General features: G+C 46.9%; 1 long non-coding RNA gene across 1 annotated transcript; it reads right to left on the minus strand.

Moving 5' to 3' along the window:
- Positions 1 to 5736: 5736 nt before the first annotated feature.
- Positions 5737 to 44577, minus strand: LOC139266079 (uncharacterized). The gene is made up of 3 exons (XR_011593685.1): positions 44520 to 44577; positions 11851 to 11945; positions 5737 to 5752 (listed from the first exon to the last, which is right to left on the minus strand). It is a non-coding gene; the product is annotated as an uncharacterized lncRNA (long non-coding RNA).
- Between the last annotated feature and the right edge of the window lie 27512 nt (positions 44578 to 72089).

Raw genomic sequence — 72089 nt, forward strand, 5'->3', positions numbered from 1 at the left:
GTTGGCATAAAATTCTGACGGGATTGGACAGGTTAGATGCAGGAAAAATGTTCCCGATGTTGGGGAAGTCCAGAACCAGATGTCACAGTCTAAAGATAAGGGGTAAGCCATTTCGGACCGAGATGAGGAGAAACTTCTTGACTCAGAATATTGTGAACCTGTGGAATTCTCTACCACAGAAAGGTTTTGAGGCTAGTTAGTTAGAAATATTCAAAAGGGAGTTAGATGTGGCCCTAATGGCTAAAGGGATCAAAGGGTATGGAGAGAAAGCAGGAATGGGGTACTGAAGTTGCATGATCAGCCATGAACTCATTGAATGGTGGTGCAGGCTCGAAGTGCCGAATGGCCTACTCCTGCATCTATTTTCGATGTTTCTATGCCTTGCTATGCTGCACAACCTATATTTTCCGTCCTGGCTACTTTGCTGTGCTCCCACCATGTGTGCCCCCGAATTCGGTTTAGAAAATATGGTCACCCTGGAATAATTGAATTTTAAATCAACACAAAGATATTCTATGTTCCAGTGCATACTGTCTTTCCATATTGGTTTTAGGAGGCAGTCCTATCATTTGAGGCTCCTAACCATGCATAATGTATTAGCAAAGCCATTAAAAAATACTTAACACAACTATGTGTATCCGGTTGCCAAAATAATCCCAAATCATTGACCCTGAAAAATGAAACAATCTAATATTTTACTCTTTTACAGGGCTATTAAATGAATACATTTGACAGGTCCTGTTCTCTGCGTTTTGTGCCATTTAACTAAAATTCGGGATTATGGAGAATTAGGACATTGCTGAGAAATGGCAAAGCAATGTATATTAATCTTTCTGAGATCACCTGTTGCATCTGAGAGATCGTGGATGGAATTAGTCAATGGAACATTGAATAACCCAAATAAATGTGAGACAGTGATTCAGAAAGGGAATGGGTGAAAGGGAAATGTACTCCAATTGCATTTGAGAAGAGTATTTTTAAGAAGGTAACAAAGACTTAAAAATATATATAAACAATACAAAAAGCACCCAAATACAGCTTTTGGTAGTTGAAGTGGTACAAAATGAAAGAAGGCTGTCAGGGAGATCAGCAGGCACCAGAGACAGACTACCAAACAAGCCATTCTGTCACTAACCACATCTGCAGGCACACCTATCTGGCAATGAGCAAGGGGAACTGACTAAACATGCTCTGGAGGTTGAAATTCTGTGTGATTATCTGTTGGACCTGTGCAGCCAACCTGCCAATCAATGTATTCCTCAGTCTTTTGCCTCCACCTCCATCGAGACGAGTGCAGAGATCATCCTCAGTGTCAGCCAGTGCTGCCCACACATGCACCAACAAGTGATCACTAGAATCATAGAATGATGCAGCACAGAAGGGCTCCATGTGGCTAATTGTGCCTGTGCTGGTTCTTTAAGAGAGCTATACTATCCCCCATAGCACCGCAAATGATTTTACTTCAAGTATTTATCCAATTCCCCCTCAAAAGTTTCTCATGCTGCCTCTCGTACTTTTGCCGATCACTTTAAATCTGTGTCCTCTGGTTACTGATCCTTCTACCACTGAAAACAGATTCTCCTTATTTACTCGATCAAAACTCTTCATATCATTAATATATATCAACAAGAGCAGTGGTCCCAACACAGACCCCTGGGAGACACCACTGCACACTTCCCTCCAGTCTATCAAATCACCCCAATACTTTGCTCTAAGAAGAACAATGCCAGTTTCTCTCGTCTCTCCACATCATTGAACTCCTTTCATCCTTGGTACCATTCTAGTAAGTCTCTGCACCCTCTGTAAGGCCTTGACATCGTTCCTAACGTGTGGTGCCCAGAGTTGAACACAGTACTGCAGCTGGGGCTGAAACAGTGTTTTGTAAAGGTTGAGCATAACTTCCTTGTTTTTGTATTCTTTTCCTCGATCAATAAAGCCAAGGATCCCGCATGTCTTTTTAACAGCTTTCTCAACTTGTCCTTCCCCCTTCAAAGATTTGTGTATGTACACACCCAGGTCTCTCTGTTCCTGCACCCCCTTAAAATTGTACCATTTATTTTATATTTTCTCTCCTCATTCTTCCCACCAAAATGTATCGCTTCACACTTCTCTGTGTTAAATATAATCTGTCATGTGTCTGTCCATATCACCAGTGTGTCTATGTCCTCCTGAAATCGGCTACTATCCTCCTCACTGTTCACGACTACTTTTCTAAATTGTGTGTATCCTCAGGAGAGCTGTCTTCCTCAGAGGTGTCTTCATGTACAGGAGCCTGCTGAGACGGAACAAGGTGAAAGAGACAAGAATTAGGATGGCAGATAGAAGCAGGTGAGAGATGAAGAGCAGTACTTATCCTTGCTGCTCTTGTGAGGATAGTGAACCTCTTTCTGCACTCGACCGAGGTCCTGGGGGTGATGTTGGTGGCACTTACCCGTTCAGACACCTCTGTCCAGGCCTGCTTCTTGGCGGTCTTGGGTATGTGCTAACTCCCTTCTTGTCCTTACTTCCTCCGTGAGGACCTGTCACCGAAAATGTGTTCCACAGTTGCACAGTGAAAAATCCAAGTAGGGAATACAACCTTGAAAAGGTGCATCCCCGTTTTAAGTATTTAAGTTGGAATCGGGAATCACACCGAAATTGAGTGCACAATGTGGGCATTTGGCCAGTCCATCATTCTTATTAAAATGAGTCACAGGAGTTGAAATTCCCTGGACCTCATGACCAAAACTGTCATGGGAGCTTGCTGTCACACCCCCCCACCACCCGCATGCACGATTCCCGCCCCGGGTTAAAATTGGACTTTATGTGTTAATATCAGCTCACTGCTTACTTAAAGAGAGCAGTGGGTTTGCATGACGACAGTGCGGCTTGGCACCATGCTGTTTGTGTGTTGGTGCCAGGCCTCGAGATCTGGTGATGGCAGCCCACTTGACCTAAGGGATGATCGATTAAAATTCTACGTTTCATTTACTTCTCCCTGCTTCCTTCTATCTCCTGGAGTTCAAGGTCTGACAGACACCAAGCCTGTAAGGCTTTGGTGGTACAGGTTGATTTTGACTTTTGGAGCACTGGCCAATCGCTCATACCTGTGTTGAAGATGCCACCACAATTTTGAGGCACCAGCATCATTAACATGGGGCCAATGGGCTGTGGGGCACCAAATGGACCTCCCAAAGCAGCTCACCAGATTGAGGCCTCCCAATATATAGCCGCCCCTGCCACCAGAAAGGTAAGTGCAACTGGGGAGATTGGGGATCCCGGGATAGCAGCAGCCCAGATTATTTTTGTGGACTCTGGAAGTGTAATAATAATTCCAAATAATTCCAAACTTACCTTGTCTTGGCCTCTTCGGCTCCATCACCTGAAGTCAAAAATGGGGAGTGATGTAAAACGGGCAGCTGATTCACTATCTCCCATTTTACACTCGCACAAAGTCAAAATCTATGGCATGATGTCCCCAGGTATTGTGTGACAGAGAAGTTACACCTTTAACGTTGAAAGTCCTATCGCAGCGCCACCTACATGCATAACAGGTATTGCAGATAAATGTAGAAACAGTTCAAATAGGATTTTCTATTCGAGGAGGTTTACATAGGAGTTTCCAGTAGGTGGCATGCCTCATATCCTGTATTTAATATATAATAGATCTAAAAAATCTTACCTTTGCATCTACCTCCTGTCAATTTTCTGCATTATAAATTCCTATAACTACACTAATAATGGAATGTGCCAAAGTAAGATTTCCGTACTGTAAATATACTCTTCACCTGAGTGGAGATGCTGCAGGCCAGTGTGAGTGGTTGGAGGATTCACGGTGAAGTGAGTGACAGCAGAACAAGGTGAAGGGGAGGATACAGCAACTGAGTTGTCGTTCAAAGGGGAAGAGGTCGGGGCAGTGATGGGATGGTGGAAGGGTAAGGACTGTGATGGGATTGAGTGGGTCGGGTGGAAAGCATGAGTGACTGGGGGAGGGGATGAGAAGGAAGTTGACGGGAGCTAACATTTCCATCCGACTCCCACCCCCAAAACAGCGTGAAGCTATTTCTGGCTTTTGACGTGCTCCACCACCTCATGTCACCCAGCATCACCCACTCAAAAAAGAAATAAAAAGTGAGTAAATGACAGACACTGAAGCAAAAGTGGACAGAGAGAGAAGCAGAAATCCGAGTGAGGAAGAAAGAATCAGAAAATAGTAAAACAACGAAAGAAGCAGAAAAGGAGAAATAGATAATCAGAAGCTCAAAGAAACTGCAACTTATCAGAGCAAATAGTTGTGCTCTGAAAAAATGCAGCAAAATTGTATCATTTTCTTTAAAAACAATGGCTCTTCACAATTCTTTTAATTAAATATTTTAATTGGTTTTGCAATACAATTATACACAGTTAGATATCATTCACCTTGTTTTTTTGTTTTTAGTAAACAGAATCTTTCCAAGTTAACTTTATTGTACAACCGACACATGTAATTGTATTTTTTATATGCCGTTCTATTGCAGAAATGCCCTGTCCCCCACTCCCGCCCACCTCCTGATCACTTCCCATTGTGGCTTTAGAATGTCATTCTACTCATGAGCATCAACCAAGTGAGAGTTGCTCATGTTTTGTTAACCACACAAACAATGCTTTGAGAATCATTAGCCGCATCTAATTTAGCCAGTGAATCTCAAAGATTTGGTTCGATTTGGTTCACTCTCCCCTAGATCTCACTGAACACAGGAGAACGCAATGTCATGTGAACAACATCCATTGCATTGTCTTGTATGTCCAACCATTGTCCATTTATTTTCATAACCCGGAATAATTATTTATACATATCTAATCTGGGATCATTTTCTGATAGTGCTCACAGCAGGAAGCCTTGCATGCCAGGTTTATGTATTGAAAATTAGGGCATGTGTCACACAATCGAATCTCCAATATGCTCTGGGAGCGTGAATTCAAAAAATGATCCCAGTAATGTCAATAAATCGACTGCAATCATTGATATTACAGCCTTTATGAATGGGTGTACCAATGTTACAGAAAACACTTTTTAAAATACAATTTGCATAGATGATCAGAAACATTTACTTCGGCCTTGAATATAAACTGTGCAAATATTAGCAAGCGAATATTTAATACCTTTGTGCAATATTCTAGCAGAGGCCATAGCACCTCCACCAAGATAGTAGAGAAAATAAATGTTGTAAGAATTCATTAAGCATTTCTTACTGCCATTGCCCAAATTAATACCACTTTAAATGTCTATTGTGTAATCTCAGGGGGTAGATTTTAATTTGCTGCCCGTGTGTAAGCCTGCATTGCAGATTGGGTGGTTTCAATGGAAATGGAAATGAGGTGGTTTCTCATGAAATGAGTGGCCAATCTGCAGTGACGGTTTGCACCTGGGCAGGAAGTTAAAAATCTACCGCCAGGTCTTTCTGAGTAACGACTAAAGTTGTTCGGAGTTGCCTTTCAAAAATTCTAGCACTAGTTTGGTTAACTTAAAAATGTACCCGTTTTAAGCAGTTTCATACACCGAACTAGTGGAAACATCAATCTATCTAGAAATTAAAATATCCATTCACATTGACAAATCAGCAACATAAAGTTAATATTAAGTTAACTTGCATAACAATGAATCATTCTTGTTCCACTTTTAAGAATCACACATTGATTTAGGTTGAGACGTAAAATGCATTATTGTATACATTAGAGATTTCCCTTAGCTGAAAATCTCTTCTTGTCCAATGTTCCTTCTGTTTACAATTAACTGTTGAAAAGATACAATATCACAGCGTTAGTACAATATAGACTGAGTTTAGTTTACAAAAAGCAGTGTTTATACTTGAGAACGGATGAACTTTCTATTGAAAATATTAACTGAAACCTACACCTTTATAGTATTCATTTAGTATCTAGTGGCCGTGCTTCTATAGTTTATACAAAAATGTATAGCAAACAGTATTATTTTAATAATTTTCAGAGAGGCAGTGTCTGGTAAATGAAATAAACAATGATTCAAACAGACTGTGTCTCGTGAAGTATGATCTGAAGTGTATTGTTGGGACAAAGGAGGCACCAGCTTCGAGTACAGTATTGGCCTAATAATCACCAGCTCAGGCACAATAGGTTTAATGGAATTTTTCTGTTCTATTTCTATTTTTCTATGATATTTCTGTCAAATTATGAGTAAAGTCAAAAAGGCACTTTCTTCATCTTAATAATTAGGCTTTACTCAATGAATATGGTTCCTTTATAATAAAAGTATTCTGCTGAAAGGTTGTGGTTGTTGGGAGTTCGGGAGGAGCACCAAACAACGTGAGACCTGACCAGAGCGGGAGAGCCGGAGATCGGGAGAAGTTATCTGGAGCAGCACCAAACAGACCTGGGCAGGTAAGAAGTCAAAAGATTCAAAGTCTGATGTCACAGCCAAGCAGCTACGTGACTGGCTGGTTGGTTGGTGAGTATTTCTCAATTTCTCTTTTTTTTTAACCTTGGGCATTGGTGTAAGTTAAGAGCCGCGATTAAAAAAAGTAAACTTAGACAAGTGATATTTCTAAACTAAAAACCTCATTCATCAAATAAAACATTTAATTAAAAAAAAGTTTTTAAGTTCCTTTCTGCTTCGTATTTCATAGACTATAAAATAGAGGGTAAGAGCTGATTGCTGAGCAGCTGCTGAGTGTGTTTTGCTAAGTTTTAAAGTTTATTTCTGCTCGATAGTTCCGAGTCTATTAACTAGAGACATTGTAGGGAGCCCAGTTCCATGGAGTGCACATCCTGTGCCATGTGGGAAGTCCTGGACAATTCTCGTAGCTTGGACAACCACGTGTTCACGAGGTGTCTTCAGCTGCAGCAAAGTTAATTTGTTTTAATTGCCGGTGCTTTTAGTGTCCCCTTCCCTTTTATAGGGGGCACTGGGGAAAAATTGTGAATTTAGTGCCCAAAAAAAAAAAGGAGGGGAAAAAAAGGGCCTTGTAAATGTCTGGAGTGTCACCCAGGTCGGGTGGCACCGTTTAATGTTTTATGTTTTGCAGGTGAACTCCAAAAAGAGTTTCGGAGCTTGAGCGCTGGCTGGAGTCAATGCGTTGCATCCGTGAGACTGAGACATTTGTGGATAGCACGTTTCTAGAGGTGGTCACCCCACAGCTTAAGAGTGTGCAGGCAGAGAGGAAGTGGGTGACTACCAGACAGAGGAGGAGTACTAGGCAGGTAGGACAGGAGTCCCCCGAGTCCATCTCGATTTACAACCAGTATTCTGTTGTGAGTACTGGTGAGGGCGATGGTGCCTCTGGGGAGTGCAGCCAGAGCCAAGTCCACGACACCCGGGTGGCTCAGCTACACAGAGGGGAGGAAGAAGAATGGAAGAGCTATAGTGGAAGGGGATTCAATAGTCAGGGGAGCAGACAGGCATTTCTGCGGCCACAAACGTGACTCCGGGATGGTATGTTGCCTCCCTGGTGCCAGGGTTAAGGATGTCACCGAGCGGCTGCAGGGCATTCTGGGGGGAGAGGGTGAACAGCCAGAGGTCGTGGTCCATATCGGGATCAATGACAGGTAGAAAGAGGGATGAGGTCCTGCAGGCAGAGTTTAGAGAGCTAGGAGAGAGATTAAAAAGCAGGCCTTCAAAGGTAGTAATCTCCGGATTACTGCCGGAGCCACGAGCTAGTGAGTACAGAAATAGGAGGATAGAGCAGATGAATGCGTAGCTGGAGAGATGGTTCGGGAGGGAGAGCTTTAGATTCCTGAGGCATTGGGATCGATTCTGGGGGAGGTGGGACCTGTACAAGCCAGACGGGTTACACCTCAACAGAGCTGGGACCAGTATCCTTGTGGGAGGTTTTGCTAGTGCTGTTGGGGAGGGTTTAACGAGCTTGGCAGGGGGTTGGGAACCTGAGAATAGATTCAGTGGGGAGAGAAGTAAAGCTGGAATTGGGCAGCAGAGAAGTAGAAAGTGAATTTGGAAGACAGAAGAAACAAGGGCTGTAAAATAGACACCAGGGGAGTTTGCCAATACTAAATGGTATATACTGCAATGCAGGGAGTATAGGAAATAAGGCAGTTGAGCTGAGAGCACAGATTGACACTTGGGAGTACGATATTATAGCTATTACTGAGACATGGCTGAGGTATGGCAGCTCAACATTCCTGGTTACAGGGTTTTCAGACGGGATAGAGAGGGGGTAAAAAAGGAGGGGGGGAGTCACAGTATTGATTAAAGAAACAATTACAGCTGTGAGAAGAGATGACATGTTGGAGGGGTCATCAAATGAGGCCATATGGGATGAATTGAAGGAAAAAAAGGGGCGATCACACTACTGGGAGTATACTATAGACCCCCAAACAGTCAGAGGAAGGTAGAAGAACAAATATTTGGGCAAATTGCTGTGAAGTGCAAAAACTATAGAGCTGTAATAGTGGGGGATTTCAACTCCCCGAATATTAACTGGGAGTGGAATTCTTAAAATGCATTCAGGAGAACTTCTTTAGCCAGTATGTAACAAGCCCAACAATGGAGGGGACGTTTCTGGACTTGGTTTTGGGGAATGAAGAGGGGCAGGTGGAGAGCATTTTGGTGCTAGTGATCATAATTCAGTCAGATTTAGGGTAGTTATGGAAAAGGACAAAGGGGGATCAGGAATAAAAGTTCTCAGTTGGGGTAAAGCCAATTTTGCTGAGCTGAGATGGGATTTGGCCAAGTGGACAGGAAACAGTTACTTGATGGTAAATCAGTGTCAGAGCAGTGGGAAGCATTCAAGGAGGAGATCCTGAGGGTACAGAGCAAGTACGTTCCCTTAAAAAAGGTGGGGCTGACAAATCTAGATCCCCCTGGATATCAATGGACATACATGGTAAAAAAAACAGTCGCTTATGACAGATACCGAGAACTCAATACTGCAGAAACTCTACAGGAGTATAAGAAGCGCAGGGGTGCAATTAAAAAAGATATCAGGAAAGCAAAGAGAGAGCATGGAAGAATGTTGGCAAGTAAAATCAGGAAAAACCCAAAGGTGTTTTGTAAATACATTAAGAGTAAGAGGATAACTAGAGAAAGAGTGGGGCCTATTTGAGACCATAAAATAAATCTGAGTGTGGAGGCAGAAGATGCGGGTATGATTCTTAATGAATACTTTGCATCTGCTTTCACAAAAGAGAGGAGCATTGCACACTTTGCAATGAGGGAGGAGGAGTGTGAAATATTAGACGAGATAAATATAGTGAGAGAGGAAGTATTAAGGGGCTTAGCAGCTTTCAAAGTGGATAAATCCCCATGCCCCAGTCTGTTAAGAGAAGCAAAAGAGTAAATAACGGAGGCTCAGACCATCATTTTCCAATCCTCTCTGGCTACAGGTGTGGTGTCAGAGGACTGGAGGATTGCTAATATTGTACCTTTGTTTAAAAAGGGCGAAAGGGATAGACCAAGTAATTACAGGCCGGTCAGCGTGACCTCAGTGGTGGGAAAAGTATTGGAAAAAATCCTGAGGGACAGGATAAATCTTCATTTGGAAGACATGGTTTAATCAAGGACAGTCAGCATGCATTTGTTAAGGGAAGGCCGTGTCTGACTAACTTGATTGAATTTTTGGAGGAGGTAACCAGGAGGGTCGATGAGGGCAGTGTGTACGATGTAATGTATATGGATTTTAGCAAAGCTTTTGATAAGGTTCCACATGGCAGACTGGTCACGAAAGTAAAAGCCCAGAGGATCCAGGGCAAAGTGGCAAGTTGGATCCAAAATTGTCTCGGAGGCAGGAAGCAAAGGGTAATGGTTGATGGGTGTTTTTGTGACTGGACGGCTATATCTAGTGGGGTTCTGCAGGGCTCAGTGCTGGGTCCCTTGCTTTTTGTGGTATATATCAATGACTTGGACATAAAAGCTGCGGTTCTGATTAAGAAGTTTGCAGATGACACTAAAATCGGCTATGTGGTTGATAAGAAGAAAGCAGCGGACTGCAGGAAGATATCAATGTACTAGCCTGATGGGCAGAACAGTGGCAAATGGAATTCAATCCAGATAAGTGTGAGGTAATGCATCTGGAGAGGTCTAACAAGGCAAGGGAATACATAACAACAGAAGAACTTAAGAACAAAAGAATTAGGAACAGAAGTAGGCCATCGAGCTCCTCGAGCCTGCTCCGCTATTCAACAAGATCATGGCTGATCTGGCCGTGGACTCAGCTCCACTTACCCGCCCACTCCCCATAACCCTTAATTCCTTTATTGGTTAAAAATCTATCTATCTGTGACTTGAATGCATTCAATGAGCTAGCCTGAACTGCTTCCTTGGGCAGAAAATTCCACAGATTCACAACCCTCTGGGAGAAGAAATTCCTTCTCAACTCGGTTTTAAATTGGCTCACCCGTATTTTGAGGCTGTGCCCCCTAGTTCTAGTCTCCCCGACCAGTGGAAACAACCTCTCTGCCTCTATCTTGTCTATCCCTTTCATTATTTTAAATGTTTCTATAAGATCACCCCTCATCCTTCTGAACTCCAATGAGTAAGACCCAGTCTACTCAATCTATCATCATAAGGTAGCCCCCTCATCTCCGGGATCAGCCCAGTGAATTGTCTCTGTACCCCCTCCAAAGCTAGTATATTCTTCCTTAAGTAAGGTGACCAAAACTGCCGCAGTACTCCAGGTGCGGCCTCACCAATACCCTATACAGTTGCAGAAGGACCTCCCTGCTTTTGTACTCCATCCCTCTCGCAATGAAGGCCAACATTCCATTCGCCTTCCTGATTACCTGTTGTACCTGCAAACTAACTTTTTGGGATTCATGCACAAGGACCCCCAGGTCCCTCTGCACCGCAGCATGTTGTAATTTCTCCCCATTCAAATAATATTCCCTTTTACTGTTTTTTTTTTCCAAGGTGGATGACCTCACACTTTCCGACATTGTATTCCATCTGCCAAACCTTAGCCCATTCGCTTAACCTATCTAAATCTCTTTGCAGCCTCTCTGTGTCCTCTACACAACCCGCTTTCCCACTAATCTTTGTGTCATCTGCAAATTTTGTTACACTACACTCTGTCCCCTCTTCCAGGTCATCGATGTATATTGTATGTTCTTATGTTCTTATGTACTTATGTAAAGAGGTTATGCTTGAACTGTATAAAACACTGGTTCGGCCACAGCTTGAGTACTGTGTGCAGTTCTGGTCACCACATTACAGGAAAGATGTGTTTGCACTGGAAAGGGTGCAGAGGAGATTTACAAGAATGTTGCCTGGACTGGAGAATTTTGGCTATGAGGAAAGATTGGAGATACTGGGTCTGTTTTCTTTGGAACAGAGGAGGCTGAGGGGAGACCTGATTGTGATGTATAAAATAATGAAGGGCCTGGATTGAATGGGTAGGAAGGACCTGTTTTCCTTGGCAGAGTGGTCAACAATCAGGGGACATAGGTTTAAGGTAATTGCGGGGAGCATTAGATGAGATATGAATGTAAATTTCTTCATCCAGAGGGTGGTGGGGGTCTGGAACTCACTGCCTGAAAGGGTGGTAGAGGCAGAAACCCTCATCACATTTAAAAAATACTTGGATGTGCATTTAAAGTGCCGTAACCTACAGGCTACGGACGAAGAGCTGGAAAGTGGGATTCGGCTGGGATAGCTCTTGGTCGGCTGGTGCGGACACGATGGGCTGAAATGGCCTCTTTCCGTGCTGTAAATTTTTATGATTCTATGATCTCAGTTGTTCCCAGTATTTAGCATTGAGTTTAGGCAGAAAGCCATTCACAAAATAAGGTAAGGTAAAATATTTTTTCACAAGCGACTCAGCCATTCAGTTGTGGAAGGGTCAGTTAATAACAGAATGTACACATTTGTTGGTTATTTTCCACAACATACCATCAAACTTGACTTACTTGAAGAGTTTGCAAAACTTTCTCTCTTATTCGTTGATCAGCCAAATTCAGATGCTCACTTGTTAAAGTGCACCTTATGATAACTTTGCGTTGAGCTGCACATAATGTAAAGAAGTGATTATTGATTGAAGCAAGTTGTAGCCAGGATTGTTCATTAAATATTTTATTTCTCTGACTATGGATCTTTGTATAGATATAGAAAAGATAACCAAATGCTCAATGAAACATGATGGTAATCTGGTTACTTGACTGGTAAGTGTAAAACTGGAGATCGTGCATATAAATGTCAGCTAAAAGGAAAAGGAAACTGCACACACATGTAAGTAAATACAGAAAATGGTAAAAATACACAACGCCGATAAAGAGAAATGATAGGTTATTCCCGGTGTATAACCCTTCATAGAATCATCGAATCATGGAATGATACAGCACACAAGGAGGCCATTCGGCCCATCGTGTCTGTGCCAGTTCTTTGGTCGGGCCACCCATTGAGTCCCACTCCCCTGCTCTTTCCCCAAAGCCCTGCACATTTTCCACTTCAAGTATTTATCCAATTCCCTTCTAAATCTGCTTCCATCACCTTTCAGACAGCGCATTCCAGATTACAACAACTCGGGGTGTATATCATGTCGCCTCTGGTTCTTTTGCCAATTATCTTAAATCTGTGTCCTCTGGTTACAGACCCTTCTGCCAATGGAAACAGTTTTTCCTCATTTACTCTATCAAAACCCATCATAATTTTGAGCACCGCTATTAAATCACCCCTTAACCTTCTCTGCTCTAATGAGAACAACCCCAGCTTCTCTCGTCTCTCTACATCACTTAAGTCCCGCATCCCTGATACCATTTTAGTAAATCTCCTCTGCACTCTCTCTATGGCTTTCACATCCTTCCTAAAGGGAATTGGACACAATACTCAAGTTATTGTCAAGTTTTGTGTTTGCTATCTCTGGGGGCAGGAACATGTTTGAAGAACACTGTTTTCCAGTCCCAGAAAAAACATGTTATAACTGGTTTGTGGAACTAATGTCCTTTGAGACAAACTACCTTTCCTCATTCCATGCTTTGATAGCTTCTTATGGTCCTGGATATTAGGAGAAGTACGGAAATACACGAATAGCTGACTTGGGTATATAGTTATTGTTTGCCTGACATCTGATGCAAATCTTATTATAGGTGACCTAATTTAAACATACGTATTGTATGTAATATAAGTTATGAAACAGCAATCTCCAGCAACAGGCAATGTGTATGTGTGAATATTTGATCATTTTTGAATGCGTTAGCTGGTGTCAGGTGGTCACCATGGCTCAGTGCTCTCGCCTATGATCAACAGGTTCTGGGTTCAAGTCCCACTCCAGAGACTTGAGCAAAAAATCGAGGCCAACTCTCCAGTGCAGTGCTGAGGGAGTGCTGCACTGTCAGAGGTCCTGGCTTTCGGATGAGATGTTAAAGCGAGGTCCCATCTGCTCTCTCAGGTGGATGTAAAAGATCCCATGGCACACTTTCAAAGAAGTGCAAGGGAAATCACCCTGGTGTCCTGGCCAATATTTATCCCTCAACCTACAGCACTGACAGCGGATTGTCTGGTCATTACCACATTGCGGTTTGGGGGACCATGCTGTGTGCAAATTGGCTGCCACATTTCCCACATTACAACACTTCAAAAGTGCTTCATTGGTGTTATGTGAATGCAAGTCTTTTAATTTTATTAATGTTAATATTGGCACTTTTTGATTATTGAAGACATTTCCTTTTTATACGGTTGCAGGTTACCCAGGCTTAGGCTGTTAAGAAGCAGTTGATCTTATAATGGACAATAAGGACAATAAACAAATACTTTGTATCTGTCTTCACAGTAGAAGACACAAAAAACATTCTGGAAATAATGAGGAACCAAGGGTCGAGAGAAAATGAGGAAATCATTATAAGCAAAGACACAGGGCTAGATTTTACACCTTTTGCATGCATAACGCACACTTAACGTCCATTTTCATACTGAAATGAGCTATAATGCCCAGATTTCACTCAGTCACAAAATGGCAATTGACGTCCATTCTTCGGACACTTATCGGCGAGCATTAATTTCCCCATGTGCTTAACGCTGGGAGAAAATAAAACCGCCTGCCCACTTTATTTGGGCATAATCATCTGATTGGGCAAAACCAAAGCCCATAATATCGCCCAGCGTTCGTTTTCGCATGTAATTAATGCCGAGATTCAATAATACCAATCGGCCACTATTTTTTGTCGCAAAGATCACATTTGCTGAAACTAACACCCAGGAGATCACCCAGCTTCACTTTCACCACCTCGCACACATCTCGCCTACAATATCGCTCGCCCAAAACACCGCTCAGAAAAAGTGGAACTCTTCTGAACGAATCACAGCGATGTGGGCGCCATTTCTAAAATCGCAGGTTGCTTCATTCAAAAGGCTGCTTCAACTTCAGGGGAATTTGGATTGACTCTGGAGTTCTTCTCAGGTGAAGTGACCATCTCAACAGACATATTTTCAGACTCTGGACTATTCGGGTTTACTGTAGGTGTATTTTAATGAGGAAATTATTGCTTCTGACTGGGTGATGTGTAATGAGAAGGGACTAATTAGCAATCTTGTTGTACGAGGCCCTTTGGGGAAAAGTGACCATAATATGGTAGAATTCCTTATTAAGATGGAGAGTGACAAAGTTAATTCGGAAACTAGGGTCCTGAACTTAAGGAAAGGTAACTTTGACGGTTTGAGGTGTGAGTTGGCTAGAATTGACTGGCAGAGGATACTTAAAGGGTTGATGGTGGATAAGCAATGGCAAACATTTAAAAGATCACATGGATGAACTTCAGCAATTGTACATCCCTATCTGGAGTAAAAATAAAACTGGGAAGGTGGCTCAACGATGGCTTACTAGGGAAATTAAGGATAGTGTTAAAACCAAGGAAGAGGCATATAAATTGGCTAGAAAAAGCAACAAACTTGAGGACCGGGATAAATTTAGAATTCAACGGAGGAGGACTAAGGGTTTAATTAAGAAGGGGAAAATAGATTACGAGAGGAAGCTTGCCGGGAACATAAAAAGTGACTGCAAAAGCTTCTATAAATATGTGAAGAGAAAAAGATTAGTAAAGACAAACGTAGGTCCCTTGCAGTTGGATTCAGGTGAATTTATAATGGGGAACAAAGAAATGGCAGACCAATTGAATCAATACTTCGGTTCTGTCTTCACAAAGGAAAATACAAATAACTTTCCAAATGTACTGGAGGACTTGGGTCTAGTGAGAAGGAGGAACTGAAGGATATCCTTATTAGGTGGGAAATTGTATTAGGGAAATTGATGGGATTAAAGGCCAATAAATCCCCGGGTCCTGATAGTCTGCATCCCAGAGTACTTAAGGAAATGGCCCTAGAAATAGTGGATGCATTGGTGATCATTTTCCAACAATCTATCGACTCTGGATCAGTTCCTATGGACTGTAGGGTAGCTAATGTAATGCCACTTTTTAAAAAAGGAGGGAGAGTGAAAGCGGGTAATTGTAGACTGGTTAGCCTGACATCAGCAGTGGGGAAAATGTTGGACTCAACCATTAAGGATGAAATAGCAGCCCATTTGGAAAGCAGTGACAGGATCGGACCGAGTCAGCATGGATTTATGAAAGAGAAATCATACTTGACGAATCTTATGGAATTTTTTGAGGATGCAACTAGTCGAGTGGACAAGGGAGAACCAGTGGATGTGGTGTATTTGGACTTTGAAAAGGCTTTTGACAAGAGATTGTTGTACAAAATCAAAGTGCATGGTATTGGGGGTAATGTACTGACGTGGATAGAGAACTGGTTGGCAGACATGAAGCAGAGAGTCGGCATAAACGGGTCCTTTTCAGAATGGCAGGCAGTGACTAGTGGAGTGCCTCAGGGCCCAGTGCTGGGACCCCAGCTCTTTACAATATACATTAACAATTTGGATGAAGGAATAGAGTGTAATATCTCCAAGTTTGTGGATGACACTAAGCTGAGTGGCGGTGTGAGCTGTGAGGAGGATGCTAAGAGGCTGCAGGGTGACTTGGACAGGTTAGGTGAGTGGGCAAATACATGGCAGATGCAGTATAATATGGATAAATGTGAGGTTATCCATTTTGGGCAAAAACACGAAGGCAGAATATTATCTGAATGGCGATAGACTAGAAAAAGGGGAGGTGCAATGAGACCTGGGTGTCATGGTTCATCAGTCACTCAAAGTGGGCATGCAGGTACAGCAGGCGGTGAAGAAGGCAAATGGTATGTTGGCCTTCATAGCTAGGGGATTTGAGTATAGGAGCAGGGAGGTCTTACTGCAGTTGTACAGGGCCTTAGTGAGGCCTCACATGGAATATTGTGTTCAGTTTTGGTCTCCTAGTCTGAGGAAGGATGTTCTTGCTATTGAGAGAGTGCAGCGAAGGTTCACCAGACTGATTCCAGGGATGGCTGGGCTGTCATATGAGGAGAGACTGGACCATCTGGGCCTTTATTCACTGGTGTTTAGAAGATGAGAGGGGATCGCATAGAAACATATAATATTCTGACGGGACTGGACAGGTTAGATGCGGGAAGAATATTCTCGATGTTGGGGAAATCCAGAACCAGGGGACATAGTCTTTGGATAAGGGGTAGGCCATTTAGGACTGAGATGAGGAGAAACTTCTTCACTCAGAGAGTTGTTAACCTGTGAAATTCCCTGCTGCAGAGAGTTGTTGATGCCAGTTCATTGGATATATTCAAGAGGGAGTTAGATATGGCCCTTACGGTTAAGGGGATCAAGGGGTATGGAGAGAAAGCAGGAAAGGGGTACTGAGGGAATGATCAGCCATGATCTTATTGAATGGCGGTGCAGGCTCGAAGGGCCGAATGGCCTACTCCTGCACTTATTTTCTATGTTTCTATGTTTCTGATCAATCGCTGTTATACTTTCATTGCAATGGAGCCAGCCATTTCTTAGCTTGCATCAATTAATACGCAGATGCTGCAGAGTGCAAATGGCTCAATGTCTAATGCACATCATTATGTGCCCAATTTAAGACGTGCAAGAATGAGGAGGAGGTCCAGGCCATACACACCCCGCACTTACAGGGAGAAGAGGTCTTACCTCAACATGTCCGAGCACACCTGCCCGCAGAGACTGCGTTTCCACAAGATGGTGATTGTTATGTATGCAACACTATGTAACCAGCATTCTATCACCACCAGAGAACATATCTGTTGGAGTCCTAAGGGATCCCAGCATCCCTTGGGAGCACTGTATATAAGCAGGCCTTCCATGCTGTACCAGCACTCTGAAGTTAGAATAAAGAGACTAAGGTCACACTTACTCACGTCTACAGTACTCAGTCACATTGCTTCATTCGAGACATAACAACTGACGACGAGATTACGAACCATCACGCGAAAATGTAGAAACATAGAAAATAGGTGCAGGAGTAGGCCATTCGGCCCTTCTAGCCTGCACCGCCATTCAATGAGTTCATGGCTGAACATGCAACTTCAATACCCTATTCCTGCTTTCTCGCCATACCCCTTGATCCCCCTAGTAGTAAGGATTCATCTAACTCCTTTTTGAATATATTTAGTGAATTGGCCTCAACAACTTTCTGTGGCAGAGAATTCCACAGGTTCACCACTCTCTGGGTGAAGAAGTTTCTCCTCATCTCGGTCCTAAATGGCTTACCCCTTATCCTTAGACTGTGACCCCTGGTTCTGGACTTCCCCAACATTGGGAACATTCTTCCTGCATCTAACCTGTCTAAACCCGTCAGAATTTTAAACGTTTCTATGAGGTCCCCTCTCATTCTTCTGAACTCCAGTGAATACAAGCCCAGTTGATCCAGTCTTTCTTGATAGGTCAGTCCCGCCATCCCGGGAATCAGTCTGGTGAACCTTCGCTGCACTCCCTCAATAGCAAGAATGTCCTTCCTCAGGTTAGGAGACCAGAACTGTACACAATACTCCAGGTGTGGCCTCACCAAGGCCCTGTACAACTGTAGCAACACCTCCCTGCCCCTGTACTCAAATCCCCTCGCTATGAAGGCCAACATGCCATTTGCTTTCTTAATCGTCTGCTGTACCTGCATGCCAGCCTTCAATGACTGATGTCATTGAAGTTATTCTAACTTCAGAGTGCTGGTACAGCATGGAAGGCCTGCTTATATACAGTGCTCCCAAGGGATGCTGGGATCCCTTGGGACTCCAACAGATATGTCCTCTGGTGGCGATAGGGAACTGTTGATATCCTGGAAACATTCTCAGAAGGGGACGATTGGGAGGCCTTCGTGGAGCGACTCGACCAATACTTCGTGGCCAATGAGTTGGAAGGGAGTGTGAAAGCAGACAAACGAAGGGCGATCCTCCTCACCGTCTGCAGGGCAACAACCTATGGCCTCACGAAAAATCTTCTTGCTCCAGTGAAACCAACAACCAAATCGTATGAAGAACTGTGTTCGCTGGTCCGGGAGCACCTAAATCTGATGGCAAGGTATCGATTTTACATGTGTCAACGGTCTGAAGGCCAGGAAGTGGCAAGCTACGTTGCCGAACTAAGGCACCTTGCAGGACATTGTGAATTTGATGGATTCCTGGAGCAAATGCTAAGAAACTTTCTTGTGCTTGGCATTGGCCATGAGGTTATCCTTCGCAAACTACTGACTGTTGAAACACCGAACCTGAGCAAAGCCATAACGATAGCCCAGGCATTTATGTCCACCACCGATAACACCAAACAAATTTCACAGCATAAAGATGCTTCGGCAAGCACGGTGCACAAAGTAATGTCGTTTTCAGGCAGGAATGTATATGGCAGAACATACACACCTGCAGCTGCATGACCTCAGATGAACCAGAGTCCGCCATCAAGTGTGAATGTGAGGCAATTAACACCTTGTTGGTGCTGCGGAGGTGATCATCGAGCCCATCAATGCCGCTTCAAACACTGTGTGTGCAAAGGCTGTGGAACAATGGGACACCTCCAACGAATGTGCAGACGAGCTGCAAACCCTGCAAACCACCACGTTGTAGAGGAAGACCGATCCATGGTGGATCAAACTGAACTAGAGACTCAAACCAAGGAGACAGAAGTGTCTGGGGTACAAACCTTCCAAACCTTCACCACGAAATGTCCACCGATCATGTTAAAAGTTGAACTGAACGGAATTCCAGAATCCATGGAATTGGGCACGGGTGCGAGTCAGTCCATCATGAGCAAAAAGGCCTTCGACAGGCTGTGGTGCAACAAGGCACACAGGCCTAAGCTGAGCCCTATTCATACCAAGCTGAGAACTTATACTAAAGAGCTGATCCCTGTAATTGGCAGTGCAGCAGTAAAAGTCTCCTATGATGGAGCAGTGCACGAGCTCCCACTATGGATTGTGCCAGGAGATGGCCCCACACTGTTCGGCAGAAGCTGGCTGGGAAAAATCCGCTGGAACTGGGATGACATCCGAGTGCTTTCATCCATTGACGATGCCTCATGTGCCCAGGTTCTGAGCAAGTTTCTATCGTTGTTTGAGCTAGGCATCGGAAGTTTCTTGGGGACGAAGGTGCAGATCCACTTGGTTCCCGGTACACGACCCATTCACCACAAGGCATGGGAGGTGCCATACATGATGCAAGAGAAAGTGGAGATCGAACTGGACAGGCTGCAACGAGAGGGCATCATCACGCCGGTGGAGTTCAACGAGTGGGCCAGTCCAATTGTTCCGGTTCTCAATGGCGATGGCACGGTCAGAATTTGTGGGGACTAAAAAGTAACAATTAACCATTTTTCGCTGCAGGACCAGTACCCGCTACCTAAGGCAGACGACCTATTTTCAACGCTGGCAGGAGGAAAGACGTTCACCAAGTTGGACCTGACCTCGGCCTACATGACGCAGGAGCTGGTGGAATCTTCGAAAGGCCTCACCTGCATCAACACGCACAAAGGTCTGTTCACCTACAACAGATGCCCGTTCGGGATTCGATCGGCCGCGGCTACTTTTCAAAGGTACACGGAGAGTCTGCTAAAGTCGGTTCCGCGCACCGTGGTTATCCAGGACGACATATTGATCACATGTTGGGACACCATTGAACACTTGCAGAACCTGGAAGAGGTTCTAAATCGGCTAGATCATGTGGGACTCAGGTTGAAATGCTCGAAGTGTGTTTTCCTGGCACCAGAGGTCGAGCTCTTTGGGAGAAGAATCGCGGCAGATGGCATCAGACCCACTGACGCCAAGACGGAGGCCATCAAGAACACTCCGAGACCACAGAACGTGACGGAGCTGCGGTTGTTCCTGGGACTCCTCAATTATTTTGGTGATTTCCTACCCAGGTTAAGCACCTTGCTAGAACCTCGACACATGTTGCTACACAAGGGAGATGACTGGGTATGGGGGAAATCACAAGAGACTGCTTTTGGGAAAGCCAGAAATTTGTTATGTTCCAACAAACTACTTGTTCTGTATGATTCATGTAAAAGTTTAGTGCTAGCTTGCGATGTGTCTTCGTACGGGGTCAGGTGTGTGTTACAACAAGCTAACAAATCGGGAACATTGCAACCGGTCGCTTATGCATCCAAGAGATTGTCCAAAGCTGAACAGGCCGACAGCATGATTGAAAAAGAAGCTCTGGCATGCATTTACGGGGTAAAAAATTGCACGAATACCTGTTTGGGCTTAAGTTCGAGTTAGAAACTGACCATACGCCGCTCATATCGCTAATCTCAGAGAGCAAAGATATTAATACCAATGCCAATGCATATAACTATGTAATTCACCACAGACCAGGCACAGAGAACTGCGCTGATGCTCTCAGTCTGTTACCATTGCCCACCACCGGGGTGGAAATGGCACAGCCTGCAGACTTGCTCTTGGTAATGGATGCATTTGAAAACGAAAAGTCACCTGTTACGGCCCACCAGATCAGGACCTAGACCAGCCAGGATCCTTTACTGTCCCTTGTAAAAATCTGTGTGCTCCATGGGAGCTGGTCCAGCGTCCCATTGGAGATGCATGAAGAGATCAAGCCGTTCCAGCGGCGCAAAGACAAAATGTCCATGCAGGCGGACTGTCTTTTGTGGGGCAATTGCTTGGTTTTGCCTAAGAAAGGCAGGGAAACGTTCATACACGATCGACACAGTATTGGCCCAGGCATAGTAATGATGAAATCTATAGTCAGATCACATGTGTGGTGGCTCGGCATTGACTCAGATTTGGAGTCTTGCGTGTGCAAATGCAACACTTGCTTTCAATTGATCAATGCACCCAGGGAGGCACCGCTAGGTTTGTGGTCATGGCTCTCCAAACCGTGGTCTAGGGTTCACGCTGACTTCGCTGGCCCTTTCTAGGCAAAATGTTCTTGGTTATTGCGGATGTTTATTCAAAATGGATTGAGTGTGTAATAATGTCTGTAAGCACGTCCACTGCCACCATCGAAAACCGATGAGCCATATTTGCCATGCACGGCCTGCCTGATGTCCTTGTCAGCGACAATGGGCCGTGTCTGCCCCGTTCAAGCCCGCATCCAATGGCCATGCAGAATGGGCAGTCCAAACCATCAAGCAAAGCTTGAAATGCGTGTCGGAAGGCTCCCTGCAGACCCGTCTGTCCCGAGTCCTGCTCAGCTACCGCACTGGACCCCACTCGCTCACCTGGGCTCCCCCTGACGAACTGTTCATGAAAAGGGCACTCAAAACAAGGCTCTCTCTAGTCCACCCTGACCTCCATCATTATGTCGAGGGCAGGCGGCATCAACAAAGCAGATACTATGATCGCGCAAATTTGTCACGCGATATTGAAGTCAATGACCCTGTATTTGTACTCAACTATGGATATGGTCCCAAATGGCTTGCTGGCACAGTCATAGCCAAAGAATGGAGTAGGGTTTTTCAGGTCAAACTCGCAAATTGACTAACTTGCAGAAAGCATTTGGACCAAACCAAACTGCGATTCACAGACAGCCACGAGCAACCTGAAGAGGACACCACCAACTTTGACCCTCCGACACACACAAGTTGCAACCGACATCACGATTGACCACGAAGCTGAACTCATCCCCAGCAGCCCAACAAGGCCAGCTGCCCAGCAGCCCAGCGAAGGCCCAACCAACTTACCCGCACCTGTGTTTGTACCGAGACGATCGACTAGGGAGCGGAAAGCCCCAGATCGCCCCACCCTGTAAATAAGTGTACTGTTGACTTATGTATGCGACACTATGTAACCAGCATTCTACCGTCACCAGAGGGCGTATCTGTTGTAGTCCCAAGGGATCCCAGCATCCCTTGGGAGCACTGTATATATGCAGGCCTTTCATGCTATACCAACACTTGAGTTAGAATAAAGAGACAAAGGTCACACTTACTCACGTCTACAGTACACAGTCACATTGATCACTGTTATGTCTCGAATGAAGCAATGAAAGATGTGACTCATCAGGCCACATATGCCGCCTGCCATCAGGACATCAGTGTCGGTCGAGGTCAAGGTCACCGCGGCACTGTCTTTCTATGTGTCCGGTTCCTTTTAGGCCTCCGCGCTCGAGATTTCCCCTCTGTCTCACCCTGCCACCCATCGCTACATTAGACAGGTCACGGAGGCACTGTACGTGAGAAGGATGGATTTTATCAGCTTCCCCATGACCACGGAGGCTCAGACTGACAGGGCTGGAGCATTGTACCACATTGCTAAGTTCCCCAGGGTGCAGGGAGCAATACAGTGCACTCAGATCGCCATGCGGGCACCTTCTCAGGACCCAGAGCTTTATCGTAACAGAAAAGGATTTCACTCCCTGAAGGTCCAACTAGTTGTCGACCACAACCAGATCATAATGGCAGTGAATGCCAAATGTCCGGGCAGCTTCGATCAGGCTCACATCCTGCGTGAGAGCGCTGTCTCTGACATGTTTAAGAGTCAGCCACAAGGACAATGCTGGATGCTTGGTGATAACTGATATGGCCTAGCCACCTGGCTGATGACCCCTCTGTGTGACACCCACACCGAGGCCGAGAAGCGACACGACCAGAGCCACAGAGACACACGCAATGTGGTCCACAAAATAATAACTGTGCTTAAGCAGCGCTTTAAATGCCTGGACCACTCAGGAGGGGATCTACAACACAACCCTGAGCAAGGAGCTAAATTTGTGGTGGTGTGCTCCATGCTGCACAAACTGGCTATCAGGAGGGGCCAAGAATTGCCAGAAGGGACTGATGGTCCACCTCACGAGAGAGTGGGGCTGACGACGAGGGCCTGGATGCTGACCTAGGGCCAGACAATCAGGCTGGCTATGCAACCATGCCCACACCCCCCTCCAGTCTGCAGGAAAGGGCCCATGGTGGCAACATAGACTCTTACGTGAGGGGCTCATATCTGAACGATTTGCCTGAAAGAACATTGCTTTGAGTGACAACACTGACACACTGCTGTGTGTGTGCAGCTCAGACATCAATGGTGGGCATCACCTTGGTGCCAGTTAAAGTTTAACTTTATTGAAGTTAAGTTTTATTTAACCCTTTCATGTTAAGGAATCACCAGTGTGCAATCACCAGCTATCTGAGATATTGCACAACAAGGTTATTATGTTGAATAACATTTTTTTTATATGACCATTGGTCTGCAATCATAAGTATTATGGGCAAAAGCACCCCACCCCCGCCCACACCCCACTTTTTCGATCATTGACATCAATCAAATGGTCAACATGTCCAGCAACACAGAATACAAAGGCAAAGCAGGAGGGTGGCCCCCTCCCCCCATACATGACAACAAATTGCATTCACCCAGATGGAGATATAACACAGCCATCACCTGCGGACATGCACCTCACTTTCCTTCCCCCCCTCCCCTTCTTCTCCCCACCTCGACCCCTTCCCCTCCTCGCTCCACACCACCTGGCTGAGGAGCTCCTCAGGCGGTGCCTCATTGCGGGGGGACGAAGGCAGAGGCAGTGGTTGGACGGGTACGGGAGACGGGGGTGCCGAGGGGGGAACATTCTCTGATCCAGAAGCAGGATCTTGGTCCTGCCTCTCATCTGTTGAGTTGAGAAGGAATTTCTTCTCCCAGAGGGTTATGAATCTGTGGAATTCTCTGCCCAAAGAAGCAGTTGAGACTAGCTCATTGAATGTATTCAAGTCACAGATAGATAGATTTTTAACCAATAAGGGAATTAAGGGTTACGGGGAGCGGGCAGGTAAGTGGAGCTGAGTCCACGGCCAGATCAGCCATGATCATATTGAATGGCGGAGCAGGCTCGAGGGGCTAGATGGCCTACTCCTGTTCCTAATTCTTATGTTCTTATGTTCTGTCATTTGCAGTGGTGGTGCGGAACCTAGGGGTGAAGTGTCGTGCTCTGGGACCACTGGGAGGCCTGTGTCAGCAGTGTTCCTGGCTACACCGCAGAACGTACTCAGTCATGGTGGCCAGCTGTCGGGATATGCCCCCCAATGCATCGAGGATCTGGTCACCAATGTCTACAGTCCTCCTGGACAACTGTACCATCTCTTCGCTCTCATATGGCGCTCGTGGACCAGACCTGCCACGTTCACGAAACCTCCGCGGGGTCGGCGCCGTCCTAGGGACAAATGGGGTGCCCTGTGGAGAGGTGCTTGGGGCCGGTACCTCCAGAGTGGAGGCGGGAATGACCAGAAGAGCACTAGATGGCCTTGGGGTGGAATGGCTTCTGGAGCATGGCGATGCAGCTTCCTCGTAGTCCGCGCTCTCATCCGTAGAGAACAGACCCAGCGGATTGACGGGCGAGAATCGGAGCCCCTCAGCACCAGATGTAGGATTGTCCGGAGAGTCGGGCCCCGCGCCCCCACCTTCTGGCCTCCTTCTCTCCCTCCATTATGGGAACCAAATTAAGGCAAGTAACTGTCTGGTAACAGCTCATTTTTTTTGCCCAATTTGCTTAAAGCTCTAAACTCTCCCTCCTTCCTCCCAAAGCAGCCACACCAGACCCACACACGCCTTCACTCCCTCTCAGCTCCCTCTCTGTTTGTTTCCTCTTCTGCGCATGTCATGATGACCCTTGACCTCCTGAATCGCGGGAATCGAGCGTTGCCATGCAGTTGCTAAGGACAGCGACACTTTACGGCAGAAGGTCAGAGAGAATTAACGCTACCGCCCATTTCATATCGCTCGCAGTAATGCCCAATTTCAAAAATGGAGACTAGGGGCTTTGAGAATGGGCAACAAGCTGGCGATCTGAAACCCATTTTTACCGCTCACGCTGGAAATAACACCCATTTTTTAGTGATCTGCACAAAAGTGTAAAATCTAGCCCTTAGTATGGGAGAAATGAATGGGACTAACTGGTGCCAAATCCCCTGGAACTAACAATCTGCATCCTAGGGTTGTAAAAGAGGGAGCTGCAGAGATGGTGGATGCACTGGTATTAATCTTGCAGAATCCCCTAGATTCGAGAACACCCCCAAGGATTGGAAGGTAGCAAACATAACACAGCTATTTAAGAAAGGAGGACGAGAAAAAAAAAGGAACTATAGGCCAGTTAGCCTGACGTGAGTAGGAGGCAAAATGCTAGAATTTATTATTAGGGACGTATTAACAGGGCACTTAGAAAATAGTAACATGATTAGGCAGAGTCAACATGGTTTTATGAAAGGGAAATCATGTTTGACAAATCTGTTAGAGTTTTTTGAAGATGTAACTAGTGGGATGGATGGGAGGAATCAGTGGATGTAGTGTATTTGGATTTTCAAAAAGCATTCGATAAGGTACCACACAAGAGAATATTACACAAAATTAGGACTTGTGTAATTGAGGATAATATATTAACATGGATTGAGGATTGGTTAATGGACAGAAAACGGAGTAAAAATACACAAGACTTTTTCGGCTGGCAGGCTGTAACTGGTGGGGTCCTGCAAGGATCAGTGCTGGGGCCTCAGCTATTTACAATTTATATTAATGATTTAAAGGAAGGGACTGAGTGTAACGTGTCCAAGTTTGCTGATGATACAAAGTTAGGTGGAAAAGTAAGCTGTGAGGAGGATGCAAAGAGGCTGCAGAGAGATATAGACAGGTTGACTGAGTGGGCAAGACCATGGCAAATGTAATACAATGTGAGAAAGTGTGAAGTTATCTATCATCATCATAGGCAATCCCACGGAATCGAGGAAGACTTGCTTCCATTCCTGAAGTGAGTTCTTTGGTGGCTGAACAGTCCAATACGAGAGCCACAGACTCTGTCACAGGTGGGACAGACAGTCGTTGAGGGAAGGGGTGGGTGGGACTGGTTTGCCACACGCTCTTTCCGCTGTCTGCGCTTGTTTTCTGCATACTCGCGGCGATGAGACTCAAGGTGCTTAGCGCGCTCTCAGATGCACTTCCTCCACTGAGGGTGGTCTTGGGCCAGGGACTCCCAGGTGTCAGTGGGGATGTTGCACTTTATCAGCGAGGTTTTGAGTGTGTCCTTGTAACGTTTCCTCTGCCCACCTTTGGCTCGTTTTCCGTGAAGGAGCTCCGAGTAGAGCGCTTGCTTTGGGAGTCTCGTGTCTGGCATGTGGACTATGTGGCCTGCCCAGCGGAGCTGATCAAGTGTGGTCAATGCTTCAATGCTGGGGATGTTAGCCTGATCGAGGACGCTGATGTTGGTGCGCCTGTCCTCCCAGGGGTTTGTAGGATCTTGCGGAGACATCGTTGGTGATATTTCTCCAGCAACTTGAGGTGTCTACATGGTCCATGTCTCTGAGCCATATAGGAGGGCGGGTATTACTACAGCCCTGTCGACCATGAGCTTGGTGGCAGTTTTGAGGGTCTGTTCTTCAAACACTCTTTTCCTCAGGCGGCCGAAGACTGCACTGGTGCACTGGAGGCAGTGTTCGATCTCATCGTCGATGCCTGCTCTTGTTGATAGGACGCTCCCGAGATATGGGAAGTGATCCACGTTGTCCAGGGCCGGGCCGTGGATCTTGATGACTGGGGGGCAGTGCTGTGCGGTGAGGACAGGCTGGTGGAGGACCTTTGTCTTACTGATGTTTAGCGTAAGGCCCAGGCTTTCATACGCCTCAGTAAATACGTCGACTATGTCCTGGAGTTCAGCCTCTGTATGTGCACAGACACAGGCGTCGTCCGCGTACTGTAGCTCGACGACAGAGGTTGGGGTGGTCTTGGACCTGGCCTGGAGACAGCGAAGGTTGAACAGGTTCCCACTGGTTCTGTAGTTTAGTTCCACTCTGGCAGGGAGCTTGTTGACTGTGAGGTGGAGCATGGCAGCAAGGAAGATTGAGAAGAGGGTTGGGGCGATGATGCAGCCCTATTTGACCCCGGTCCGGACGGGAATTGGGTCTGTGATGGATCCGTTGGTAAGGATCACGGCCTGCATGTCGTCGTGGAGCAGGCGGAGGATGGTGACGAAATTTTGGGGGCATCTGAAACAGAGGAGGACGCTCCATAGACCCTCGCGGTTGACAGTGTCAAAGGCCTTTGTAAGGTCGAAGAAGACCATGTATAAGGGCTGGCTCTGTTCCCTGCAGTTTTCCTGCAGCTGTCACGCTGCAAAAATCATGTCCGTTGTGCCCCGCAGGGGACGAAATCCGCACTGTGACTCCGGGAGGAGGTCCTCAGACACGGGAAGAAGTCGGTTGAGGAGGACTCTAGCGACAACTTTCCCAGTGGCTGATAGCCGGGAGATTCCCCTGTAGTTGCTGCAGTCAGACTTGTCCCCTTTTTTAAAGATGGTTACGATCACTGCATCTCTGAGCTCCCCCGGCATCCTTTCCTCCCTCCAGATGAGAGAGATGAGGTCATGTATTCGCTCCAGCAGTGCCTCTCTGCCATACCTCAATGCCTCAGCAGGGATTCCGTCCGCACCCGTACCCTTGTTGTTTTTAAACTGTCTTACGGCTTTTTCTACCTCGTGCAGTGTTGGGGTTTTACTGAGGTGGTGGCGGGTCGCATGCTGCGGGATGGAGTCGAGAACACTCGAGTCAAAGGTAGAGTCTCGATTGAGGAGATCTTCGAAGTGCTCATTCCAGTGGGCCCTGACTGCCTCGGTGTCCTTGATGAGTGTTTCCCCGTTCTTGGCCAGCAGTGGGGTGGGGCCTTGGGTGTTTGGATCGTAGATGGTCTTGACTGCGATGAAGAATCCTCACACATCATGATTGTCAGCCAGCTGCTGTATCTCCTGTGCTTTCTCCATCCACCACCTGTTCTTCAGGCCCCGGGTTTTTTGTTGGATCTCAGCCTTGAGCCGTCTGTAATGCTGCTTTGCTGCTCCCGAGTTGGGTTGTTGCTTGAGGCTCAGAAATGCTCTGCACTTGCAATCTATTAGTTCTTGGATCTCCTGACATTCTCATCAAACCAGTCTTGGTGTTTCCTGGTTGAGTGACCAAGTGTCTCTTTGCAGGCACTGGTTATGGAGGCCTGGAGAGCAGACCAAGTGCTGTGGGCATTCTGTGTCTCGGGATCGACAAGGCACACCAGGTTAGCTGCGAGGTGCTGACTGTATAGGGCTCTCTTAGCTGGGTCCTTAAGTGCTCCGGCATTGACTTTTTTTTGCAGCACTGTTTCTGCTGCCCCCTCCGCTTTGGGGCTATGTTAATGTCGATGATGGATCGGATTAGGCGGTGGTCCGTCCAGCAGTCATCGGCCTGTCATGGCGCGGGTGATGCGCACATCCTTGCGATTCCCTGGCTCGGATGATGATATAGTCGAGCAGGTGCCAGTGTTTGGAGCGAGGGTGTTGCCACGATGCCTTGTATTTGTCCTTCTGGCGGAACAAGGTGTTGGTGATGAGGAGTTCATGCTCTTGACATTTTGTCAGGAGTAGGGTACCACTGGAATTGGCTTTCCCTACCCCCTCTCTGCCAATCACGCCCCCCCCCCAGAGGTCTGTGTCCTTGCTAACCCTGGTGTTGAAGTCACCGAGGAGGATCAGTTTGTCGCCCGCGAAGATGCAGGACAGGGATTTTTTGAGGTTGGTGTAAAAACCCTCCTTGGCCTCATCAGTTGCATCGAGTGTTGGGGCACACGCACTGATGACTGTGGCGCACTGGTTCCGGGATAGGGTGAGTCGAAGAGTCATGAGGCATTCGTTAGCCCCACAAGGGGAGTCTTTGAGGCGGTCGACCAGCTCGTTTTTGATGGTGAAGACGGCTCCATGGAGGCGGTGTTCTTCCTCTGGTTTCCCTTTCCAGAAGAAGGTGTAACCTCCACCTTGTTCCTTGAGCTGACCTTCCCCTGCCCGCCGGGTCTCGCTTAGGGCAGCGATGTCAATATCAAAGCGTCTAAGATCCCGGGCAACTATGGCGATGCGGCGTTCCGGCCTGTCACTGTTGGGTTTGTCGATGGGGGTCCTGATGTTCCAGGTCCCGAACTTCATGTTAACGGAGTGGGAGATGCCTGTGTGTGAGTTCTTTTAACGTGGGGTGGTCATTGCACACCGGTTACCACACGGGCTTAGCTGAGCAAGGTCTTGGTCCAGTGGCAAGGGGTCCAAGACGACTGGAGACCAGGCACTGCTATATCGGCCTAGTTGCCGACGGTGAGATGTTGGCCGCAGGCTCAGTGCTGGGTAGCGCCCTTGGTGGTAGGTGATCAGAGGCTTGGTTGGGGACAGGCATTGGGAGGGTCAGTGGCCCACCGGGTTTCAGGGTGGCAGGGCAGGTGGATCACAGCCATGGAACTCACCACGTGCTGGAGATGGAGAAGAGGCCAGGTCGCCAGTGGGGAAGGTGAGCTCCAGTTGTCGCTGACGGAGGAGGGGAGTACAGTCGCCGATGTGGGAGAGGGGGACCCGTTCGTACATAAGAACATAAGAACATAAGAATTAGCAACAGGAGTAGGCCATCTAGCCCCTCGAGCCTGTTCCGCCATTCAATAAGATCATGGCTGATCTGGCCGTGGACTCGGCTCCACTAACCCGCCTGCTCCCCGTAACCCTTAATTCCCTTATTGGTTAAAAATCTGTCTATCTGTGACTTGAATACATTCAATGAGCTAGCCTCAACTGCTTCCTTGGGCAGAGAATTCCACAGATTCACAACCCTCTGGGAGAAGAAATTCCTTCTCAACTCGGTTTTAAATTGGCTCCCCCGTATTTTGAGGTTGTGCCCCCTAGTTCTAGTCTCCCCTATCAGTGGAAACAACCTCTCTGCCTCTATCTTGTCTATCCCTTTCATGATTTTAAATGTTTCTGTAAAACCCTTCATCCTTCTGAACCCCAACGAGTAAAGACCCAGTCTACTCAATCTATCATCATAAGGTAACCCCCTCATCTCCGGAATCAGCCTAGTGAATCGTCTCTGTACCCCCTCCAAAGCCAGTATATCCTTCCTTAAGTAAGGTGACCAAAACTGCACGCAGTACTCCAGGTGCGGCCTTACCAATACCCTATACAGTTGCAGCAGGACCTCCCTGCTTTTGTACTCCATCCCTCTCGCAATGAAGGCCAACATTGCATTCGCCTTCCTGATTACCTGCTGCACCTGCAAACTAACTTTTTTGGGATTCATGCACAAGGAGGGATCTGCCGAAGGTCAGCCCGGAGGGCGCCGAAAATCTGGAAGCTCCGCTAAGCCTGGCGGAGCTGACCGGTGCCCTCGACCGGCTCTCGAGGGGAAAATCCCCGGGGCTGGACGGGCTGACCGTGGAGTTCCACAGGGCATTCTGGGACGTCCTGGGGAGCGACTACGCGCGGGTCCTGGGGGAAAGTCTGGCGACCGGGGAGATGCCCCTCTCTTGGCGCAGGGCAGTCATCGTCCTGCTGCCTAAGAAGGGCGATCTCCGCCTCCTTAAGAACTGGCGCCCGGTCTCCCTCCTCAGCACGGACTAAAAAATCTTCGCCAGGGCGATGTCTGCTCGCCTTGGTGCCGTGCTGGACCACATGATCCACCCCGACCAGTCCTACACGGTCCCGGGCCGGACAATCCACGATAACATCCATCTGGTCCGGGACCTCATCCATTGTTCCCAGGAGGCTGGTCTGTCAGTCGCCTTCCTATCCCTCGACCAAGAGAAGGCGTTCGACAGGGTGGATCACGACTATCTGCTCGGAACTCTGCGCGCTTTCGGGTTCGGGACACATTTCGTCGCCCGAATCCGACTTTTGTACGCCGCCGCGGAGTGTCTGATTAAGGTTAACGGGTCCTTGACGGCGCCCCTTCGCTTTAGGAGAAGGGTGCGCCAGGGATGCCCCATGTCCGGCCAGTTATACGCCGTTTGCGTGGAGCCTTTCCTGCGCCTCTTGCGGACGAGGTTGACGGGACTGGCTCTGCAAGGGCCGGGCGTGGAGGTCGTCCTCTCGGCTTACGCCGATGACGTGCTCCTCGCGGTAGAGGATCCCGCTGACCTGCGGAGGATGCGTGAGTGCCAGGAGATTTACTCGGCCGCGTCCTCCGCCAGGATCAACTGGGAGAAATGTTCCGGACTCCTGGTGGGTCAGTGGCGGGTGGACTCCCTGCCGGAGGAGCTCAGGCCTTTTGCCTGGAGCACGACCCATCTTCTCTACCTGGGAGTCTACCTTAGCCCCGACGAGGGAGCCTGGCTGGCGAACTGGCAGGAGCTGGAAGCCAAGGTCACCACTCGCCTAGGGCGCTGGACAGGACTGCTCCGAGTGCTGTCCTACAGGGGTCGAGCGCTAGTCATAAACCAGCTGGTGGCCGCAATGTTGTGGTACCGGCTGGTCATTTTGACCCCTCCCCCTGCGTTTGTCGCCAAGATACAGAAGAAGCTGGTGGACTTCTTCTGGAACAACAGGAAGCACTTGGTCTCTGCCGCGGTCTTGAGTCTCCCGCTTGAGGAGGGCGGTCAGTCGTTGGTGTGCGTCAACGCCCAGCTCGCGACTTTCCGTCTTCAGACCCTGCAGAGATACCTTTACGTCGAGCCCCCTCCTAGGTGGTGCGCTCTGGCGAGGTATTTCTTCCGCCAGCAGCGCGACCTCAATTATGACACGCAGCTCCTGTTTGTGAACTTGGGGGGTGCCAGGACCGCCCTCCGGGAGCTGCCTGTCTTTTACAGGGAACTCATCAGGGTCTGGAACAAAGTCTCCACCAAGCGCAGCTCTCCGCCGGCTGGAGTGGCGGCCGTCCTGCAGGAACCGCTGCTCGGGAATCCGTACCTCCACGGCCGAGGTTTTATGTGGCGGTCGGAAGAGAGGGCTGTGGTTGGTGAGGTGACCAGGGTCAGGGACCTGCTCGATGGCGGAGGAGCGGGCTGGATGGCGCCAGACACGCTGGCGCGACGCCTAAATTCTGCCAACGTCCACCACGCGGCCGATGCCATCGAGTCGCTAAAAACAGCTCTGGGCCCTGACTCCGTTAGGTGCATCGAGGAGGCTCAAGCACGTGGGGATATCCCGTCCGAACTGACCCCCGTCCGGACGGAATTCCTCATCGGCGCCAAACCCCGGAACCTCCCTCGGGGGCCGGCGCCTCACAACTTGAGCCGCCTCGGGGAAATCCCCTCCGTGCCTTTCAGTTCCGTGCGGAGGGGTTTCCTGTACGGGCTGCTCCTGCACACCCTCAACTTTGCCATCCTCGCCAGCCGTCCGGACACGCCATGGCGTACCATCTTGCCGTCCGGAGGAGGCGGGGGTCCCCGATGGAGGGCACTCTACGCAGGGGTCCTCCCACTATTCATCGGGGACTTGGCCTGGAGGGTGGTGCACGGAGCAGTGCCGTGCAACAAATTTTTAAGCCGGTTCACGGACTCCCAGGCCGCCTGCAATTTCTGCGGTCTGGAAGAGTCCGTGTTACATGTTTTTATGGAATGCACAAGGTTGCAGCCCCTGTTTTATTATTTGAAGAGGCTGCTCCTGAAATTCTGGCTGCACTTCAGTCCCACTCTCCTGATCTTTGGGCACACTGTGCGGAGGGGTGCGGGTAGGTCCGAAGGCCTCCTCGTAGGACTGCTCCTGGGCACGGCCAAGGGTGCCATCAGCCGGTCCAGGCAGCGGGCGGTCGAGGGGGTCGTTCAACCTGACTGCCTGCCTCTCTTCCGCTCTTACATCCGGTCCAGGGTGTCCTTGGAGATGGAGCACGCGGTGTCCACCGGTACGCTCGCGGCCTTCCGCGAGAGGTGGGCACCGGAGGGACTGGAGTGCATCATCACGCCCGGCAACCAAATTTTAATTTGATTTTACGTTTTAAAGTTTAATTTGTTTTAATTGCCGGTGTTTTTAGTGTCCCCTTCCCTTTTATAGGGGGCACCGGAAAAATTGTGATTTTAGTGCCCAAAAAAAAAAACAAAAAAAAAAAGAAAAACACAAAAAAAAAGGAAAAAAGGGCCTTGTAAATGTCTGGTGTGTCACCCAGGTCGGGTGGCACAGTTTAATGTTTATGTTTTGCAGGTAGACTCTAAAAGAGTTTCATGCACAAGGACCCCCAGGTCCCTCTGCACCTCAGCATGTTGTAATTTTTTCCCATTCAAATAATATTCCCTTTTACTGTTTTTTTTCCCCAAGATGGATGACCTCACACTTTCCGACATTGTATTCCATCTGTCAAACCTTAGTCCATTCGCTTAACCTATCCAAATCTCTTTGCAGCCTCTCTGTGTCCTCTACACAACCCACTTTCCCACTGATCTTAGTGTCATCTGCATATTTTGTTACACTACACTCTGTCCCCTTTTCCAGGTCATTTATGTATATTGTGAACAGTTGTGGTCCCAGCACCGATCCCTGTGGCACACCACTAACCACTGATTTCCAACCCGAAAAGGATCCATTTATCCCAACTATCTGCTTTCTGTTAGCCAGCCAATTCTCTATCCATGCTAATACATTTCCTCTGACTCCGCGTACCTCCATCTTCTGCAGTAACCTTTTGTGTGGCACCTTATCGAATGCCTTTTGGAAATCTAAATACACCACATCCATCGGTACACCTCTATCCACCATGCTCGTTATATCCTCAAAGAATTTCAGTAAATTAGTTAAACATGATTTCCCCTTCATGAATCCATGTTGCGTCTGCTTGATTGCACTATTCCTATCTAGATGTCCCGCTATTTCTTCCTTAATGATATTTTCAAGCATTTTCCCCACTACAGTTGTTAAACTAACCGGCCTATAGTTACCTGCCTTTTGTCTGCCCCCCTTTTTTAAACAGAGGCGTTACATTAGCTGCTTTCCAATCCGCTGGTAACTCCCCAGAGTCCAGAGAATTTTGGTAGATTATAACGAATGCATCTGCTATAACTTCCGCCATCTCTTTTAATACCCTGGGATGCATTTCATCAGGACCAGGGGACTTGTCTACCTTGAGTCCCATTAGTTTGTCCAGCACTACCCCCCGAGTGATAGTGATTGTCTCAAGGTCCTCCCTTCCCACATTCCTGTGACCAGCAATTTTTGGCATGGTTTTTGTGTCTTCCACTGTGAAGACCGAAGCAAAATAATTGTTTAAGATCTCAGCCATTTCCACATTTCCCATTATTAAATCCCCCTTCTCATCTTCTAAGGGACCAACATTTACTTCAGTCACTCTTTTCCGTTTTATATATCTGTAACAGCTTTTACTATCTGTTTTTATGTTTTGCGCAAGTTTACCTTCGTAATCTATCTTTCCTTTCTTTATTGCTATTTTAGTCATTCTTTGCTGTTGTTTAAAATTTTCCCAATCCTCTAGTTTCCCACTAACCTTGGCCACCTTATACGCAGTGGTCTTTGATTTGATATTCTCTTTTATTTCCTTGGTTATCCACGGCTGGTTATCCCTTCTCTTACCGCCCTTCTTTCTCACTGGAATATATTTTTGTTGTGCACTATGCGTGCCCTTGAGGAGGAGGTCGTCTGTCGCCACCGGAGGTCCAGCCGTCATTGAGGAGGCCCAGACTCTGTCGTGGAGGAGAGGCCCATCTGCCGTCGCTGGAGGTGTTCCGGTCAGATCACCGCAAGAGGGGGAGATGGCGGGGTTGGAGGCCCGATAGCCTGGTCCAGGTCAAGGACGCTGCCTCCGGAGGTCGTCTGAGGTCGCCAGCGGACGCTGGAGGTCGCCGGAGATCGTTGGAGGTCGCCAGGGTACATCGGAGGTCGGCGGAGGTGATTGAGGACGAATACAGGACAATTTATTTCTATACATCTCCCCCTCGAATTACGGTCATGGTACTCGTGTTGTGCCTCACGCTTGCCCTCAACTATGTCGGTCAGGACTGGGTGGATGAGGGACAACCGAGTTTTGAGTGTCCGTTTCATGAGTAGCTCTGCAGGCGGGACCCCCGTGAGCGAGTGCGGGCGGGACCTATAGGCCAGCAGGAGGCGCAATAGGTGGCATTGTAGGGAGGGTCCTTGAATCCTGAGCATCCCTTGCTTAATGATTTGGACTGCACATTCCGCCTGGCCATTGGAGGGCAGCTTGAATGGCGCAGTCCTGACGTGGTTAATGCCTTTGCCCAACATAAACTCCCAGAATTCATAGCTCGTGAAACACGGGCCATTATCACTCACCAGGATGTCCGGCAATCCATGGGTTGCAAAGATCGCACGTAAGCTTTCCACGGTGGTGGATGATGTGCATGAATTCAGGACGATGCACTCGATCCATTTCGAGTACGCATCTACAACGATAAGGAACATCTTCCCCATGAACGGCCCCGCATAGTCAACGTGAATTCGGGACCATGGCTTGGTGGGCCAGGGCCACGTGCTGAGCGGGGCCTCCCTGGGGGCATTGCCGAGCTGGGCACAGGTCGTGCACGTGCGAACACAGTGTTCCAGGTCTGAGTCAATTCCGGGCCACCAAACATGTGACCGGGCAATGGCCGTCATCATCACTATGCCGAGGTGCTCGCTGTGGAGTTCCCTGATGAACGCCTCCCTGACCTTCTGGGGCATGCCCCATAGTAGGCAGTCAGCTTGGATGGAGAGCTCATCCATCCGTCTGTGGAATGGTCTGATCTCCTCAAGGAATGGTCTGTGTGCGGGCGCCCAATCCACAGTCAGGACACATTACTTAATCAGGGATAGGAGGGGATCCCTGTTTGTCCAGATTTTGATCTGGCGGGCTATGATAGGGGAGCCTGCACTGTCGAAGGCATCGACAGCCATGACCATCTCAGGTTTTGCTCAGCTGCCCCCTCGGTGGTGGCCAGTGGGAGCCCGCTGAGCGTGCCAGCGCAATATTCGGTGCCAGGCCGGTGCCGGATGGAGTAGTCATAGGCCGCTAGCGTGAGAGCCCATCGCTGTATGTGAGCTGATGCGTTGGCATTGACACCCTTGCTGTCTGACAACAGGGATGTGAGTGGCTTATGGTCTGTCTCTAATTCAAACTTCCTACCAAAGAGGTACTGATTCATTTTCTTTACACCATAGACACATACGAGCGCTTCCTTCTCAACCATCCCATAGCCACGTTCTGCTTGAGAGAGCGACCTGGAGGCATAAGCCACAGGTTGTAGCTGACCCTCAGCATTACCCTGCTGCAACACGCACCCAACCCCATAGGACGATGCATCACATGTCAGAACTAAACTTTTGCAAGGGTCGTACAGGGTCAACAGCTTGTTTGAACACAGTAGGTTTTGCGCTCGATCAAAAGCCCGTTCCTGACAGTCCCCCCAAAACCAATCGCAACCCTTACGCAGGAGCACGTGTAGCGGCTCCAACAATGTGCTCAAGTTCGGTAGAAAGTTCCCGAAATAGTTCAACAGTCTCAGGAATGAAGCTCTGATGTGTTGCAGGGCCTGGGTACTCGTCGAATCACCTCTGTTTTGGATTCGGTGGGCCGAATCCCATCTGCAGCAACCCTCCTGCCCAGAAACTCACCCTCTGGAGCTAAGTACAGACATTTAGACTTCTTGAGTCGCAGGCCTATCCGGTCCAGGCAGCACAGCACCTCCTCCAGGTTGTGGAGATGTTCCTCGGTGTCTCGACCCGTGATGAGGATGTCGTCCTGGAATACGATTATTCCTGGAATACGATCATTCCCGGAATGGATTTAAGCAGGCTTTCCATGTTACGTTGGAAAATCGCGGCCGCTGATCGAATGCCAAACGGGCACCTGTTATATGCAAACAGTCCCTTGTGCGTGGTGATGGTGGTCAGTAGTTTGGATTCGTCAGCCAGTTCTTGGGTCATATAGGCTGAAGTGAGGTCCAATTTGGTGAACAGCTTGCCATCTGCCAGTGTGGCGAAGAGGTCCTCCGCTCTTGGGAGTGGGTATTGGTCTTGTAAGGACACCCAATTGATGGTGGCCTTGTAGTCGCCACAGATCCTGACAGAGCCATCCGCTTTTAGAACGGGAACAATGGGGCTCAATGATGGATTCAAAATTGTGTCAGAGGCAGGAAGCAAAGGATAATGGTCAATGGGTGGTTTTGCAACTGGAAGGCTGTATCCAGTGGGGTTCCTCAGGGCTCAGTACTGGGTCCCTTGCTTTTTGTGGTATATTTCAATGATTTAGAATTAAATGTAGGGGGTATGAATAAGAAGTTTGCAGATGATTCACAAATTGGCCGTGTTGTTGATAGTGAGGAAGAAAGCTATAAACTGCAGGAAGATATCAATGGACTGATCAGACAGAAAAGCGGAAAATGGAATTTGGTCCCAGAAAAGTGTGCGGTAATAAATTTGGGGAGGGCAAACAAGACAAGGGAATACACAATAAATGGTAGGATACTGAGGTGTAGAGGAACAGAGGGACCTCGGAGTATATGTCCACAGATCACTGAAGGTAGCAGGACAGGTAGATAAGATGGTTAAGAAGGCATACAGAATGCTTGCATTTATTAGGAAATGTATAAAATACTAGTTAGGCCACAGCTGGAGTACTGCATACCACATCTGGTCACCACATTACGGGAGGGATGTGATTGCACCAGAGAGGGTACAGAGGAAATTTATGAAGGTGTTCCCAGGACTGGAGAATTTTAGCGATGGGGAAAGATTGGATAGGCTGTGGTCATTTTCTTTAGGCAGAGGAGGCTGAGGAGAGATTTAATTGAGGTGTATAAAATTATGAGGGGCCGAATGGATAGGAAGGATCTATTTCCCTTCGCAGAGAGGTCAATAACCAGGGGGCACAGATTTAAAGTAATTGGTAGAAGGATTAGAGGGGAGATAAGGAGAATCTTTTTCACCCAGAGGGTGGCAGAGGTCTGGAACTCACTACCTGAAAGGATGGTCGAGGCAGAAACCCTCATTGCATTTAAAAAGTACTTGGATATGCACGTGAAATGTTGTAACCTACAAAACTACGGACCAAGAGCTGGAAAGTGGCATTAGGCTTGATAGCTCTTTTTTTGGCCAGCACAGACATGAAAATTTCTATGATTCTACGAGAGCTTCTATCAATGTGGGATAGTTTAGGCCACAGAATCGAGAGGTGAAAGGAAAACTAAAGGATTAAAGGAATGGCTCAGAGGCTGGTTTAATTACAGAAAACACAATAGTGGCTAATGGATGTTTTTCAGCCTGAAGGGATGTATACAATAGTGCATCCCAAAAGTCAGTATTAGGACCATTGCTTTTCTAAATTTATATCTTATTAGAAATGTGCATCTGCAAACATTTCCTGTTGTCACTTTTTGTCACACTTTTGTGTCAACTTGTTTACATATTAAATTCCATTATCAGCATTTATAATGGTAACCCGGGCCAGATAGGATCTTCACACCCATTGCAAGACACTGAGCGGTGCTTATTAGTGGCCTACAACTGAAAGAGATCATCTTTTGTAAAAAAAATCATACTCGGCAGAGTCATCATCATCATAGGCAATCCCTCGACCGAGGAAAACTTGCTTCCACTCTAAAAATGAGTTCTGAGGTGACTGAACAGTGGGATATGGGAATCACAGGTGGGACAGACAGTGGTTGAAGGAGCATACCATTCAAGGTACAGCGCGTGATGGAGAGTGACGGCTGTGAGGAGGGCGACTGGATTGGATGCTGCTGGGGTGTAGGTCGGTGATTGGAGCATGGGCAGGTACAGCAGGAGAGGCGAAGTCGGGGCGAAGGATCATGGAGCAACGTGATTGGGGTCCAGGAGAGGCACGAGTTCGGGGCCCAGGAGAGGCGAAGGCCCAGGGGCAGCACGGGGCCAGCCCACACTGCGATATGTGTGCGCACTCGGTCCGTACAGCAGAGCTGGTGTCCAGTCGTCTTGGTTAACCCTTGCCACTGGACCGAGACCTAGCTCTGTCAAGTCCGTGTGGTGGCTGGTGTGCAACGACCAGCACACGTTAAAAAACCCACCCACAGGCATCTTCCACCCTTCAGGATGTCGTTGGGATCTGGAATATTAGATCCTTCATTGAAACACCTGTGAACTCATCCCTTTTTGGCGTGGAAGCAAGTCATCCTTGGTACGAGGGACTGCCTATGATGATGATGGTAACTGCCCATGTAAACGTGTCACACTGTAGTTGCACCCTCTCACCTGTGGTGACATTGAAACATTTGAATTGCCTAGTTCTGTTTCCACTGGTGTCTCTGTAACAGTTGTCGTCTTTTCCTAGCTCCTAAATTTACAGCTTCCCTGGTGGCCTAATTTCATTGTCCTCCTCTCAATGATGTAAAATGCCAATCATACTGCTCCAGGTCCCATTCGAAGAAACACAATTTTTTTGTAAGTTGGCCCCACTTTTCCTGAGCTCTGACAGAGCTCTGCACTCCAAGTTTCAAAAAAATTATGTTTAAAGGTCAGTCTAAACTTCGTTACATTTCTCATCACAGCACAGACCATATCCTTCATAATTAAATTGCCTGCACTCGACTGTTCTGGCCCACACCCCTGCTTGCAGAATTTTAGTCACTCCATGGCCACAAAGAGCACAATCTCCAATCTAGGTGGCAATCTCTATTCCTGGTGGCAAATCAGCTGAAGATCTGTGGACAAAGGCACTAAATGCATAGATCACAGACTGCCAAGGATAAAAAATAGGAGAAATCATGTATGAAGAGCGAGAAAAAGCAATGGAAAAATTAAGAGAAATGAGAGAATTCTGGGAAAGAGTGAAATGGGGACAATAGAAGAGGAGAGGTATAGGGAGGGAATTCCAGAGCTTAGGGCCTCGGCAGCTGAAGAAATGGCCATCAATCATCATCATAGGCAGTCCCTCGGAATCGAGGAAGACTTGGTTCCACTCTAAAAATGAGTCCTTAGGTGGCTGAACAGTCCAATATGAGAACCACAGTCCCTGTCACAGGTAAGACAGATAGTCGTTGAGGGAAAGGGTGGGTGGGACTGGTTTGCCGCACACGCTTTTTGCTGTCTGCGCTTGGTTTCTGCAAGCTCTCGGCGATGAGACTCGAGGTGCTCAGCGCCCTCCCGGATGCACTTCCTCCACTTAGGGCGGTCTTTGGTCAAGGACTCCCAGGTATCAGTGGGGATGTTGCACTTTATCAAGGAGGCTTTGAGAGTGTCCTTGTGGAGCAATTAAAATCGGGGATGCTCAAGAAACCAGAATTGAAGGAGTGCAGATATCTGGAGGGTTGTAAGGCTGAAGGAGATTAGAGATATGGAAGGGCGAAGCCATGGAGGGATTTGAAAATAAAGATGAGATCAAATGGATCAAATCAAACCTCTGCAACCCAGCCACATCCAGTTGTGTATGGTGGTGGACAATTAAGCAACTAACAGGAGGAGAAGGCTCCATGATCATTCCCACCCTCAATGATGATGGGGTTCCGCACATGAATGCAAAAGACAGGGTGAAGCATTTGAAATCATCTTCAGCCTGAAGTACTGAGTGGATGATCCTTATCGGTTTCCTCCTGAAGTCGCCACCATCTTCAGCCAGTTTTCAGCCAATTCACTTCACTCCACGTGACATCAAAAAATGGCTGAGTGCACTGGACACAGCAAAGGCTACAGGCCCCAATAACATCCCAGCTGTAGTGCTGAAGACTTGCACTCCAGAACTAGCCACACATGTAGCCAAGCTGTCCCAGTGCTGCTGGCATATACCCAACAAAGTGGAAAATTTCCACAGTCTATCTTGTCCACAAAAAGCAGGACAAATCAAACCTGACCAATTACCACCCTATCATCAGCAAAGTGATGGAAGGAGCCATCAGTGGTGGCTATCAAGTGGTACTTCCTCACCAATAACCTGCTCACCGATGCTCAGCTTAGGATCTGCCAGAATCACTTGGCACCAGACCTCATTATAGCCCTGGCCCAAACATGGACACAAGACTTGAATTACAGATGGAAGGTGAGAGTGACTGCCCTTGACACCAAAGCAGTATTCGACTGAGTGTAGCATCAAGGAGCCCTAGTAAAATTGAAATCAATGGGAAACAGGGAAAACTCTCCAATAGCTGGAGTCATACCTGGCACCAATTTTCTCAGCCCCAGGACATCACTGCAAGAGCTCCTCATCATCCTAGGCCCAACTAACTTCAGCTACTCATCAATGACCTTCCATTGATCATAAGGTTAGAAGTGGGGCTGTTCACTGAGGGCTGCATATTGTTCAATTCCAGTCGCAAATATTCCGATAATGAAGCAATCCGTGCCCGCATGCAGCAAGACCTGCACAACCGTTAGGCTTGGGCTGATAAGTGGCAAGTAACATTCGCGCTGCACACGTGCCAGGCAATGAACATCTCCAACATGAGAGAGTTTAATCACATCCCATTGATAAAGGCATTACCAATACTGAGTTCCCACCAGAAACATCCTGAGGAACACCATTGATTGGAAACTCAACTGGAGCAGCCTCATAAATGACGTGGCTAATATAGCAGGTCAGAATGCTGGGTATTCTGTATGACTTCCTGAAGTTTCTCATCCACCTTCAAGATATAAGTCAGGTGTGTGATAAAATACGTTCCACTTGCCTGCACAGGTGTAGCAGCAACAACAACAAGAAGCCCGACACCATCCCAGACAAAGCAGTCCGCTTGGTCGGCTCCTCATCCCAAACATCTGCCTGCTCCGTCACCGGCGTTCCGTGTCGGCAGTGTGTCCTATCCATGCTATATCCGTTAGTCCATGCCGGCAGAGCCTTGCAAGTTGGACATTGGGGAGGGGGTGGGGGGGAAGGGACACAATTGGCTGCGATTTTCCAAAATGTGCTGGCTACCGCTAAGGTCCTACTATGCCATATGCACTCATAATATTTACCTGAAAAAGTATAATTTCAAATAAAAGTGTACAAATGATGTCTGTGTCCAGAATCCGGAACTCTCAGGAATGAGGCCGTTCTGGATTTTGCGCTTTTCCGGACTTTGGAACGTCTTTCTGGCGTCACAAATCCGGAAACACCCGAGCCCAGGTTCGGGTATTTCCGGATTTTGGAACGTCAGAAAGGTGAGGGGGTGGATGGAGGGGGTGCTCGCTGAAGAGTTGTTCGGGCTGCCGGCCCCGTCGATGAGGTCATCGGGCAGGGCCCAGCTGCCAAGGAGTTGTTCGGGCGGGGCCTGTCCAGGAGGAGCTGTTCGGGTTGGGCCCCGCACCAAGGAAGTGTTCGGTCAGGGCCCTGCCGAAGAGGAGCTGGTCGGTCAGGGCCCTGCCGAAGAGGAGCTGGTCGGTCAGGGCCTTGTCGAAGAGGAGCTGGTCGGTCAGGGCCTTGTCAAAGAGGAGCTGGTCGGTCAGGGGCCTGTCGAAGAGGAGCTGGTCGGTCAGGGCCCTGTCAAAGAGGAGCTGGTCGGTCAGGGCCCTGCCGAAGAGGAGCTGGTCGGTCAGGGCCTTGTCAAAGAGGAGCTGGTCGGTCAGGGCCTTGCCGAAGAGGAGCTGGTCGGTCAGGGCCCTGTCGAAGAGGAGCTGGTCGGTCAGGGCCTTGCCGAAGAGGAGCTGGTCGGTCAGGGCCTTGTCAAAGAGGAGCTGGTCGGTCAGGGCCTTGCCGAAGAGGAGCTGGTCGGTCAGGGCCTTGTCAAAGAGGAGCTGGTCGGTCAGGGCCCTGCCGAAGAGGAGCTGGTCGGTCAGGGCCTTGTCAAAGAGGAGCTGGTCGGTCAGGGCCTTGCCGAAGAGGAGCTGGTCGGTCAGGGCCTTGCCGAAGAGGAGCTGGTCGGTCAGGGCCTTGCCGAAGAGGAGCTGGTCGGTCAGGGCCTTGTCAAAGAGGAGCTGGTCGGTCAGGGCCCTGCCGAAGAGGAGCTGGTCGGTCAGGGCCTTGTCGAAGAGGAGCTGGTCGGTCAGGGCCTTGCCGAAGAGGAGCTGGTCGGTCAGGGCCTTGCCGAAGAGGAGCTGGTCGGTCAGGGCCCTGCCAAAGAGGAGCTGGTCGGTCAGGGCCTTGTCGAAGAGGAGCTGGTCGGTCAGGGCCTTGTCGAAGAGGAGCTGGTCGGTCAGGGCCCTGCCAAAGAGGAGCTGGTCGGTCAGGGCCTTGCCGAAGAGAAGCTCGTCGGTCAGGGCCTTGCCAAAGAGGAGCTGGTCGGTCAGGGCCCCGCCGCGGTGGAGCTGGTCGGTCAGGGCCTTGTCAAAGAGGAGCTGGTCGGTCAGGGCCCTGTCGAAGAGAAGCTCGTTGGTCAGGGCCTTGCCGAAGAGGAGCTGGTCGGTCAGGGCCTTGCCGAAGAGGAGCTGGTCGGTCAGGGCCCTGTCGAAGAGAAGCTGGTCGGTCAGGGCCTTGCCGAAGAGGAGCTGGTCGGTCAGGGCCCTGTCGAAGAGAAGCTCGTTGGTCAGGGCCTTGCCGAAGAGGAGCTGGTCGGTCAGGGCCCTGCCGAAGAGAAGCTGGTCGGTCAGGGCCTTGCCGAAGAGAAGCTCGTTGGTCAGGGCCTTGCTGAAGAGGAGCTGGTCGGTCAGGGCCCTGTCAAAGAGAAGCTGGTCGGTCAGGGCCTTGCCGAAGAGAAGCTCGTTGGTCAGGGCCTTGCCGAAGAGGAGCTGGTCGGTCAGGGCCCTGTCGAAGAGAAGCTGGTCGGTCAGGGCCTTGCCGAAGAGAAGCTGGTCGGTCAGGGCCTTGCCGAAGAGAAGCTCGTTGGTCAGGGCCTTGTCAAAGAGGAGCTGGTCGGTCAGGGCCCTGCCAAAGAGGAGCTGGTCGGTCAGGGCCCTGTCAAAGAGGAGCTGGTTGGTCAGGGCCCTGTCGAAGAGAAGCTGGTCGGTCAGGGCCTTGCCGAAGAGGAGCTGGTCGGTCAGGGCCTTGCCGAAGAGGAGCTGGTCGGTCAGGGCCTTGCCAAAGAGGAGCTGGTCGGTCAGGGCCTTGCCAAAGAGGAGCTGGTCGGTCAGGGCCCCGCCGCGGTGGAGCTATTTGGGATGGCCCCATTGCGGAGGAGGCGTTCGGGCGGGCAGGCGAGGAGACCCCTGTTAAGGGAAGCGGTGAGGCGAGGACCGAGGTCAGCAGTGTCAACGGGTCCATATTCCAGAACATTTTGCGGATTCCAGATGACCCTGCCACCAATCGCTCCGGAGTCCAGATTCCAGAACATTCCGGATTCCAGAACTGTAGATTTTCGACGCTGCACCTGTACATTGTTTTCGTTGTCTGCAACTGCAACAGTAATTTTATTGCAAAAAAAAATCCAATCTGATAAACTGACAAAGTGGGCAGATTCTGTAGTAACTAGCGCACTGAAATTACACTGTGGGAGACCAGCATGTGAATACTAATGTGCTCATCTGAAATGGCAATGTATATTCTTTTAGCAGACATATATCATTTACTTTAAACCAAATATTGACTCAAATAAAGGAGAATGGAAACTCAAATGACTGCCTTAAAGTCACTTCAGAAATGTTGTATTCCAATATTAATGCCGTTCAATTAATGTTAATTAGAACATTAATCATAAGCTGCATTGTGCAACATATTTATGTTAGGAAATATGCAAATAAACAATACCATCACAAGAAGAATTGTCTTTGTTGATGCTGAAGAAATTACGACAGCTGCAGTCAAAGCCTCCAATTGTATTGGTGCAGATTTGTTGACAGGTTGATGTGTTGGTTGCACATTCATCGATATCTGAAATAAGAAGTCCAATTACTGCTCGCTCAGTGTCATTGACGTTTGGCCGTACATTGTCAATCTTTCAACACAGCACAATGCACTATATCAGGTCAGATTCCTCTTTACATTTATTAGTGTTCGTTTTCTTCAAAATATAAATATAAAATGATAAAATCTTACTAACTGTGTGGAAAATATTGGACATGACTTTTGCAACCTGGCCTCACCAAACTATAATGTTCCCATCCCCATTTATTATAAACGACAGGAACATTGAGTGAGGGCAAGTCTAGAACAACAAACACTTCCCATTGATTAAAAACTGAGAAACGTGCTTGATATTTCCACAAAACTTATTGACTTACCACAATAGTTCTATCATATTCTGCAATCAAAATATCGCTATTGCATTGGGAGACAGAAAATTGTAGTGAGTCTCTGATTGTTTATTTATTAAGGAGAACAAAAGACTTTGCTTGAAGCCATCTAGATTATGAAAGACAATGAGAATTGCTCGATGGTGTATAATTTCCGATCATCAATTGCAGAGAATCTGTATGTTTGAAGATTTCCTACCATCACAAAGAGAAGTGTTGATGATGTTGATGCTGAAGCCAGGATTGCAACTGCAGGAGTAGCTTCCAATTGTATTGTTGCAGATCCTCCTCCACTGCATTGATACCAGTTTGGTTAGCCCAATCTATATGTAGATTAAAGTCGCCCATGATAACGGCTGTACCTTTATTGCGCGCATCCCTAATTTCTTGTTTGATGCTGTCCCCAACCTCACGACTACTGTTTGGTGGTCTGTACACAACTCCCACTAGTGTTTTATGCCCTTTGGTATTCTGCAGCTCCACCCATACAGATTCCACATCATCCAAGCGCATGTTCTTTCTTACTATTGCGTTAATTTCCTCTTTAACCAGCAACGCAACCCAATCTCCTTTTCCTTTCTGTCTATCCTTCCTGAATGTTGAATACCCCTGGCTGTTGAGTTCCCAGCCTTGGTCACCCTGGAGCCATGTCTCTGTGATGCCAATTATATCATATTCGTTAATTGCTGCCTGCGCAGTTAATTCATCCACCTTATTATGAATATTCCTCGCATTGAGGCACAGAGCCTTCAGGCTTGTCTTTTTAACTCACTTTGCCGCTTTAGAATTTTGCTGTAATGTGGCCCTTTTTGATTTTTGCCTTGGGTTTCTCTGCCCTCCACTTTTACTTTTCTTCTTTCTATCTTTTGCTTCTGCCTCCATTCTACTTCCCTCATTAGATTTCTTACCATCACAGAGAAAAGTGTTGATCTTGTTCATACTGAAGCCAGGATTGCAACTGCAGGAGTAGTTTCCAATTGTATTGGTGCAGATTTGTTGACAGGTTGATGTGTTCGTTGCACATTCATCAATATCTGGAGAAAAAAGTCCAATTACTGCTGACTTATTTTTGATTGATATTGGGCCATACATTGTCAACCTCAATCACATGTTTTCAACATATCATGATGCGTTCTATAATGTCAGATTCCTCTTTATATTCATTGGTGTTGTTTTACTTCAAAATATAAATGTGGCATTATAGTAATATGGATATTATTGGACGTGACTTTCGCCACCTGCCCTCACCAAACTGGAATGTTCCTGCCCCCGGTTATTATAAACGACAGGAAGATTGAGTAAGGGCAAGTCTTGAACTGCAAAACACAGCCCATTGATTATAAACTGTGAAATGTGCTTGATATTTCCACATTATTTCCATTGACTAACCACAATAGTTCGATCATATTCTGCAAACAAAATATCCCAATTGCGTAGGGAGACAGAAAATTGTAGTGAGTCTCTGATTGTTTAATTATTAAGGAGAACAAAAGACTTCACTTGAAGGCATCTTGATTATGACAGACAATGAGAACTGCTAGATGGAGTTTAATTTGCTATCTTCAATTGCTGAGAATCTGTATGTTTGAAGATTTCCTACCATTACAAAGAGAAGTGTTGGTGATGTTGATGCTGAAGCCAGGATTGCAACTGCAGTAGTAGCTTCCAATTGTATTGTTGCAGATTTGTTGACAGGTTGATGTGTTGGTTGCGCATTCATCACTATCTGGAGAAAAATATCCAGTTACTCCTCACTCAGTGTCATTGACATCTGGCGTACATTGTCAAGCGAAACCATGGCTTGGAATTTGCGGTGGGTAATATCAGCGAATGAACAGCGTTCACTGTTATTACCACTTCGAAACTGACTGCAACTTCAGGATATAGCTCATGCGCATACTAACGCGGAAATCCTGAATTTACAGCCAGTCATTCTCTGCTCATTCACTAGCTGTTCTGTGCCCATCACCACCGACTCCCAAATAGCCGATAATCAGTGTAATCTGTCACATCATCAAACTGATGAAAACTTCGAGTCTTCCGCAGTAATTCCACTTTTAAATACCCCATTAAAATTAGACCCTTTTGGGTCAGCTATAACTTGGGTTTTTACTGCGTATTGAATTTAATTTTGTGGAGAGTGAAATTTATCCATTTTAATAAAAATTGCAACTTTTAAGAAACTTTAAAAAAAATTTACATTTTTGAAAAGTTTGTTCATCTTTATTTCAGGTTTGTCTTTTCCCCATGTGGGACATCCAATCTTTGTTTTGCTCTTGCTAGCATTTTTTGTAAAGTTAGAGTCAAAGCAGCGTACCAACTTCCTGATTTGCTGTCTGAGAATTCTGCATTTTGATTGGCTGCTTAGACAGCATGTTGACATCACAGCAGCTCTTGGCGAGGAATCCCCATTAACTTACGTTGATTTCAATTCCACGTCGGAAAACATGAAATTCTCGCCACAGAGATCACAAAATCTATGTAGGAAATGCATTTGCTTCATCACTGTTCAGAAATCACGGGTCTACATATTGTCAACACATCCTAATGCATTATGTAATGTCAGATTTCCCTTTACATTCAGCAGCAATGTCATTAGATTTCTTACCATCACAGAGAAAAGTGTTGATCTTGTTCATACTGAAGCCAGGATTGCAACTGCAGGAGTAGTTTCCAATTGTATTGGTGCAGATCTGTTGACAGGTTGATGTGTTGGTTGTGCATTCATCAATATCTGGAGAAAAAAGTCCAATTTCTGCCGACTTATTTTGGATTAATATTGGGCCATATATTGTCAACATCAATCACATGTTTTCAACACATCATGATGCGTTCTATAATGTCAGATTCCTCTTTATATTCATTAGTTTTTTTACTTCAAAATATAAATGTGGTATTACAAATATATGGATATTATTGGACGTGACTTTTGCCACCTGCCTTCACCAAACTGTAATGTTCCCGCACCTGTTTATTATAAACGACAGGAAGTGTCATGTATGTAATCTTCATGTAACTGTAACCTTCATGTTACAACACTGTACACTGGATACACCCTAGAAATGCACACCTTGACCACAGGGGGTGAACTTGTGAGAGACACTCCTCACCTGGTCATCCAGGTATATAAAGGGAGGTCCCACGCATGGTCATCACTCCTTGGTCCTGTGAATAAAGGTACAGATCACAGAGTGACCTTGTCTCCAGAATGTGCCTCATGTTGATTTGCAGTAGAGTGTAAGGATACAACATTTGGCGACAAGAAACGGGAATCAACGACTCACGAGAATGGCCACCGGTAGCACAGAGAAACGATACTGTGTTGGTGAGGACTGGGACGATTGCATGAGAGGCTCCAGCAGAGCGTTGTCACGAAGGACTGGCTGGGAGCGGCAGCGGCTGACAAGCGAAGGGCGCATCTTCTGACCAGCTGTGGACCTAAGACGTACGCGCTGATGAAAGACCTGCTCGCACCCGAGAAACCGGCAGACAAGACCTTTGAGGAGCTCAGCATACTGATCGGTGAGCACCTCAAACCGGCGAGTAGTATACACATGGCCCGACACCGTTTCTATATGCACCGACATCGGGAAGGGCAGAGCATACCGGACTTTGTTGCGGACCTTCGGCGCTTGGCCAGCCTCTGTAAGTTCACAGATGCCTGCAGGGGGGAGATGTTGTGGGATTTCTTCATTGAGGGCATTGGTCATGCCGGGATTTTTAGGAAGATAATTGAGACCAAGGACTTGACCTTGGAAGCTGCGGCGTTGATGGCTCAAACCTTCATGGCGGGGGAGGAGGAAACCAAGATCATATACGCGCGCAACTCTGCTTCTAACGTGGCGATGGAGCAGGGAGGTAACATGGTAAACGCGACTCAGAACCCCGCAGGCAGGCAAGGGCAATTCGACACCACCCAGACAGCAACAGACTCTAGGGTGGGTCCTCAACAGAGACAATGGCAGGTCGAACGGACATTTACACCATCACAAGAGACCATACGTCCCGGGATGGGACCATTGACACCCACTAACAGAGTGCTCAAGAGTAATCAAAGGGGCAATCATGGGGAAGGCCTAGTAACAGCCCTTTTGTTCACAACAATCTCAGCTCATGCTGGAGGTGCGGGGGCTGACATGCTGCAAAAACCTGCAGGTTTCAACAATTTATCTGCAGACTTCAGTGGACATTTAGGCAGAATGTGCAGGAAGCCCGCAGTGAGGCTGGTTTACAAAGTGGATGAACCACAAGAGGGGTCTGCAAGGCTCGGTTATGCTTGGGACACAGCAATGGACGCTGAAGTTCACTGGGTTCAGGTGGCAAACATCCATAGCTCATACACAAAAACGCCACCTATGATGATGAGAGTACTGTTAAACGGCCTCCCGGTACGCATGGAGCTGGACACAGGAGCCAGCCAGTCACTTCTGAGTGTCCAATAATTCGAGAAACTATGGCCACTCAGAGCTAGCAGACCCAAACTAGAACGCATTGACACACAATTACGGATGTACAGCAAAGAGATCATCCCAGTGCGAGGCAGTGCAATGTTGGTGGTCACACATAATGGATCAGAGAACCAGCTGCCACTCTGGATTGTCTCGGGAAATGGTCCAACGCTTTTGGGGAGGAGCTGGCTTGCCGAGATAAACTGGAAATGGGGGGATATGCACGCCATTTCATCTGTGGAGTGAAGTTCATGCTCACAGGTCCTACAAAACTTTGAGTCACTATTTCAACCTGGTGTCGGTATTTTCAAAGATACCAAAGTAGTGATACGCATCACCCCAGACGCCACACCAGTGCACCACAAAGCCAGAGCTGTGCCGTATGTGATGCAGGAGAAAATTGAGAGTGAATTGGATAGGTTGCTAATAGAGGGCATATTTTCGCCCGTTGAATTCAGCGACTGGGCAAGCCCCATCGTCCCTGTCCTAAAAACGGATGGCTCGGTCAGGATCTGTGGCGTCTACAAGGCCATCATCAACCGAGTGTCGCTGCAAGACCAATACCCGCTTCCGAGAGCGGAGGATCTTTGTGCCACGCCGGCAGGCGGCAAGCTGTTCACCAAGTTGGATCTCACTTCAGCCTCCATGACCCAAGAACTGGCCGAAGAATCCAAGCTACTGACCACCATCACCACGCACAAGGGGCTGTTTGTTTACAAAAGGTGTCCGTTTGGCATTCGTTCAGCAGCTGCTATCTTTCAAAGGAACATGGAAAGCCTGCTCAAATCCATCCCCGGAACAATCGTATTTCAGGACGACATCCTTATCACGGGTCGAGACACCGAGGAACACCTCCACAACCTGGAGGAGGTGCTACGCCGACTGGACCGGGTAAAGAAGTCCAAGTGTATGTTTTTGGCCCCAGAGGTCGAGTTTTTGGGCAGGAGGGTTGCCGCAGACGGGATCCGGCCCACCGAATCCAAAACGGAGGCGATCCGTCGTGCGCCCAGGCCCGGCAACACATCAGAGTTACGTTCATTTCTGGGACTCTTGAACTATTTCGGGAACTTTCTGCCGAACTTAAGCACATTGTTGGAGCCGCTACACGTGCTCCTGCATAAGGGTTGTGATTGGTTTTGGGGGGACTGTTAGGAACGGGCTTTCAATCGGGCGTGGAACCTGCTTTGTTCTAACAAGCTGTTGACCCTGTACAACCCCTGTAAGAAATTGGTTCTGACATGTGATGCACCATCCTATGGGGTTGGGTGCGTGTTGCAGCAGAGTAATGATGAGGACCAACTCCAACCTGTGGCTTATGCTTTCAGGTCGCTCTCCCAAGCAGAAAGGGGAGATGGGATGGTTGAAAAGGAAGCACTCGCATGTGTCTACAGGGTGAAAAAGATGTACCAGTACCTTTTTGGCAGAAGGTTTGAGTTAGAAACGGACCACAAGCCGTTAACATCCCTGTTGTCAGACAGCAAAACTGTCAATGCCAATGCGTCAGCTCGCATACAGCGATGGGCTCTCCCGCTGGCTGCGTATGGCTACACCATATGGCACCGGCCAGGCACCGTAAATTGCGCTGACGCGCCCAGCAGGCTTCCACTGGCCACCACTGAGGGGGCAGCAGAGCAAAGTGCTGAGATGGTCATGGCTATCGATGCCTTTGACAGCGCAGGCTCCCCCATCACAGCCCGCCAAATCAAAACCAGACAAACAGAGATCCCCTCCTATCCTTGATTAAGAAATGTGTCCTTACTGGGGATTGGGCGCCCGCACACGGAGCATGCACTGAAGAGGTCAGACCATTTCACAGACGGATGGATGAACTCTCCATCCAAGCTGACCGCCTACTATGGGGCAGCTGGGTATTCATGCTCCAGAAAGGAAGGGAAGCATTCATCAGGGAACTCCACAGCGAGCACCCAGGCATTGTGCTAATGAAGAAAAGACAAAGTGTTCTTTTGCTCGTGTTTGTTATTGAGACTCAGCTCCAATGTCACATGTATGGTGGCCGGGAATTGACTCAGACCTGGGACACTGTGTTCGCAGGTGCACGACGTGTGCCCAGCTGGGCAATGTCCCCAGGGAGGCCCCACTCAGCCCGTGGCCTTGGCCCACCAAGCCATGGTGACGTATTCACGTAGACTACGCGGGCCCGTTCATGGGGAAAATGTTCCTCATTGTTGTTGATGCGTACTCGAAATGGATCAAGTGCATCACATTGAATTCGTGCACGACATCCACCATCGTGGAGAGTCTGCGTGGGGTCTTTGCGACCCACAGCTTGCCAGACACCCTGGTGAGTGACAATGGCCCATGCTTCACTGGCTATGAATTCCCGGAGTTCATGTTGGGTAATGGCATCAAACATGTCAAGACAGCACCGTTCAAGCCGGCTTCCAATGGCTAGGCAGAACGTGCGGTCCAAATCATTAAACAAGGCATGCTCCGGATTCAAGGACCCTCCCTTCAATGCCGCCTATCGAGCCTCCTACTGGCCGATAGGTCCCGACCGCATTTGCTCACGGGAGTCCCGCCAGCGGAACTACTCATGAAACATACACTTAAAACTCGGCTGTCTCTCATTCATCCAGTCCTGTCAGACATTGTTCAGGGCAAGCGTCAGTCCCAAAATGAGTGCCATGACCATAACTCAAAGGGGAGATGTATAGAAATCGATGACCCTGTATTTGTTCTCAATCACGCTTTGGGGCCCATGTGGCTTGAGGGTACTGTAATTGGTAAAGAGGGGAATAGGGTCATAGTGGTCAGACTCAACAATGGACAGATATGCCGCAAACATCTGGACCAAGTAAAAAAAAGGTTCAGCATGGACACTGAGGAAGCTGAGGAAGACCATGAGATGGTGCTCACACCACCGCCAGTGAATGAGCAACAAGAACATTCAGCAGCATGCACAGTCCCTGCGGTCAGCCCGGACGAGCCGGAATCACCACAGGTGACAGAGACGCATGCCAAGGCTCAACAACCAGAGCCCCAACTGCGGCGCTCCACGAGAGAGCGTCGACCACCCGAGAGACTTAATCTTTGACCCAAAGACGTTGGGGGGGAGGTGATGTCATGTATGTAATCTTCATGTAACCGTAGCCTTCATGTTACAACACTGTACACTGCATACACCGAAGAAATGCACACCTTGACCACAGGGGGTGAACTTGTGGGAGTCACTCCTCACCTGGTCATCCAGGTATATAAAGGGAGGTCCCACACAGGGTCATCACTCCTTGGTCGTGTGAATAAAGGTACAGGTCACAGAGTGACATTGTCTCCAATATGTGCCTCGTGTTGATTTGCAGTAGAGTGTAGGACATAACAGGAAGATTGAGTAAGGGCAAGTCTTGAACTGCAAAACTCAGCCCATTGATTATAAACAGTGAAATGTGCTTGATATTTCCACATTATTTCCATTGACTAACCACAATAGTTCGATCATATTCTGCAAACAAAATATCCCAATTGCGTAGGGAGACAGAAAATTGTCGTGAGTCTCTGATTGTTTAATTATTAAGGAGAACAAAAGACTTTTCTTGAAGGCATCTTGATTATGACAGACAATGAGAACTGCTAGATGGAGTTTAATTTGCTATCCTCAATTGCAGAGAATCCATTTATGTGAATATTTCCTACCATCACAAAGAGAAGTGTTGGTGATGTTGATGCTGAAGCCAGGATTGCAACTGCAGGAGTAGCTTCCAATTGTATTGTTGCAGATTTGTTGACAGGTTGATGTGTTGGTTGCACATTCATCGATATCTGGAGGGAAAAATCCAGTTACTCCTCTCTCAGTGTCATTGACATCTGGCCGTACATTGTCAAGCTAAACCACGACCCGGAATTTGCGGTGGGTAATATCAGCGAATGAACAGCGTTCACTGTTATTACCACTTCGAAACTGACCGCAACTTCAGGATATAGCTCATGCGCATACTAACGCGGAAATCCTGAATTTGCGGCCAGTCATTCTCTGCTCATTCACTAGCTGTTCTGTGCCCATCACCACCGACTCCCAAATAGCCGATAATCAGTGTAATCTGTCACATCATCAAACTGACGAAAACTTCGAGTCTTCCGCAGTAATTCCACTTTTAAATACCCCATTAAAATTAGACCCTTTTGGTTCAGCTGTAACTTGGGTTTTTACTGCGTATTGACGGCTAAGCAGAGATTATACCCCGAAAAAATTTTTAATTTTGTGGAGAGTCAAATTTATCCATTTTAATAAAAATTACAACTTTTAAGAAACTTTAAAAAAAATGTACATTTTTTAAAAAGTTTGTTCATCTTTATTTCAGGTTTGTCTTTTCCCCTTGAGGAACACCCAATCTTTGTTTTGCTCTCGCTAACATTTTTTGTAAATTTAGAGTCAAAGCAGCGTACCAACTTCCTGATTTGCTGACTGAGAATTCTGCATTTTGATTGGCTGCTTAGACAGCATGTTGACATCACAGCAGCTCTTGGCGAGGAATCCCCTTTGACTTACATTGATTTCAATTCTGCATCGGAAAACATGAAATTCTCACCACAGAGATCACAAAATCTCTGTAGGAAGCTGACTTTGGGGAAAATCTAGCTGTCTCTGTGGCACTGATTTTTCACCTTTGCTTTGCTTCGTCGCTGACCGCAAATTAGGGGTCGACATGTTTTCAACACATCCTCATGCACGATGTAATGTCAGATTTCCATTTACATTCAGCAGCAATATGGAAACATAGAAACATAGAAAATAGGTGCAGGAGTAGGACATTCGGCCCTTCGAGCCTGCACCGCCATTCGATAAGATCATGGCTGATCATTCACCTCAATACCACTTTCCTGCTTTCTCTCCATACCCCTTGATACCTGTAGCCATAAAGGCCATATCGAACTCCCTCTTGAATATATCCAACAAATTGGCATCAACAACTCTCTACGGCAGAGAATTCCACAGGTTAACAACTCTCTGAGTGAAGAAGTTTCCCCTCATCTCAGTCCTAAATGGCTTACCCCTTATCCTAAGACTATGTCCCCTGGTTCTGGACTTCTCCAACATCGGGAACATTCTTCCTGCATCTAACCTGTTCAGTCCCGTCAGAATTTTATATGTTTCGATGAGATCCCCTCTCATCCTTCTAAACTCCAGTGAATACAGGCCCAGTCGATCCAGTCTCTCCTCATATGTCAGTCCTGCCATCCCGGGAATCAGTCTGGTGAACCTTCGCTGCACTCCCTCAATAACAAGAACATCCTTCCTCAAATTAGGAGACCAAAACTGAACACAATATTCAAGGTGAGGTCTCACCAGGCCCTGTACAACTGCAGTAAGACCTCCCTGCTCCTATACTCAAATCCCCTCGCTATGAAGGCCAACATGCCATTTGGCTTCTTCACCGCCTGCTGTACCTGCATGCCAACTTTCAATGATTGATGCACCATGACACCCAGGTCTCGTTGCACCTCCTCTTTTCCTAATCTGCCGCCATTCAGATAATATTCTGCCTTCGTGTTTTTGCCACCAAAGTGGATAACCTCACATTTATCCACATTATACTGCATCTGCCATGCATTTGCCCACTCACCCAACCTGTCCAAGTCATCCTGCAGCCTCTTAGCATCCTCCTCACAGCTCACATCGCTACCCAGCTTAGTGTCTTCTGCAAACTTGGAGATATTACACTCAATTACTTCATCTAAATCATTGATGTATATTGTAAATATCTGGGGTCCCAGCACTGAGCCCTGCGGCACTCCACTAGCCACTGCCTGCCATTCGGAAACGGACCGGTTTATCCCGACTCTCTGCTTCCTGTCTGCCAACCAGTTCTCTATCCACGTCAGTACATTACCCCCAATACCATGTGCTTTAATTTTGCACACCAATCTCTTGTGTGGGACCTTGTTAAAAGCCTTTTGAAAGTCCAAATACACCACATCCACTGGTTCGCCCTTGTCCACTCTGCTGGTTACATCCTCAAAAAATTCTAGAAGATTTGTCAAGCATGATTTCCCTTTCATAAATCCATGCTGACTTGGACCAATCTTGTCACTGCTTTCCAAATGCGCTGCTATTTCATCTTTAATAATTAATTCCAACATTTTCCTCACTACTGATGTCAGACTAACCGCTCTATAATTACCGGTTTTCTCTCTCCCTCCTTCTTTAAAAGGTGGTGTTATATTCGCTACCCACCAGTCCATAGGAACTGATCGAGAGTCGACAGAATGTTGGAAAATGATGACCAATGCATCCACTATTTCTAGGGCCACTTCCTTAAGTAATCTGGGATGCAGACTATCAGGCCCTGGGGATTTATCGGCCTTCAATCCCATCAATTTCCCGAATACAATTTCCTAACTAATAAGGATTTCCTTCAGTTCCTCCTTCTCACTAGACCCTCGGTCCCCTAGTATTTCTGAAAGGTTATTTGTGTCTTCCTTCGTGAAGACAGAACCAAAGCATTTGTTCAACTGGTCTGCCATTTCTTTGTTCCCCATTATAAATTCACCTGAATCTGACTGCAAGGGACCGACGTTTGTCTTCACTAATCTTTTTCTCTTCACATATCTATAGACGCTTTTGCAGTCAGTTTTTATGTTCCCAGCAAGCTTCCTCTCATACTCTATGTTCCCCCTACTAATTAAACCCTTTGTCCTCCTCTGCTGAATTTCAAATTTCTCCCAGTCCTCAGGTTTGCTGCTTTTTCTGGCCAATTGAAAAGCCTCTTCCTTGGATTTAACACTATCCCTAATTTCCCTTGTTAGCCACGGTTGAGCTACATTCCCCGTTTTATTTTTACTCCAGACAGGGATGCACATTTGTTGAAGTTCATCCATGTGATCTTTAAATGTTTGCCATTGCCTATCCACCGTCAACCCTTTAAGTATCGTTCGCCAGTCTATTCTAGCCAATTCACGTCACATACCATCGAAGTTACCTTTGCTAAAGTTCAGGACCCTAGTCTCTGAATTAACTGTGTCACTCTCCATCTTAATAAAGAATCCTACCATATTATGGTCACTCTTCCCCATGGGGCCTCGCACAACAAGATTGCTAATTAGTCCTTTCTCATTACACATCACCCAGTCTAGGATGGCCAGCCCTCTAGTTGGTTCCTCGACATATTGGTCGAGAAAACTATTCCAAATATACTCCAAGAAATCCTCCTCCACCGCATTGCTACCAGTTTGGTTAGCCCAATCTATATGTAGATTAAAGTCGCCCATGATAACTGCTGTACCTTTATTGCACGCATCCCTAATTTCTTATTTGATGCTGTCCCCAACCTCACTGCTACTGTTTGGTGGTCTGTACAAAACTCCCACTAGCGTTTTATGCCCTTTGGTATTCCGCAGCTCCACCCATACAGATTCCACATCATCCAAGCTAATGTCCTTCCTGACTATTGCGTTAATTTCCTCTTTAACCAGCAACGCTACTCCACCTCCTGTTCCTTTCTGTCTATCCTTCCTGAATGTTGAATACTCCTGGCTGTTGAGTTCCCAGCCTTGCTCACCCTGGAGCCATGTCTCTGTGATGCCAATTATATCATATTCGTTAATTGCTGCCTGCGCAGTTAATTCGTCCAACTTATTATGAATATTCCTCGCATTGAGACACAGAGCCTTCAGGCTCGTCTTTTTAACACACTTTGCCGCTTTAGAATTTTGTTGTAATGTATTTTTGATTTTTGCCTTGGGTTTCTCTGCCCTCCACTTCTACTTTTCTTCTTTCTATCTTTTGCTTCTGCCTCCATTCTACTTCCCTCATTAGATTTCTTACCATCACAGAGAAAAGTGTTGATCTTGTTCATACTGAAGCCAGGATTGCAACTGCAGGAGTAGTTTCCAATTGTATTGGTGCAGATTTGTTGACAGGTTGATGTGTTTGTTGCACATTCATCAATATCTGGAGAAAAAAGTCCAATTACTGCTGACTTATTTTTGATTAATATTGGGCCATACATTGTCAACCTCAATCACATGTTTTCAACACATCATGATGCGTTCTATAATGTCAGATTCCTCTTTATATTCATTAGTGTTTTTTACTTCAAAATATAAATGTGGTATTACAATAATATGGATATTATTGGACGTGACTTTCGCCACCTGCCTTCACCAAACTGTAATGTTCCTGCCCTGGGTTATTATAAACAACAGGAAGATTGAGTCAGGGCAAGTCTTGAACTGCAAAACACAGCCCATTGATTATAAACTGTGAAATGTGCTTAATATTTCCACATTATTTCCATTGACTAACCACAATAGTTCCATCATATTCTGCAAACAAAATATTCCAATTGCGTAGGGAGACAGAAAATTGTAGTGAGTCTCTGATTGTTTAATTATTAAGGAGAACAAAAGACTTTACTTGAAGGCATCTTGATTATGACAGACAATGAGAACTGCTAGATGGAGTTTAATTTGCTTTCCTCAATTGCAGAGAATCTGTATGTTTGAAGATTTCCTACCATCACAAAGAGAAGTGTTGGTGATGTTGATGCTGAAGCCAGGATTGCAACTGCAGGAGTAGCTTCCAATTGTATTGTTGCAGATTTTTTGACAGGTTGATGTGTTGATTGTGCATTCATCGATATCTGGAGAAAAAAGTCCAATTATTCCTCGCTCAGTGTCATTGACATTTGGCTGTACATTGTCAACATCAATCACATGTTTTCAACAGATCATGATGTGTTATATAATGTCAGATTCCCCTTTACTTTCAGAAGCAAAATCATTTGTGTTGTTTCTCTTTTAAATATAAAAGAATGTGCTTATTTGTATTAACAAAATGGCCACAGTGTCTCTGATTGGCTCTGCATTATCACATGACCTATTGCTGAGGTCCCCTTGGAGGATAAGCCACACCCTGAATTTTCTCTCGAATGTGGAACTAGAACCACCAAGCACAAATTCAGACTGACTTTGCAAATTGTAATTTGATCCATTCTGACTTCAGAAGCCAGAGAGGATAGATCCCGAGCAACCCAGCAAAAGCCACCAACATCCAGAATTGGCCCTGAGTATGTGGTCGGCAGTGTAGCTAAGGAGTAGGCCGCTGACATCCGATCGAAATCAGCACTTAGCTCATGCGATCTGCTCTTCGAAAATGTACTTTCCAATGCTGCAGAGTTGTGTGCAGTGTCGTGACCCACGGATCCCAGAGGCGCACCATTGTGTGTATGTGAACCTGGGGTCACGTGGGGCGGTGCTCCTTTCACTTCCTGACACTTAGCCAATCAGGAAACAGAGGAGATTGCTGATTTGCCCACCTCTTATTTTAAAAATTTAGCAGCCAGAAACGCTATTTTGTTGCTAAATTACAATCGTTGTAATGGTATTTAATACACAAATCTATAATTACAGTCTTATAGTCCGATCGAATTTGATTCTCCTCTATTAGACTAACTAATGTTTGAGAAATTTAAACAAACTAAAATCAAGACATAAGATGTCTGATGACATGGGGAAAACATGAAAATGAAGCCAGGATTGCAACTGCAGGAGTAGCTTCCAATTGTATTGTTGCAGATTTGTTGACAGGTTGATGTGTTGGTTGCACATTCATCAATATCTGGAGAAAAAAGTCCAATTACTCCTCGCTCAGTGTCATTGACATTTGGCTATACATTGTCAACCTCAATCACATGTTTTCAACAGATCATGGTGTGTTATATAATGTCAGATTTGTCTTTACTTTCAGCAGAATATCATTCGTGTTGTTTCTCTTTAAAATATCAAATTTAAATTAGAAACCTTGTTTCATGTCTGGACACCATTGGACCTGACTGTTGTCACCTGTCGTCTCCAAACGGTAATGGGCTAGACTTTCCACTTTGCTGGCTATCGCCCAAAAAATGGGCGATGTTACCGCGATGGTCAATGTCTCAGCCTTACCGATCGCTAGAACATCGCCCATTTTTTGGTTTGCGATTTTCCACTCGGCGATAGGCCAGCGATGTGAAATGGGCGATGCAAAAGGTCAGCGATGTGACCTGCGCCCAACGAACAGCCAGCGATGTGGAAGGCAAAAGCTTCCCTAGCAACGGCCTTCTGCGCATGCGATTTTTTTTTTCTTGGTGACTGGTTTTCCGCGTTTCGGGAGGTCAGGGGTCATCCGCACTTGCGCAGAAGGCAAAGGTGGGGCAGAGAGAGAGAGGGGGAGACAGAGAGGGGATACCGAGAGGAGGAAGGCAGTGAATTAGAGGAGAGAAGAGAAAGAGAGAAAAGAAGTTTACAGATAGAGATTTATACAGATTTATACAGGTTTACAGACATACAGATACAGATAGAGATACGGTTCAGATAATAGTAAAAATGTCTAAATGGGATCATGATGCTGAGGGGGGAGAAATAGGGCGAAACCCTTCAGTGACAAAGCCAATGAGGCCCTTGTTGATGAGGTGCAGTCCCGGTGGGGCCAATTAACGAGGGGTGCTCACGGGAAATCCCCATCCCGTGTGTATCGGAAGATTTGGGCCGAGATCGCAGACATGGTGTCCTCGGCTTCCCATAAGGCGAGGCGGTCCGACCATTCCCGGAAGCGCTGCAACAGTTTGGTAGCTGCAGCAAGAGTAAGTTGCATTTTCTATTGTACTGAAGCAAATTGTAATTATAATAATAATTATAATGAATCTCCTGCATTGAATTTAAGATTGTTATTCATACATGTATTACATGTTAAGATCCAGACAGGGCTCTGAACCTGGGACTATGTAGAGGGAGCTTTACTCTGTAACTAACCCCTTGTACCTGCCCTGGGAGTGTTTGATGGGACAGTGTAGAGGGAGCTTTAATCTGTATTGAATCCGAGTTGTTGACACTGGGAGTGTTTGATGAGATGGAAGACTCTCTGGCTGCTGCAGTATACAGAGATGTACATGTCAAGCTGCAGCTCCTAAGCCACCGTGCATGATCCTATTTGCATGTAACGTTTTAAACTGCTGTGTCTCCATGATACTACCTTCGTCAATTAACTTATGATATGCTCTTTTCTCGTTTGCAGAAGAAGATATCTAAGAACCGCACTGAGCAGAGGTGCACCGGAGGGGCCTCTGCTCAGCTGCAACCACTGACTGACCCGGAGGAGCGTGCAGCTGTGCTGGTGGCCATGAAAGATGTTCAGCCACCACCCGCGGTCTGGCGGAGCCCAGCTATGTGTCTCGTGATTAATGTGTCAAACAGTATTCAAAGATAATGTAACGTCCTGTAATTATAATACAATATGCAATATACGAATGATGTCATGTCATTTTATGTCATGCATGCAGCCTTTGTACATAAGAAGCAGGGAATACAGCTTTCTGGGGTAGTGAAATGTATTGATGTGTAACGTCTCTCGTTAATGTGTACCGTTATGTTCTAATAAGCTCTGTAATAAGCTCAATAAGTGCTTTTAAGGTCAACCTGAGATGCTGGGGGAGGTGGCCCCAGCACCTGCACCTGGTGAGGAGGAAGAGGAGGAGGAGGAGGAACGCAACAGCACCACCAACACTGAGCCCGACGAGGAAGAGGAGGAGGAGGAGGAACACAACAGCACCACCAACACTGAGCCCGACGAGGAAGAGGAGGAGGAGGAGGAACATGACAGCACCACCACCACTGAGCCCAGCGAGGAAGAGGAGGAGGAACACGACAGCACCACCACCACTGAGCCCGGCGAGGAAGAGGAGGAGGAACACGACAGCACCACCACCACTGAGCCCGGCGAGGAAGAGGAGGAGGAGGAGCAGCAGGCAATTATGGAGGGGGATGAGCCAGCAACGGCAAGGTGCATTATATTGTGCACGCCGAGCACACGGAGGTCAGGTCAGTGAGGTCACCAATCGCCTCCCTCGGACAATCAGTTGGAGGGCTTGATCTCCATGTGCTCGGAGACGGTGGCGATAGGTCGCGAGCTTCTCCAGGGGTTTTCTCAGTTCACGCGTGACTTTTCACAGGTGTCTGCTGTGTAAGTCGAGCTACTGGAGGTAGCTCGGCAGATCCTGGAGGGGATGCGTGAGCAGACCGCCGCAACCAATGTCCTTCGACATGCGCTGCTGGCTGAATATGGCGCTGCACCCCAAGGTGTCATGTTGGGTCAGAGTATCACCCCGAGCACTCAAGCGAGTACGGAGGAACCACTTCCTCTTGACTCGGAAGACAAACCACCAGCTTTGTCTTCCACCCCAACACCCCCACCATGGCAGGAAGTCTTTCCGTTGCCCGCTGCACGCCAGCTTCGTCTTGGTCTTCGGGGACCAAAATGGGTGGATGGGCCTAAGATACGGGGGGGAAAAGGATCTGGAGGGAAACGTGGCCGCTGGTCCAGGTCGGGAGGGGGGGTGTTTTTGCTATGTTATCTTATTCTGTAACTGTTAAATTCTTTTAGTGTTAATGTTAAATTGTTACTGTTAATGTCCGTTTATAATTGGGGGAGGGGGATGGGGGGGTGTGGGGTGTTGATGAAATGTTTTTTTAATTCTTTGTTAAAATTAATTTTTTTATTGAGTATAATAATTGTTGTGCATTGTCTTATAATAACATAAGTTTAGTTAAGTTAAGCATTAATGGAAATGTTGTACAACAATGGAAAGGCCAGGCCAGTGCAGGCAAAGCTATAACATAACTCAACGCAAATGCAACTTTTATTTAACCGTAACTGTAACTTTAACTCTGACTGTCCCCAATGTAAGTTCATGCAAAGCGTTCATTTATGAGCTGCTGACACAATGGCTTTGCCGCCGCTTAACTCCCACGGTGTATCTCTGGCCTTCTGGGGTGGGGGTGAGCGGGGATGGTGGGACCGTGGCTTCATCGCCAGGCTGATTGACATCCCCGAGGTCCTCACCAGCCTCCTCCTCCTGCTCTTGCTCCTCGCCTTTTGCCTCTTCCACCTCCCCTCCTTCTGGAGGTGGACCTGCAGCTCCATCTGGCATTTGTTGTCCTCTCCTTATAGCTCGGTTATGCAGCATGGAACACACCACAATAAACTCAGTGGTACTATAGGCTGCCACCAGAGTGGTCCAGGCATCTGAAGTGCTGCTTTAGGACTCCAATTGTCTTTTCGACGATGTTGAGTGTAACTATGTGGCTTTCGTTGTAACGTTTCTCGGCTTCAGTAACAGGATTACGCAGTGGGGTGATCAGCCAGCTGGCAAGGCCATATCCTTTATCTCCCAGCATCCAACTGTGGCCTTCTGGCTGATTGACAAACAGGTCAGGGATAGCACTCTCATGCAGGATGTGCGCATCATAGATGCTGCCAAGAAATGTAGCATTTACTATCATAATAATTTGGTTGTGGTCGACAATGAGCTGCATATTCAGGGAGTGGAATCCCTTTCTGTTACAAAACACCTCCGGGTTCTGTAAAGGGGCTTTCAGGGCTATGTGCGTGCAGTCTATTGTTCCCTGCACCTTGGGGAAGTTTGCAATTCTCGAGAAACCCAAACCTCTCCTGGTCTGTGCCTCCCTGGTCATAGGGAAATTTATAAAGTCCATCCTGCGAGTGTAAAGAGGTTCAGTCACCTGCCAAATGCAGCAGTGTGTGACGTGCTGAGAGATACCAAAGATATCACCAGCTGAAGCCTGAAAGGATCCAGATGAGTAGAAGGATAGTGCCGCAGTAACCTTTACCTCAATTGGCAGTGTGGTTCTGATGGTGCTGGAAGGCTGCAGATCCCCCTTGATGAGCTGGCATATCTCATGGATGACCTCCTTTTGGAAGCACAGCCTTCTAAGACACGCATTTTCAGGCAAGTTGAGGTAAGATTGCTTTTCCTTGTACCTTCATTGGCTGTACGCTCGCCTCCTTAGTCTCCGCATTACTCTGCCACCTCTCTGATTGTTCCTTTCAGAAACCAGCGTGTGAGCAGTTACAAGTAATGGCAGGGAAACCATAGGCCCCATCACTATCAATAAAATTATTTTCACTTGCTATAAATGCACTTTTGATGGTGTATGAAATGACTCTGTACTGTGAGCAAGTGACCAGGTATCAGTCTTTAATGGCTTCCAGAAGTGAAGATACAAAGGTGAAGTTTGGGTTATATACCGGGCCCAGCACGAGTGTACCTATGACCCTAGAACCTCCGACAGTAGTGCCCTCTGGTGGTGGGCAGACCTTATGTACATGCATAAATGTGAGTGGATCTATCTGTAAATGACCCTGAAATAACTCACAATATATAAGCTCGAGTTTTTTTAGCTGCCTCCTCCCTTCCTCCAAAATTCCAAATGGTGTCCGTAGCGACCAGTTCTGTGAGGAAGGCCCAGGGAAAGCAACTATTCTCCAGTGATGTTCTCGGTGAGCGATCAGTCCGGCGATGTGCCAGCGATGTGCCCAAAGTTCCACTCGGTGATGAGCGGGCGATCACCTCAGTGATCAGCTCGGCGATATGAGCCCAAACTGAGGGGGTTAATTTTCCAGCAATGTTCCAGCCACAATGTCCATTTTTTGCTCATAATGGGCGATAGCCAGCCGTTTTGGGCGATATATGGGCGATGTGAAGTGGAAAGTCTAGTCCAATATTCCTGACCCCATTTCTTCTCATCAACAGGAACATTGAGAAAGTGCATGTCCAAAACTGTAAACCCATCCTATTGTTTATAAACTGTGAAAAGTACGTGAAATTTCCCCAAAAAATTGGTTATTCATTGTCTCCAATCAAAATCTCCCTATTGTGCAGACACGGAAAACGGAGGTGAGTCGCTGATTGTTTAATTATTAAGGAGAATAAAAGACTTTGCTTGAAGCCTTTTAGATGATGACAGGCAATGAGAAATGTTAATTGGTCCATAATGTCTAAATCAGCAATTGCAGAGAGTCTGTATATTTGAAGATATCCTACCATCACAAAGAGAAGTGTTGGTGATGTTGATGCTGAAGCCAGGATTGCAACTGCAGGAGTAGCTTCCAATTGTATTGTTGCAGATTTGTTGACAGGTTGATGTGTTGGTTGCGCATTCATCAATATCTGGAGAAAACAGTCCAATTACTCCTCGCTCAGTGTCATTGACATTTGGCTGTACATTGTCAACCTCAATCAAATGTTTTCAACACATCATGGTGTGTTATATAATGTCAGATTCCTCTTTACTTTCAGCAGCAGTATCATTTGTGTTGTTTCTCTTTTAAATAGAAAAGAATGTGCTTATTTGTAATAACAAAATGGCCACCGTGCCTCTGATTGGCTCTGCATTATCACATGACCTATTACTGATTGGTCCCCTTGGAGAATAAGCCACACCCTGAATTTTCTCTCGAATGTGTAACTGGAACCACCAGGCACAAATTCAGACTGACTTTGCAAATTGTAATTTGATCCATTCTGACTTCAGAAGCCAGAGAGGATAGATCGCGAGCAACCCAGCATCATCAGTCATAATCATCGGCGGTCCCACAAAACGAGGATGACTTGCTTCCACGCCAAAAAAGGATGAGTTCACAGGTGTTTCAATGAAGTACCCGAACTTCATCCTCAAGGGTGGATGATGCCTGTGCGTGAATTTGTTTCAGGTGTGGTGGCCGTTGCACTCCAGCCCCAACATGGGCTTGACAGAGCTAGGTCTTGGTCCAGTGGCAAGGAGTACCCAAGACGACTGGAGACCAGCTCTGCTGCACGGACCTAGTGCGCAAACATAGCGCAGTGTGGGCTGGCCCGTGGTGCCCCTGTGCCCCTGGCCCCGAACTCACGCCTCCCCTGGGCCCCGATCATGTCCCTCCACAGTCTCTCGTCACTCCTTCGCCACGACCTCGCCACTCCTGCTGTATCTGCCCACGATCCAATCACCGACCAGGACCTTGATGACTTCACTCTGCGTAGTCATCACCCTCCTGCACCAGCTCGCGCTGCTTCCTGAAGGGGCCTCCACGCTGCTCCTGGGCCACGCTCGTGCTCCTTTTAGTGCCCCGACCTGCCTCTGGTGTTCTCACGCTGGTCCGGGCCTCCACACTGCTTCCAATGCCTCCACGCTGCTCCTTTTATAGCCCTGACCTGCTGCTGCATGAGAACCCAGCATAAACCACTAAGATCCAGCATTGGCCCTGAGTATGTGGTCGGCAGTGTAGCTAAGGAGTAGGTCGCTGACATCCGAGCAAAATCAGCACTTAGCTCATGCGATCCACTCTTCGAAAATGTACTTTCCAATGCTGCAGAGTTGTGTGCAGTGTAGTGACCCACAGATCCCAGAGGCGCACCATTGAACCTGGGGTCACGTGGGGCGGTGCTCCTTTCACTTCCTGACACTTAGCCAATCAGGAAACAGAGGAGATTGCTGATTTGCCCACATCTTATTTTAATAATATAGCAGCCAGAAATGCTATTGTGTTGATATATTATTATCGTTGTAATAAGATTTATACACAAACATATAATTACAGTCTATTAGTCCTTTCGAATTTAATTCTCCTCTATTGGACTAAATTTAAACAACGTAATATCAAGAGTTAAGATGTCTGATGACATGGGTAAATCATGAAAATGAATTTAATCGTATCTAAGTATTAATTCGGAATTAAACGGAAACTACAAAATTCATTTAGGCAGCAAAGAGAGTGACACAAAAAGTCCCTGTTTCCAAACCGAACAAATGAAAGTTTTTCTAAGTTTCTTTCCACTGTACAGCCACCATACTGGCTTGACAGCCAATGTACAGTCAGAACTTGACATATCACAATTTCGAGATTCAGCACATACGCCAGCGCATGCTGAAACCCTGAACTTGAGGTCAATTTCAAAGGCACTTTGACGACGTACTCTGAGAGCCACACCGACCGCAAATTCAGGTCCATTGAATAATGATGAGTCCAGAACCGCAAAACCCAGGCCATTGATTAGAAACTGTGAACCTTACTTCAAATTTCCTGGTAACTCACAGATTTATTACAAATAGTTATTTCCTATTCTACAATCAAAATATCTCTATTGCATAGGGTCACATAAAATTGTAGTAAATCTCTGATTATTTAATAATTGAGGAGAACAAAAGACTTAGCTTGAAGCCATCTAGATTGTGCAGGGCAATGAGAACTGCTCGTTGGAGTATGAATGCCAAATCATCATTTGCAGAGAATCTGTATGTTTGAAGATTTCCTACCATCACAAAGAGAAGTGTTGGTGATGTTGATGCTGAAGCCAGGATTGCAACTGCAGGAGTAGCTTCCAATTGTATTGTTGCAGATCTGTTGACAGGTTGATGTGTTGGTTACGCATTCATCAATATCTGGAGAAAAAAGTCCAATTACTCCTTGCTCAGTGTCATTGACATTTGGCTGTTCATTGTCAACCTCAACCACATGTTTTCAACAGATCATGATGCGTTATATAATGTCAGATTCCTCTTTACTTTCAGCAGCATTATCATTTGTGTTGTTTCTCTTTTAAATATAACATCGGCATTATAAACCTTACTAAATGTATGGACACTATTGGACGTGACTTTCATCACCTGCGCTCATCAAACTATAATGTGCCCAACCCCGTTTATTAAAAACGACTAGGTCATTGATAAAGGCCGAATCCAGAACAGCACAGGCCTTTGATTAGAAACTATGAAGATTACTTTAAATTTCTGAGTAACCTGTTGATTTACCACACAGTTTTATCACATTCTGCAACCAAAATAACCCAATTTCAACTGCAGGAGTAGCTTCCAATTGTATTGTTGCAGATTTGTTGACAGGTTGATGTGTTGGTTGCACATTCATCAATATCTGGAGAAAACAGTCCAATTATTCATCGTTAATTTTTTTCACATTTGGCCATACATTGTCAAACTAAATCCCATTCTTTTCAACACATCACGAAGCATTATATAATGTTAGATTCCTCTTTACATTCGCCACCAATATTATTTCTGTTGTTTCTCTTTAAAATATAAAATTTGCATTTTAAAACATTACTAAAAGTATGGATACTATTGGACGTGACTTTCACCACCTGCGCTCACCAAACTATAATATTCCCGCCCACATTCAATATAAATGACAGAAAAATTGAGTAAGGGTGAATCCAGAACTGCAAACATAGCCCATCGTTGAGCAACAGTGAAAAGTACTTGAAATTTCCGAGTATCATTGATTTACCACAATAATTTTATCATATTCTGCAAACAAAATATCCCTTTTGCGTAGGGAGACAGAAAATTGCAGCGAGTCTCTGACTTAGCTTGAAGCCATCGAGGTTGTGCAGGGCAATGAGAACTGCTCGTTGGAGTCTACTTTCCAATTCAGCAATTGCAGAGAATCTGTATGTTTGAAGGTATCCTACCATCACAAAGAGAAGTGTTGGTGATGTTGATGCTGATGCCAGGATTGCAACTGCAGGAGTAGCTTCCAATTGTATTGTTGCAGATTTGTTGACAGGTTGATGTGTTGGTTACGCATTCATCAATATCTGGAGAAAACAGTCCAATTACTCCTCGCTCAGTGTCATTGACATTTGGCTGTACATTGTGAACCTCAATCACATGTTTTCAACACATCATGGTGTGTTATATAATGTCAGATTCCTCTTTACTTTCAGCAGCAGTATCATTTGTGTTGTTTCTCTTTCTCATCGAAAAGAATGTGCTTATTTGTAATAACAAAATGGCCACCGTGCCTCTGATTGGCTCTGCATTATCACATGACCTATTACTGATTGGTCCCCTTGGAGAATAAGCCACACCCTGAATTTTCGCTCGAATGTGTAACTGGAACCACCAAGCACAAATTCAGACTGACTTTGCAAATTGTAATTTGATCCATTCTGACTTCAGAAGCCAGAGAGGATAGATCGCGAGCAACCCAGCATCATCAGTCATAATCATCGGCGGTCCCACAAAATGAGGATGACTTGCTTCCACGCCAAAAAAGGATGAGTTCACAGGTGTTTCAATGAAGGACCCGAACTTCATCCTCAAGGGTGGATGATGCCTGTGCGTGAATTTGTTTCAGGTGTGGTGGCCGTTGCACTCCAGCCCCAACATGGGTTTGACAGAGCTAGGTCTTGGTCCAGTGGCAAGGATTACCCAAGACGACTGGAGACCAGCTCTGCTGCACGGACCTAGTGCGCAAACATAGCGCAGTGTGGGCTGGCCCGTGGTGCCCCTGTGCCCCTGGCTCCGAACTCACGCCTCCCCTGGGCCCCGATCATGTCCCTCCACAGTCTCTCGTCACTCCTTCGCCACGACCTCGCCACTCCTGCTGTATCTGCCCACGATCCAATCACCGACCAGGACCTTGATGACTTCACTCTGCGTTGCCATTACCCTCCTGCACCAGCTCGCGCTGCTTCCTGAAGGGACCTCCACGCTGCTCCTGGGCCACGCTCGTGCTCCTTTTAGTGCCCCGACCTGCCTCTGGTGTTCTCACGCTGGTCAGGGCGTCCACACTGCTCCCAATGCCTCCACGCTGCTCCTTTTATGGCCCTAACCTGCTGCTGCATGAGAACCCAGCATAAACCACTAAGATCCAGCATTGGACCTGAGTATGTGGTCGGCAGTGTAGCTAAGGAGTAGGTCGCTGACATCCGAACAAAATCAGCACTTAGCTCATGCGATCTGCTCTTCGAAAATGTACTTTCCAATGCTGCAGAGTTGTGTGCAGTGTAGTGACCCACAGATCCCAGAGGCGCACCATTGTGTGTATGTGAACCTGGGGTCACGTGGGGCGGTGCTCCTTTCACTTCCTGACACTTAGCCAATCAGGAAACAGAGGAGATTGCTGATTTGCCCACATCTTATTTTAATAATATAGCAGCCAGAAATGCTATTGTGTTGATAAATTACTATCGTTGTAATAAGATTTATACACAAACATATAATTACAGTCTATTAGTCCTTTCGAATTTAATTCTCCTCTATTGGACTAAATTTAAACAACGTAATATCAAGAGTTAAGATGTCTGATGACATGGGTAAATCATGAAAATGAATTTAATCGTATCTAAGTAGTAATTCGGAATTAAACGGAAACTACAAAATTCATTTAGGCAGCAAAGATAGTGACACAAAAAGTCCGTTTCCAAACCGAACAAATGAAAGTTTTTCCAAGTTTCTTTCCACTGTACAGCCACCATACTGGCTTGACAGCCAATGCACAGTCAGAACTTGACATATCACAATTTCGAGATTCAGTACATACGCCAGCGCATGCTGAAACCCTGAACTTGAGGTCAATTTCAAAGGCATTTTGACGACGTACTCTGAGAGCCACACCGACCGCAAATTCAGGTCCATTGAATAATGATGAGTCCAGACCCAGGCCATTGATTAGAAACTGTGAACCTTACTTCAAATTTCCTGGTAACTCACAGATTTATTACAAATAGTTATTTCCTATTCTACAATCAAAATATCTTTATTGCATAGGGTCACGTAAAATTGTAGTAAATCTCTGATTATTTAATAATTGAGGAGAACAAAAGACTTAGCTTGAAGCCATCTAGATTGTGCAGGGCAATGAGAACTGCTCGTTGGAGTATGAATGCCAAATCATCATTTGCAGAGAATCTGTATATTTGAAGATTTCCTACCATCACAAAGAGAAGTGTTGGTGATGTTGATGCTGAAGCCAGGATTGCAACTGCAGGAGTAGCTTCCAATTGTATTGTTGCAGATTTGTTGACAGGTTGATGTGTTGGTTACGCATTCATCAATATCTGGAGAAAACAGTCCAATTACTCCTTGCTCAGTGTCATTGACATTTGGCTGTACATTGTGAACCTCAATCACATGTTTTCAACACATCATGGTGTGTTATATAATGTCAGATTCCTCTTTACTTTCAGCAGCAGTATCATTTGTGTTGTTTCTCTTTTAAATAGAAAAGAATGTGCTTATTTGTAATAACAAAATGGCCACCGTGCCTCTGATTGGCTCTGCATTATCACATGACCTATTACTGATTGGTCCCCTTGGAGAATAAGCCACACCCTGAATTTTCTCTCGAATGTGGAACTGGAACCACCAAACACAAATTCAGACTGATTTTGCAAATTGTATATTGATCCATTCTGACTTCAGAAGCCAGAGAGGATAGATCGCGAGCAACCCAGCATCATCAGTCATAATCATCGGTGGTCCCACAAAACGAGGATGACTTGCTTCCACGCCAAAAAAGGATGAGTTCACAGATGTTTCAATGAAGGACCCGAACTTCATCCTCAAGGGTGGATGATGCCTGTGCGTGAATTTTTTTCAGGTGTGGTGGCCGTTGCACTCCAGCCCCCACACGGGCTTGACAGAGCTAGGTCTTGGTCCAGTGGCAAGGAGTACCCAAGACGACTGGAGACCAGCTCTGCTGCATGGATCTAGTGCGCAAACATAGCGCAGTGTGGGCTGGCCCGTGGTTCCCCTGTGCCCCTGGCCCCGAACTAACGCCTCCCCTGGGCCCCGATCATGTCCCTCCACAGTCTCTCGTCACTCCTTCGCCACGACCTCGCCACTCCTGCTGTATCTGCCCACGATCCAATCACCGACCAGGACCTTGATGACTTCACTCTGTGTTGCCATCACCCTCCTGCACCAGCTCGCCCTGCTTCCTGAAGGGACCTCCACGCTGCTCCTGGGCCACGCTCGTGCTCCTTTTAGTGCCCCGACCTGCCTCTGGTGTTTTCACACTGGTCAGGGCCTCCACACTGCTCACAATGCCTCCACGCTGCTCCTTTTATGGCCCTGACCTGCTGCTGCATGAGAACCCAGCATAAACCACTAAGATCCAGCATTGGCCCTGAGTATGTGGTCGGCAGTGTAGCTAAGGAGTAGGTCGCTGACATCCGAACAAAATCAGCACTTAGCTCATGCGATCCGCTCTTCGTAAATGTACTTTCCAATGCTGCAGAGTTGTGTGCAGTGTAGTGACCCACAGATCCCAGAGGCACACCATTGTGTGTATGTGAACCTGGGGTCACGTGGGGCGGTGCTCCTTTCACTTCCTGACACTTAGCCAATCAGGAAACAGAGGAGATTGCTGATTTGCCCACATCTTATTTTAATAATATAGCAGCCAGAAATGCTATTGTGTTGATAAATTACTATCGTTGTAATAAGATTTATACACAAACATATAATTACAGTCTATTAGTCCTTTCGAATTTAATTCTCCTCTATTGGACTAAATTTAAACAACGTAATATCAAGAGTTAAGATGTCTGATGACATGGGTAAATCATGAAAATGAATTTAATCGTATCTAAGTAGTAATTCGGAATTAAACGGAAACTACAAAATTCATTTAGGCAGCAAAGATAGTGACACAAAAAGTCCCTGTTTCCAAACCGAACAAATGAAAGTTTTTCCAAGTTTCTTTCCACTGTACAGCCACCATACTGGCTTGACAGCCAATGCACAGTCAGAACTTGACATATCACAATTTCGAAATTCAGCACATACGCCAGCGCATGCTGAAACCCTGAACTTGAGGTCAATTTCAAAGGCACTTTGACGACGTACTCTGAGAGCCACACCGACCGCAAATTCAGGTCCATTGAATAATGATGAGTCCAGAGCCGCAAAACCCAGGCCATTGATTAGAAACTGTGAACCTTACTTCAAATTTCCTGGTAACTCACAGATTTATTACAAATAGTTATTTCCTATTCTACAATCAAAATATCTTTATTGCATAGGGTCACATAAAATTGTAGTAAATCTCTGATTATTTAATAATTGAG

This window comes from Pristiophorus japonicus, chromosome 6 (assembly GCF_044704955.1).
Source record: "Pristiophorus japonicus isolate sPriJap1 chromosome 6, sPriJap1.hap1, whole genome shotgun sequence".
Lineage (NCBI taxonomy): Eukaryota > Metazoa > Chordata > Chondrichthyes > Pristiophoridae > Pristiophorus > Pristiophorus japonicus.